The sequence below is a fragment of the Ziziphus jujuba genome, chromosome 2 (assembly GCF_031755915.1).
Source record: "Ziziphus jujuba cultivar Dongzao chromosome 2, ASM3175591v1".
Lineage (NCBI taxonomy): Eukaryota > Viridiplantae > Streptophyta > Magnoliopsida > Rosales > Rhamnaceae > Ziziphus > Ziziphus jujuba.
The window spans coordinates 13,493,372-13,554,319 of record NC_083380.1 but is presented as its reverse complement, the minus strand read 5'-3'; the positions used below and the strand labels follow the sequence as shown (position 1 = coordinate 13,554,319).

The 60,948-nt window shown below is 35.0% G+C and overlaps 3 protein-coding genes across 3 annotated transcripts; 1 reads left to right on the top strand and 2 right to left on the bottom strand.

Annotated features, from left to right (window-relative positions):
• Positions 1–3,928: 3,928 nt before the first annotated feature.
• Positions 3,929–9,446, bottom strand: LOC132800726 (rust resistance kinase Lr10-like). Its single transcript, XM_060814975.1, has 2 exons — positions 8,627–9,446; positions 3,929–4,104 (listed from the first exon to the last, which is right to left on the bottom strand). The coding sequence occupies exons 1-2, from the start codon at positions 9,444–9,446 to the stop codon at positions 3,929–3,931; spliced, it is 996 nt and encodes a 331-aa protein (XP_060670958.1).
• A 14,564-nt stretch (positions 9,447–24,010) lies between these two features.
• LOC107434107 (rust resistance kinase Lr10-like) lies at positions 24,011–25,416 on the top strand. Its single transcript, XM_060814974.1, has 2 exons — positions 24,011–24,044; positions 24,329–25,416. Exons 1-2 carry the CDS (start codon positions 24,011–24,013, stop codon positions 25,414–25,416), a joined length of 1,122 nt encoding a protein of 373 aa, XP_060670957.1.
• Positions 25,417–28,444: 3,028 nt separating this feature from the next.
• LOC112489193 (Bowman-Birk type proteinase inhibitor D-II) lies at positions 28,445–29,222 on the bottom strand. Its single transcript, XM_048474012.2, has 2 exons — positions 29,026–29,222; positions 28,445–28,907 (listed from the first exon to the last, which is right to left on the bottom strand). The coding sequence occupies exons 1-2, from the start codon at positions 29,150–29,152 to the stop codon at positions 28,660–28,662; spliced, it is 375 nt and encodes a 124-aa protein (XP_048329969.2). The 5' UTR covers positions 29,153–29,222; the 3' UTR covers positions 28,445–28,659.
• Between the last annotated feature and the right edge of the window lie 31,726 nt (positions 29,223–60,948).

The window sequence follows — 60,948 nt, the reverse complement described above, 5'->3', positions numbered from 1 at the left end:
CCTGTTGGATCTATCCGGACTTGAAGTAGTGTTGGGCGTGGATTGGTTGGCAAGGAACTACTTAGTCGAGGAAGCGACATGGGAGCCCGAAGCGCAGGTGCGTGATCAGAACCCTTGTTTGTTCTAGTGACGTGCGGAAATTTCGAGGACGAAATTTTTGTAAGGGGGGAAGGCTGTAACACCCCGTCCCAAATCGCACCGAAATCCGTGCACGTTGACCGAGGTTGACTGTTGACCGTTGACCAAAGGGGTCAAAAGTTGACTTTTTGACTCGGTGGGAATTTCGAGATGACTAGGGCACCGTGGCGAAGTGCACGATGCCACGAGTTCGTAGACTGGTAGCACGTCGAAAACGGAGCTACGGTTTGAAAGTTATGGACGAAACAAGTTGCGGTCCAAACTGTCCAAGGGGTGCCGGAGTTGACTTTTTGTTTATGGGGAATTGAGCTTTGACTCATGCATGGTTGTGAAGTGCTCGTCGATACGAGTTCACAGACTAGCGGCACGCTCAAAACGGACATCCGGTTAAAAAGTTATGGACGTTTGAAGTTTACCGGATACCGTATTATTTTAATGTTTTTGGGTCGTGAACAGTGAAATGCCACGTGTCAGCTTCTGAGTGGTCCACGTGGCATGAACAGTGTCACGCAGGGTTTTAATTTTGAAAAACTCTCGGGGAAGAGAGAGAAAGAGAGAGAAGAGAGAGAAAGAGAGAGAGGAGAGAGAAAGAGAGAGAGAGGACCCGCCGGCCGCCGGCCATTTTCACGTTTTTTCGGCCTAGTTACTGTACACACGCCGGCCAGCCAGATTGCCCACCTCATTTCCGGCAAAACCTCCAAATTTCACGGCGAACGGCCGCCGGACGCGCCCGGATCGGACGTCCGAAGTTTGGCGGCGATTTTTCCCCTCCACCGCCGGCCACCGCGAATCGGCACTATTCCGGCCGATATACAGTACACGCGCCATACACCCAGCATCCTCTCCTCAAGTCCGGCCTACCCACCAAAAATCACGGCCATCGGACCACCGACGCGCCGGGATCGGAGCGTTTTCCGGCGAGGGGTCGAAAATCTTCAAACGGTGATTTCTCCGCCGTCCGACCTCCGTTTTGCTCACCGTCGGTCCCGTTGGATTGCTCTCCTCACGATCTACAAATCTGCAAAATTTCACAGCAAACGGCCACCGTCGGAAATTACTGTTCCGGCGACGGTTGCCGGTGACGTGGCGGCCCGCCGGAAATTACTGTTCCGGCGAGTACCCGAAAATTTCCGGCCAGCTCCAGTCTGCAGTGTTCGACCTCCTGAACCCAAATCCGACTTCCGTTTCCACCAATTCGCGACGGTTTGGGAGAATTGCGGAGCCGAAACCCGAAAAGCTTCCCGATAAAATTCAAACCCCGTCGGGTACGATCATCGAAAATTAAGACCGGATCTGTGATTAGCATCACTCGAGCTTCGATTCGGTATATGATTCGTAAATTTTAGTTATCGTTTGTGTTTTGACCCCCCGGGTACCGGGTATTATTTACCCGAATAAAATATTAATTTATTTGACTGTCTGTGAATTTTGTTCTAGGAGCACCGGTGAGTCGTAGAATTGATCCCGTAGTGGATCATGGGTTAATTGCGTGCTCCAGGTGAGTGACCCACCTTCAAATTAATTTTGGGGAATTTAATTGATGAATATATTATGTGTGAATTAAATATTTGGAATTTAATTTCTATGTGCCAAATATTTATTGGATTTATTGTAGAAGTATTTATGAACTTATTGGATTTAAGAAAATGCGAATTCTACAAATTTATGCCGTGTGGAATTATTTTATGGTTTTGAGGATTTTGAAATTGGTGTGGTTTTAATGGTAAATTGGGCACGATTCGATTTTCAAATATTTCAAGGAAAATATTTGGTTATGTTGGTGATTTCAATTTTTATGAAATATGCCCATAAAATATTATGGGATTTGATTATGATATTTCGAGAAATTATTTATGCTTGGAAAAAATGTGGATATTTGAATTGATGGATTTGGGAGTTGGTGGATTTGAAAATCATGGGATTTATGGTATTAATTATAAGGAAGTTGTGGAGAATTTCCCGGTTCAAGCGGATGGATTATGCCCGCTATGCTTATGAAAAATGTGAAATTTGTTTTAAATTTATGGCTTTTATGATTTTTAGATGCACCGTGCACGTACTGGTGTTCTGATTATGTGATATGGTATATGTGATATGGTTAGTGTGCACACGGTTGTGATTAGCGCGCAGGTGGGTGTGATTAGCGCGCAGGTGATGTGATTAGCGCGCAGGTGGGTGTGAGTAGCGCGCGGTTGATATTATGAGGGTGTCCTGTGGATGCCATCGGAGAGGGCGGCCACCCCCCTTTGGCCGGGACACCAGGTTAGTAGCGGCGCTGTGGGACGCCACGCGACCGTATGCCGGTTTCTCTCTATAACCTCCTGTCTGGCGGTACCTTGGGACGCTGGGTACTGTTGGCGCCACTGGTATATAGTGGGTGCATCAAATGATTTTCAGAACTGTGTTTTAAAAATAAAATGTTTGGAAACTGAATTGGAATTAAAGATATAATTGTTACCGCTTCTGGTTTTTAATTGATGTCTTGGTTTCGGGGAATATGGATAAAGGGTTTTGTGAAATTGTTTTAAAGGGGAACCTTTCCAACTGAGAGAATTGTAAGGGTTTTGAGAGAAAATATTATTTCCAAATAATTATTATTTATACTTATTACTGTGATAATATATGGTATAGTAGTAGGGTCGCTCACTGAGATGATTAGCATCTCACACTCTTAAATTCCGTTCCTCTAGGTACCAGGTTGTCGGTGTTCACTCGGAGCGAACTTGATCTTCCTCGCTGTTTTAGTTCGGCAGTACCCTGTTATTCTTTTATTGCAGTTGTAATATTTCTTTCACTCTTGTTGTATTTATTTTGCACTGGATTACTGTATTTTTTTTTTAAGTACTGCAATTTGTGGAACCAATTTGTAGTTGTGGGAGGAATAAGGGGATATTTTTGAAGTGTGTTTTCAGTGCAGGTAAATTTGTGGTAAGTAAATCCCTTAGGGGAGGTGCTGCCGGATTTTCCGTTGGAAGGTTCGGTGGTATTTCCCTGGGATCAGGGCTGTCTAGGGTTCCGGAGGAGGAATTCTGGACGGGTCCTGACATATACTCTTCCCTTTTTTGGGTTATTGTTTTCATACTTTCCATTTGATTGGAGGCAAATGTTACTTTTCATATGGCAGCTTCCTCCCCATCTATCATTTGGTACTAGTTTGGAGTTTATACAAAGACTTTTGATTAAGTTGTATGTTGTGAAGATAAATCTCTCATCTCCTCTATTGGGTTAGTTTCTTCTCTCTTGTGAGTCTCTTTTAGAAAGTTTGCAACTCTTGAGAAGGTAAAACCTTTTTTTAATAATAAAATATTTGTGGTATTCTCGGTTGTTTGTCGCACTTTGATCATCAATAGTTCTTGGAGAGATGCCTACTTTCAGGTTGTTTGACTATGTGAAAATATACTTTGTAGGCAAAAAGAGTTCCAGATTGAATCGGAAAATAGTATTAACTTGCCAGATTACATATTCCATCAAACAACTTTAGTAGCAGATTTCCAGTATTTGCAACTTACTATATACAAAATCAATATACAAGTATATTTTTGATACTGGACCTTTTATAGGGAATAGTAGGACTCCTTTATATTAGTATCAAAAGTAGCGAGACAACTCATGACATTCTCACTAACAATGTCCCTGCTGTCCATTCATATCCAACTACTAAAAACAACACATCATTCAAGTATGCTAAAGGTTACATGTAAAGTAAAGAACTAACATTAAGCATACATGTAAAGAAGAGATTAGCAGTGATTTCCTAAAACTACAAAATTTTTGTAATAAAATCAACTACTTAGACATTCCTCACCTCAAACTCAGCTTTTGGCCTGATAATGAAATTTTTGTCAACAATCCTCTGATCACCAAGTGATAGATAATATCTAATACCAGATTGGCGCACCTTGATCCAGTCATTTGTCCTTGCTTCTTCACTTTGCCGAAGGAGGTCTAAGGTACATCTCATAAAAGCTGCAAGAAAAACGCTTTTTATAGCACACTCATTGCAACAGAAGCTCATGAAAAATAAAAAAATTTTAAAAAAAAATCTGAAAGTTTATATCACAGCTAAGAACGGGTTGGTCAAGCAAGCTACGAATTAATCTGCCTACGAACTCACTTATCTGTTTGGAGTTCATAACCTTCTAATAAATAAGTTGAATGTCCATCTTGTGCCTGTAACAAATTGCATAAAATTAATATAGAAAGATATGTGTGAAAGTAGGTTGTCTAAATGGATTTGATTTAATTAATTTATATATGATAGGTTTATTTTAATGATGTGATTCAGTCTTTTTTTATTATTTTTTATTCTTTTAGTGTTTGCCCACTTGTATAATCACAATATCATTATAATAAAAACCAATAAAATATATGTGTATAAACTAGAGTGTCAGATTACCAGAGCAAACCAAAGCACAAAATTAAATGCTTATATCGAGTAACCAAAAGTCTTCTAATTAGCTGTTGAAAGTAGAAATTGTCTCCAAAATTAAAATAATAATAATAATAATTACTTGGTGGCAGGTCCGTATGTGTTGAAAACTACAATTTAGTCTAACTGAGTCAATTTACTTAATGCATGTCATGAATTATACAGCATCCTTCACCACAAATTGTCAGTAAAAAATTAGTAGGAACCACATGCCAGAGAAGAAAAATCAGTATAAGATATTTCAAAAAAGCCTAACTGATGTAAGAAAGTGTATGGGCACACTCCCAACTGGATCCATCTTTGTATTTAAGTTAGTGGTTTATATATTATAGATATATTTAACTCAATTGCATATTTTATTGCTAACTCTAGTTTGTTTAATGTATATTTACTATGGATCCATATATGCGACATTGTATTCTTTTACAGGCCATGTTGGACTCAGCAGAGAATGATACTACTTCAGGTATTTATAATTTCATTGAAAAAATAAAATATATCATAATAAAATATATTTTCATTAGTTTTTAATTTATAAATTTGTTAGATATTGATGTTCATAAAAAGATTCGAGGTCCCACACAAATGCTGGATATTTGGAATATGCTTGATGGTGAAAAATATGAAATTGTATGCAATGAATATGGACAACCAGATGATAAAATGGCAAACAAATTATCAAGTTTCATTGGGACAATAATAAGAGATGGAAAAATTGCCCTCTTATATATAAGAATTGGCATGATGTACCAAGAGCATACAAAAAAACAATATGAGACAAGATACAGGTAAATAAAGAATACTTTATTTGATTATATTCTTTCCTTCTTTAAATAGTTTTACATTTTTTTAAATTATTGGATATATAAAATTATTTATAATATTAGAGGAAAAGTTTATCATACCTACTCATGCTAAATGGTGGGTTATGAAGAAATGTGGCAGAAAATTGAATACCTGGAAGGCTTATATTAAGAAACATTATTATAGTGAATAGTTGAACTTTGAGCAGCAAATGTTATATAAAGATAAAAAAGTATGTGATGATCAGTGGGAGCACTTAATTAAAGAATGGGCTAGGAAAAGTGCTAAGGTATTTATATATATATATATATATATATATATGTTTGTTCCTTACATTGTCTACAAATTGGTAAATAATAATATGTTATAAAAAGATTGATAATAATATGTAACTATATATATTTTTTTAAAGGCAACAAGTGCTAGGAACAAATTGAGTCATGGTAAGAAAAAGTATAATCACACCACAGGAACAAAGAGCTTTGCACGAGTTAGAGCAGATAAGGTATGTATCACTTAAAAATATGGTTTATAATTTATATAACTCTTTAGCTTTTGGTATACTCATTTGTAAATATGTAGAAGAAGGAGACAGGACACTCTTCCTCGTGTGTCAATCTATTTCAAACTTGTCATACAAGGAATGATGGATCTTTTAACTACGATGGAACAAGAGAAGTTTTGGTATGTAAACCAAATATGCTTTAATATAGTTTGTTCTAAAATTTGCAATGATGGAACTCTCTAAGTTGATTCATAGATATCTCAATATTTAATTTATTTTATTACATGTAGCTGCAATTAAAAGATAAATATGGTCAAGATGCATTGCAAAAAACTACTCGTAATGATGCATTTGTAGAAGTCATGGGGAAAGATAAAAACAGTTGAGTTATAATGTTTGAGTTTGGTGTTTGCCTAACTGATGTATGGAAAGATACATCTAGCTCGAAATCATACCAAGCTATCATTGAGGCATTACAAAATGAAGTAACTAATTTAAAATTTAAACTTCAAAATCTTGAAGTGATTTGTTCATGTGTCTGTGCAAATATTCCAAATGATTTTGCTAATAAATCTTTATAGGTATTAATTTACTTTTTTTTTTATGCAATAGTTTTTATATTTCTTTCAAAAAAAGTAAATTTTTTGCATACTAAATTTTCATATAGGCTTCTCATGCTATCATACTTCATATGTCACAACTATCACCATTAACTCATTTTTCTGCTGAGGTAATAATCAATATTATTTAAATTTAAGCAAAAAGTTTTCAATTGTTTTCTAAAATTTTTGATTGTAGGTTGGTGACAAAGCATCGTTGAAAAATCTATTTAATGAATCAGAAATTGTTGCCATTGGGGTGCTAGTTAATAAAGATCCAGCAACTGAAATAGGTGGTAAACAATTAGAATCTGATTTTGTAGGAGTAATAGCTCATTGGAGCATCTATTGCATGGCCTTGGCCATTTATGGTATGTTGTTTTTTAATCGACTTATTTATATTACGTTATTAAGGTTTAATTACTTAACTAAAAAATATTTGTTACATGTTATTTTTTGCCGATTACGAAAGACATGGACTGTTCTATTTGATGTTGTTCATCAACATGATCTCATAACGATGCAATGTTTTATGAATTTTTTTTGGGATAATCAATTTTAATTTGATTGCCAGTACTTCTTATTTATACTTTTATTGGTGAATACTTATTGACTATAATTTTTATAAATCAATGTTATTATTTTTATATTCTTTATTGAATATATTTTTACAAGTTTAATATATATTGATATATATATATATATATATACTTTTGGAAGATAATTGGAATCTTGGGTTGAAAATGAAATAATGATTAAAACTAGAATGTTAAATTTAAAAATTTTAAAAAGTAATGAAATATTATGAAAATTGATATTTTTATTTGACATTTAAATAATGACAATAATTAATGTCATTAAAATGACAAGTATTAATTTTCGTTTAGTGACATTTTATTTGTTGTAATGACATTTTAAAATGTTATTGATAGTTTTGTTTAGTCACATTTGAAAGTGCCATTATAACCTTTAGTTACAAATTATTTATGACACTTTTTATGGGTGATGCTAATTTATTAAATGTCACTAAATATCTTTTGTGACATTTTGAAGTGTCATTGTATTCAATTTTTTAAATGCTATGAAATCAATTTGGCATAGCATTTTTAAATGTTATCAATGTATTGATTTTAGTAGTTATAAATGCTATAAAATCTATTTAATATAGCATTTTTAAATGATATACCAACTAATTAACATTGCATTTAAAATTGTAATCAATGTATTGGTCATCGCATTTTCAAATGCTGTAAAATATATTTAATATTGCGTTTACAATTGCTATCAATATATTAATCATAGCATTTAGAAATGCTATAAAGCAACTTAGCATAGCATTTTCAAATGCTATGAAGTCTATTTGATATAGCATTTTGAAATGCTATCATTGTATTGGTCATAACATCTGTAAATGTTATAAAATTTACTTAACATAGCATTTTTAAATACTGTAAAATGTATTTAATATTGCGTTTACAATTGCTATAAATAATTAATCATAGCATTTAAAAATGCTATAAAATCAACTTAACATAGCATTTTTAAACGCTATGAAATCTTTTTGATATAGCATTTTTAAATACTATCATTTTATTGGTCATAGTATTTGAAAACGCCATAAAATGTACTTAACATAGCATTTTCAAAGGCTGTAAAATGTATTTAATATTGCATTTACAATTACTATCAATATACTAATCATAGTATTTAGAAATGCTATAAAATCAACTTAACATGGCATTTTCAAATGCTATGAAATCTATTTGATATAGCATTTTTAAATGCTATCATTGTATTGATCATAGCATTCAGAAATGCTATGATAGATACTTAACATAGCATCTTAACATGCTATGAAATCTAAGTAAAATAGCATTTCCAAATGCTATAAAAAGAATTTAATATAACATTTCAAATGCTATAATTTGAAATTTACAACTATTTTGAAAAATATAATAGCATAAGATAAATGTTATTAATTGGTTATTTATAGCATTTAACAAGACATTTTAAAAGTGTTATAAAAAGTAAAACTTTTTATAGCTTGAGCTGTGTTAACATTTGTAAAAATGCAATTATTTATATTTCGAAGCATTTTTGACATGCAATAAAAACGAATGAATGTTGTAGTGTGTTTTGGTTGTGTATGACAATGTTCTAATTTCCTTTCCTCCTCCATGGAAATTTCCAATTCTGTGTCTTTTTCTTTGCTAACTTGGTCGTAAACCGAATTAGGGAAGTACGTTTCGCTTGAACGATCCGCAGGTGTATTGGGTTTCTTCCTTTTTCCCATGATTTCTATCAATAACATTCCAAAACTATACACATCAGCTTTATAGGAGACACCTCCAATGTTTTTGTAAAACAACTCTGGAGCCATATATCCAATTGTTCCTCTTATTGCTCTCAAAGACACAATGCAATTGTCTGTTGGATAAAGCTTCGCGAGACCAAAGTTTGAAACCTTCGGTGTGAAGTTCTCATCAAGGAGAACATTGTGAGGCTTAATGTCGAAATCCAGAATTTGCATGTTACAACATTGATGTAGATATTCAATCCCATGAGCCACTCCAAGGGAAATTTTCAACATTTGCTCATAGCTCAAGATGGCACTTCCTTCTTTGGAAAGCATGAATTTATCTAGAGAACCATTAGGCATGAACTCAAACAATAGAGCACGTTTTGATCCCTCAACACAAAAGCCAATAAGTTGCACCACATTAGCATGGTGAATCCTTCCAATAGTGGCCACCTCATTTATAAAGTCTTGTCCATTTGCATTGGACTTGCCTAACATCTTGATTGCTATATAACGACCACTACGTAGCTTTCTTTTAAATACAGAGCCATAGCCTCCTTCACCCAATTTGTCCTCAAAACCCTTGGTCATCTTCTTAATATCTGAATAAGAGTACCTTATAGGCATGAGGTTATTATTACTCTGCAGAAAATCTTCTATGGTGTCGTACATTGATAAATGCCTTCTTCTCCATCTATAGATTAAAACCACCATTGGAAATAAGGTCCCCAGTAAAAATCTTATCATGATACATGATCCTGAGGAACATCAACAGAAGAATCTTTAATTATAAATTAAAAAATTTGATGTTGGACTAATTCTTCAGCTTTTTGCTTGGCCGAAAGTGTCACATATATTCCATTACAAGATCTACACCATGACTTACAACTTGGGATCTATGTTGTTATAATCATCTGTCATCTGTAATTTTTCCATATGCTTTTTAATTATGGGAAATTAGGTACAAGCTAAAGGAAAGGTACAGTTCTTACCAATAATTTTGATTAGAAGCTCAAAATGACCTGCAAAGATACAACAAATTAACAACAACCAGACAGGAACTGTAAGCCCAGATAATAATGGTAAATAAATAACAACTTCAACATCATCATGTGACTGAACTTATTGGTTTGTATTTGAATCAGACTACAAATTAAAAAGTGTGAAAATTAAGTTGATGGACTAATGGAACAGGGATGATACGAACCTAGGATGACCTACTCCTAAACCTGTATTATATTAGCCCGGATCTCAATTAAGTTCAAGTTATAATGGAATGGACCTTAACCCCTAACCAACCTATGGTTAGAAACCTTGGTATAATGTAGATGCCACAATAGGGGATGGAAAACCTATTGATAAGTCAAGCTAAAACAACCAATTCTCTAATGGTGTTTTAGGTGTTCTCAAAGAACAAAGAGATAATTAATCTCACAAGTATTTTCTTAATCAAATCAAAGTTGTTTTCATATTGAAAAATAAGCTTTTAAATAGGCTACAAAGCCACGAAATAAAACCCTAAAAATAAAGAAAACCGGCCACCACACATAAAGCAACCTAGTTGGTTGAAACTATACTTCCTTTCCTAATCTAAGTTTGATTAATTAATTCCTTTATATTAAATTAGGAATTAATTAATTTACAATGGAAAGAATAAAATAAAAACCTTCCTAAAGTTATTTTTCTAGAGAATAAATAAATAAAAGCCAAAAAGTAATGGTAGTTTCCTAAAACAAAAAGTAAAAACAAATTAGGAAACTAAAAATGCTAGCCTTTTGATCAAGTTGACTTTGATCAATCTTTGACCTCTTTGAGCTTCAAATCAGCTTCTAGATTCTTTTTAGGATACCAAATAATCTGAATATGAAGTCCCACACGTTGCCCATGCTTGGAAAAATAAGAAAAGGCTAATACAGTAAAATACAGTAAAGCCAGCAAGCAATACAGCAAATTCGGCCAAATTGTTGATGCTGTCCGTACAAGCCCTTTTTTATTGCATTTGAGGCTGTTTTAACTTGATTCCATTACCTCTTAGGCATATTTATTGAACCCATAAATCATTGGAACCATTTCATGCTTCCCGGACTCCAAAAATGTACCAAAACTGTCACCCGGGTCCGTATCGGCTTCCACCACTTGGATGCTTATAATAGGCTTTGTATCTTCAAGTATGGACAAGCTCTGTCGAGATTGATTACCCCCTGTATAAATACTCCCAGTTTGTCCTTAAATCGCTTAATTTGAGCTCTTGTGATTGGCCTAGTCTTCATCCATGTTGAGTCAGCACGCCAGCGGGTTATCGGTTGAGCGGGTTCAGGCGGAATCACATCATTCCCCTCCTCTTGAAAAGGATTTGTCCTCAAATCAAGATCATCACCTGCAGTAAAAGGATTTAAATCAGCAACATTAAATGCAGCACTCATGTTATACTCACCCAATAAATCAAGCTTGTAGGCATTCTTGTTATTCGGCTCCAAAACTTGAAAAAGTCCATCCATAGGCGGCATGAGCTTTGACTTTCTTTGTTTAGGAAACCTTTCCTTTCGTAAGTGCAACCGAACCAATTCTCCTGGGTCAAGCACTATTACAACAAAATCTAGACATACATGCTCATTATGGTAAAAATTATACTTTTTAAAGTTAGCAAACAATATTTCCCAAATTTTCAAATTACCACTAAGTAAAGCTCTCAACAATACAGATAAAGTTCTATGCAATAAAGACATCTTTAAATAAGTATATTTAAAATTCATGGTCAGCAATGATTTCTTATTCATAATTACTTTATTAACATCACCAAAGCTAAGATAAAAATTTATATTTTTTCTTTCTTGTCTTCCTTTTCCTTTCTCACTCACGGCCATCTCACCTTCCTCACTCTCGGCTTTCGCACCAAATTTCTCACTCTTGGTTTTATTAAAATTTTTCCACACAACCTGAGTATTAGAAGACTTACCTTGGATAGCAAGCTCACCTTTTCCCTCTTGATTGGATGGTAGTCCACTTGGAATTTCATTTGGGAAGACATCTCCAAATTCCTTCAAAAGAGAAATCATTGAACTTGGCAATTCAAGTTCCTCAAAGTTAGTTTGATCATTAAAATAATTTTTTATATAAATCATGACCAGCAAAGGTTTCTGACACTCAATAACCTTATTAATATCCCTTAAACTCAAATAAAAATTGCTACTTAATCTTTCTTTTCTTTCTTTTTTATTTTCCCCCTTGGATTGGCGCAAACCTTCGGATTTCCCTTCCTTCTCCAAGCTCTTGGGTTTGCCACTTTCTTTCCCCTCTCTTTTGGCTTTCCCTTGATCTTTCCACTCAATATGAGCCTTAGAAACCTTACCTTGATCAGCAACCTCATTCTTACCTTCTTGAAAGGATGGTGAAGTCGTTGGTGCCATACTTGCTTTTTCCTTGAGCTTTTCGGCTTCTCTCCTTTGTTGCATTTGTAATTGGTCTTTGTAAACCTCTTTAGGAGATAATGGTTCCAGCTTGACCTTCTTCCCTTTGAACCTGAAAATAATACTATTTTCTCGACCAAAATGAGTAGCATCTTTATCAAATTGCCATGGTCTACTTAATAGTATATGTCCAGCAATCATGGGTACAATATCACATAAAACTACATTCTCATATCTACCTATATTAAATTTTACTTTGGCTTGTTTATTCACTTTTATTTCACCACTATCATTAAGCCATTGTAATCTATAAGGTTCTGGATGTTTAATAGTTATTAAGCCTAATTTATGAACTACAATGTTACTAATTACATTTGTACAACTTTCACTATTAATAATCATGCTACAAATCTTACCTTGAATTTCACATCGGATGTGGAAGATGTTCTCTCTTTGAATTTTGTCCTCATCTTTGTATGCAGCTAGTATTCTCCTAGAAATCAAGTTTAATTCAGCATTGGATGCTTGCAAGGTTTCGGGTTCATCCTCCAAGCCCTCCTCCTCTTGCTTGGCTTCATCCTCACTTTCTTCACTTTCCGATTCTAGCTCGTCATTGCCCTTTAACACCATGATTCTTCTATTCGGGCATTGGCTAGCAATGTGTCCTCCTCCCTGGCACTTAAAACACACAACATCATGAGTTCTAGAAGGTTTAGGATCTAATTTTACCTCATTCTTTGGTGCTTGGACAGATTTGATTCTAGTCTCCTTCCTTGGCTAGTTTGAACTTTCTTCTTTGACTTTCGGCTTTGGCTTACTTTCATAGATGGGATTGTTCCTCCAGCCACTTGAATTGGACCTTCCACTGTTGGAAACACCTCCAAACCATGATCTTACACCCTTCCTCTTGAATTGATGCTCTAATTTAATAGCCACATGCAACATCTCCTCCAATTCCACATATTGTTGCAATTCTAGTTGATTGGCTATTTCACGATTCAAACCACCAAGAAACCTTGCCATGGTTGCTTCCCTATCTTCATTCAAGTTCAATCTCATCATAAGCATCTCCATCTCCTTGTAATAATCCTCCACGGATCCATGTCCTTGAGATAAAAATTGAAGTCTTTGATGCAGAACCTATGATAGTGTGATGGTACGAATCGCTTCTGCATGGCTCCTTTCATTTGTCGCCATGTAGTAATCAAGTCATCACCAACTCTCCTTCGGGTGTTTTGCTCATTGGTCCACCATTGGAGTGCATAATGGCCAAACTCCATTGCTGCCAATTTCACCTTCTTAGCCTCCGAATAATTATGGTGGTCAAATATCATCTCCATTTTTTCTTCCCATTTCAAATATGCTTCAGGGTCATTTTTTCCCATGAACGGTGGGATGTTGATCTTGATATTGCTAAGATTGTCATCTGTTTCTTCCCTCCTATATCTTCCACGGCCAGCTCTATCTTGGACAGCAAAATTTTCGTCCATACCTTCCTTAAAGTCTCCATCGAATGGCTCCTCATCAAATTCCTCTCTCGGTCTCTCGCGACCTCCTCGTCCTTGGCCTCGTCCTCCATGGAATTCTTGCCTATTTTTTGTGTTCGGAATTCCTTGGGAAACTTCTAGCCTTCCCATCATTTGATTCACATGCTCAACTTGAGCACTAACCCGCTGTATTGACTCCAAAACAGCTCTCATGTCCACTTGGTCTCCACTCCCGGTAGCTCGGGCATCGCCATGGAATGCTACGGACTCCTCCTCATTGATCCTCAAAGGTGGATCTCCTCTCCTCATTCTTGATTCTGTCATGTTAGTATAATAGTGCCATAAAAATAAAATAGGACCTTACAATTTCACTCCCTTATGTGTTTCACTCAAATGAGGACTCGACACTCGTGTTTGCATACTAGTTTCGGCTTTTACCCTCTTTTAAGCTCACACACTCTTGCCTTTTTCCACTTAATGAATTATCTCTAAGTTCTAATTAAAACACCCACAAAACAGCAATTAGATCACTAGTATGTTTTAATTAAACTTATCAACAAAACAGTAAGCAAAAATAAACAAATACCGAACGGAATGAAAATACCTATTTTCGGTTTTTCTAGACAAAATAAAGCAAATTAATGAGAAAAATTTGGAATTTTGAAGAACTGGACTAGATGGTAATATATTATGAGTTCAAGAATAAAATTCTAGAAAAAGAAATTCAAATACGAACAAGAATCAAAGAGAACAAAAATATAGAAAAGTGTTGGTTGTTGTTCTTGTAATTCAAGTTTTTTCCAGAAACTCCAAATATGGAATAAATAATTAGCAAAGCAGTAGTTACAAAAAAAATTTCCAGCAACAAACTTCAACACCAATTTTCAACAAACCGATATATATAATTTTTTTTTTATATTCGGCTTTCTTTTTCTTTTTCTCTCTTTTTTTTTTTTCACTCACTGAATGTCAGACACAACTGCAGTAGCAAGAATAAACAACAAATTTGCAATTCCAACTCCAAAAATTCACCAAACCTGTGACCTCCAAATAAATATAAATGTGCAGTTTTTTTTTTTTTTTAAATGTTGCCGCAATCTGTTTTTTTTTTTTTTTTGGAATATACGAATGCAAATATTTAAGACTAAAACAGCAAAGAAAAATCAACAAAAACCAAATTAAAAGAACAATGACGAAAGATAACCAACAAACTAGGAAACAAAAAATACGGTAAAACTAGAAAATCCTATTTCAACTAGGAATGAATTTTTTTTTTTTTTTTTTAAAGATGCAGAACGTGTAGGGGATGGATGCAACCTTAACCTAATGCTAAAATTGCAGAATAACATGAAAACAAATAAAGCAAATAAAGATAGATCAAACCTGAACAAAATATAGCTCTGATACCAAATGATACAAACCTAGGACGACCTGCTCCTAAACCCGTATTATATTAGCCCGGATCTCAATTCAGTTCAAGTTCTAATAGAATGGACCTCAACTCCTAACTAACCTATGGTTAGAAACCTTGGTATAATGTAGACGCCACAATAGGGGATGGAAAACCTATTGATAAGTCAAGCTAAAACAACCAATTCTCTAATGGTGTTTTAGGTGTTCTCAAAGAACAAAGAGATAATTAATCTCACAAGTATTTTCTTAATCAAATCAAAGTTGTTTTCATATTGAAAAATAAGCTTTTAAATAGGCTACAAAGCCACGAAATAAAACCCTAAAAATAAAGAAAACCGGCCACCACACATAAAGCAACCTAGTTGGCCGAAACTATACTTCCTTTCCTAATCTAAGTTTGATTAATTAATTCCTTTATATTAAATTAGGAATTAATTAATTTACAATGGAAAGAATAAAATAAAAACCTCCCTAAAGTTATTTGTTTAGAGAATAAATAAATAAAAGCCAAAAAGTAATGGTAGTTTCCTAAAACAAAAAGTAAAAACAAATTAGGAAACTAAAAATGCTAGCCTTTTGATCAAGTTGACTTTGATCAATCTTTGACCTCTTTGAGCTTCAAATCAGCTTCTAGATTCTTTTTAGGATGCCAAATAATCTGAATATGAAGTCCCACACGTTGCCCATGCTTGGAAAAATAAGAAAAGGCTAATACAGTAAAATACAGTAAAGCCAGCAAGCAATACAGCAAATTCGGCCAAATTGTTGATGCTGTCCGTACAAGCCCTTTTTTATTGCATTTGAGGCTGCTTTAACTTGATTCCATTACCTCTTAGGCATATGTATTGAACCCATAAATCATTGGAACCATTTCATGCTTCCCGAACTCCAAAAATGTACCAAAACCGTCACCCGGATCCATATCGGCTTCCATCACTTGGATGCTTAGAATAGACTTTGTATCTTCAAGTATGGACAAGCTCTGTTGAGATTGATTACCCCCTGTATAAATACTCCCAGTTTGTCCTTAAATCTCTTAATTTGAGCTCTTGTGATTGGTCTAGTCTTCATCCATGTTGAGTCAGCACGCCAGCGAGTTATCGGTTGAGCGGGCTCGGGCGGAATCACATCAGATACTCTGCTATATAATCATGTTATTCTAGAACTGATACTAGCAAGGAAGGGATCAATTCTGAGCCATTTAACCAACCAACATAAACATAAAAAAATGGCGCTAAAGTGGAGCTTGATGTGTTAGTAGAGCATTTTAAATGAAACGAGTAGCATCCACATATAAAGGATGATTCACTGGTTTTGCACATTTTAAATAAGTAATAGGCTGTGTTAGTGGGACATATTCCGTATCCCAGATACCTAAGTCTTTAAGCCTATTATATCCAATACCATATAGATCCCACACATCATTGGCTCCTAAAGAATAGCGAGGGATGGAAGAGCAATTATCCTTCTGAATGCCGCCATCAACAAGACGAATTGTATACAGAGCGTAATTGATTTCCTGCACGTAGTATTTGTATCTCCCTGATGATAAGTAGAGTACAGTGAGGTTGTTTTCACATGATAAGTTATACATATGGTCGCCGCAGTTTTCTGGATCATGTATCAGGCGAAATGGGCTACTTATGTTACGTATGTTTCCACAAGAGGAAGGAGCACAGGAGCTATTAATTTTAACATCTCCAGCTACGCAAGTGCTGCTATGGAGTAGCAGGAAATGAACCAAAAGGGCTGCAAATCCTGCTGCTTACAAGGGCCTAATCACTTTATCCATAAAAAAAAAAAAAACAAAACAAAACAAAAAATGAGACTGAAGTAGAGTGGTTGCAGTTTTTGTATGCCTTTCTTAGTTACCACCACCTAATATGTCTGGTTGGAGTGGGGAAGTATCAACTGCACTTCTGCAAAGATAGTGCAACTTAAACCTGAGAGAGAGAGAGAGAGAGAGAGAGAGAGAGAGAGAGAGAGGGGGGGGGGGTGGGGAGTGCGGCGGGCGCTTGAGTTTATTTAGAAGAAGATAGTGTAATAAATAGTGCAGGTGGGTACAATGTTGTGCAATTTTAGGACGCAGCAAGTGTAGTATTATACTATTTTGTGCAGGATACCTAATATGGGCTACCAAATGCGCCATACGTAGAGTACTATGTATGATCGGTGGTAAAGATATTGAAGAAGCCTATTCTGGAGTTGAAAGTTTCACTGCAGTTCTGCAAAAGTTGCTTTTGAATCATCCATTAAATTCTACTCCATTTTGGCTATAGATTTTTTTCTTTTTTTTTACATTGAAAATCTTGTCCAATTGTCCGTGACCAACTTTTCTGTCATATATTTATGATAGTACTTGCGACGCGTAAAATAACTTTTTTACTATTAAAATGCATAGGAAGTTTCATATGCAGTTCTGCAAAAGATTTTTTTACTTTATTTTTTTTGCGCTTTATGATCATGTTTGGGACGCGTAAATTTAACATTTTACCTAGACCAGTGTATCATTTACCATAAAAGTCATCCGTCCAGGAAAATTAGGCCACTCTATACAGCATTCCACAGTATTTTTATCTAAATTTCATAGTACTACCGTTGATCATCAACTCTAGAGTCCGGTATAGGACTAAAAAAGATGAGAGTTGTTATAGAAATGGTGATGTATTGTATAGGGTTGTTGTTGTTGTTGATGATGATGATGACCATAGTTGTGGCAGATATAGGATTAGGAGCAGCCCGAAAAGAGTGTTCGGAATCAAGGTACTGCACAGAAAATGGCCCTCCTATCAGATTCCCTTTCCGACTCAAACACAGACACCCTGACTCCTGTGGCTATCCGGGCTTCTCTGTATCCTGCACCTCTACCAATCACACTGGACTTGAGCTTTCAATTGATTCTGTTATGTATTCTAAGAATAAAATTCAAGAATCTAAACTACAAATCAACACAGAAATTTTATCGAGGTTCGGTCGAAATTGACCTACGTCCCCGTGCTCCAGTGTGAAGCTTCTGCACTATGAGAAAATCTGTGTTTACAAGCTCAAAACCAGATCAACAATGGTGATTTCACACAAGAAACCCAAAACCAATCCCAAAGTCCCAATTACACCCTCACTCTTGTGTTTCACAAAGAAACCACTCTCTTTCACATAGAAAAACAAGGTGTAGAAAAACCCATACAAAGAACTTTGGAATTTCTCTCTCTAAAACCTGATTTGGAACTTTCTCTCTCTAGAACCACGAAGAAGACACACCAGCTGCTCTCTCTGTTTTCTTCCTTTTTCTTTTTAAGCTTGAAAAAGACCCTGTATTTCTTTGTGAGCTGCCTCTCTTAAAACACCTCGTTTTGCTGTGATGTGGCATCAAAAACTTATATAACTTATATGAAACAAAACGACATAGCATTGTTTAAGTGAGCCCAATAGCTTTGCTGATGTGGCAATATAAGAGATATATTTTCAGCTTCATAAACGATGCCGCTCTATCAGAAAACCAGCAACCAAAAAACTACAGCTTCTCTCCTCTTCTTTGTTCTGTCATAACATCAAACCAGTAAACACATTTTACAAAAGTTTTGAGGATTAATTCTCACATATCTCCACCTAATCCTCAAAACACAAAACGTGCAGAAACTCAAACACCTTCCCAGCAATCTCATCTCTCTTCAAGTCTAACCTGCCCCAATCCAGAGCAAGCTTTTGCAAGCATTAAACTTGCTCACAGGCAGGACCTCTGTTCCCATATCTGATGGGTTGAACTCAGTTGGAATTTTCTCCAACTTAAACACTTGTTGTGAAACCATATCCCGAATAAAATGATACTTTACTTGGATATGTTTAGACCTCTCATGAAAAACAGGATTTTTGCACAAATGTATTGCACTTTGGCTATCCGAAAACAACACCACATCTTGATTAAGTATTTTCAGCTCCATTAGTAGACCTTTAAGCCATATTGCCTCCTTAGCAGCCTCTATTGCAGCTATATATTCGGCCTCGGTTGTTGATAAAGCTACAACAGGTTGTAGATGTGATTTCCAGCTCACACAATTACCACATAGGGTAAAAACATATGAAGAAATAGACCTCCTCTTGTCCCTATCTCCTGCATAGTCCGAGTCTAAGTAACCATTTAACTCAATTTCATCTTGATTTCCTTTGAAAATTAGTCCTTCATTTGCTGTTTGCTTAAGATATCTCAACAGCCACTTCATCGCTTCCCAATGACCTCTTCCCGGATTAGCCATATACCTGCTCAATACACTAATTCCAAAAGCCAAATCTGGTCTAGTGCATATCATGAGGTACATCACAGAACCAACAGCATTCGAATAAGGAATTCTTAACATTTCTTCTCTTTCTTGATCTGTGGTTGGACATTGATCAATAGACAATTTAAAATGTCCCCCAAGTGGCACATTTGCCACTTTAGCATTCTCCATTGAAAACTTTGAAACAATCTTCTGTATGTATGATGACTGTAACAACTTCATTTCAGACTTCTTCCTATTCCTTAGAATTGTGATTCCCAAAATCTTCTTAGCTGGACCAAGATCCTTCATATCAAATTCAGACTTGAGTAGCTCCTTCACTGATTGTATGATCTTCATCTTTGGACCTGTAACCAGCATATCATCCACATAAAGCAATAGATATACTGCTTCATCACTCATGGAATCCTTAAAGTAGAAACAACTATCAAAACTGCTCCTTGTGAAACCAATTTTCACCATAAAAGAGTCGAATCTTTTATACCATTGTCTTGGTGACTGTTTAAGCCCATACAATGACTTCTTCAATAAGCACACAAGCTCTCCACCCTTTTTCTTGACTTCGAAACCCTCAGGCTGTCTCATATATATAGTTTCCTTCAACTCTCCATGTAAAAAAGCAGTTTTTACATCAAGTTGCTCCAGCTCCCAATCAAATTGTATCACTAAGGCTAACATAGTTCTGATTGTTGTGTACTTAACTACAGGTGAGAAGATCTCATTGTAATCAATACCTTCGACTTGTGTGAACCCTTTGGCCACAAGTCTTGCCTTGAATCTCATTGGTTCAGAACTAGTTAAACCCTCTTTGACCTTGTAAATCCATTTACAATCTACAACTCGCTGATCTGTTGAGGATGGGACCAAAATCCATGTTTTATTCATGTGCAATGATTCCATCTCCTCAACCATTGCCTCCTTCCATTGAGCTGCTTGCTTTGACTTAATTGCTTCAGCATAAGTCTTAGGCTCACTTTCGGTTAAATCTTGAAAAGAAACCAGGGCATAAGCTAAATAATCTGCATAACCATATCTCCTAGTAGGCTTGATTTGCCTCCTTGCTCTATCTCGAGTGAGCAAATAGCTTGGTGAAGTAGATCTCCTTTGATTTGATCTTGGTGAAGGTTGGACAGGTTGTTCTTCATCTGATTCTTCATCCAATTGATCAAATGCTTGCTGTCCAGACATAACAGGTTCAGTAGGTTCCATAATTGTCTCCATTTGAGAGCCATCATCTCCTTTAACAGCTCCTTCAGTCTCCACCTCAGAGAATAAATCAAGCTGCCTTGTTTCTAATTGTTCATTGGCTTCAATACCTGCATGGTTAGTAGCTTTGCAAGGCATGGTATTTTCATCAAATATCACATCCTTACTAATAATCACCTTAAATCCTTGACTTTCTCTAACCCATAACCTATACCCCTTGACACCTTGTGGATAGCCTAAGAAAACACATTTAACACTCCTAGGTTCTAATTTTCCCTCAGATTGATGAGCATAGGCAGCACACCCAAAAATTCTCAGATTTGAATAATCTGGTTGCTTACCTGTCCAAACCTGTTCTGGTGTCTTAAAATCAAGTGCTGTTGAGGGTGATAAATTCACTAAATTCATGGCTGTCATAACAGCTTCACCCCAGAACATTTTAGGCAAACCAAAAGACACTAACATGCATCTAACTTTATTAAGAAGTGTCCTATTCATTCTTTCAGCTACACCATTTTATTGTGGTGTGTGCTTTACAGTCCTATGCCTCAAGATGCCATGATTTTTACAGAAATCATCAAATTCTTTGATGCAAAATTCCAAACCATTATCAGTCCTCAAAGCTTTAACAAGCTTGCTGGTTTGGTTTTCTACTAGCAATTTCCACTCTTTAAACTTTGTAAAAGCCTCATCTTTTGATTTTAACAAATAAATCCAAACTTTTCTAGAGTAATCATCAATTATAGAAAGAAAATATTTATTTCCAGATTGTGTTTGTACTTTGGCAGGGCCCCATAAGTCAGCGTGCACATAATCTAACATAGATTTAGCTTTACTTGTACTCAAGTTGAAACTCAACCTATGTTGTTTTCCAAGAACACAATTTTCACAAAAATCAAGCTTTCTGACCATGTCCTTGCCAAAAATATTCATTTTATTCAAATAAAACAAACCTTTCTCACTAATATGGCCTAATCTCTTATGCCATAGATCAATTTTATCAATTGATGATGCTACAGATGCATTGCTAGCATTCAAAACAGCTTTACCACACAAAACATACAAGCCATTTTTCTTAGTACCTTTCATTGCAACAAAAGAACCTCTAGAAATTTTCATACTTCCATTTTCAGTCTTACAAGAGTAACCAGATTCATCAAGCACACCAAGTGATATTAAATTTCGTTTTAAATCAGGCACATGTCTAACAGAAGATAAAGTCTTCACAGTTCCATCAAACATTTGTAATTGAATATTACCTATTCCTACCACTTGGCATGAGACATTATTACCCAACAAAACATGACCACCATCATATTTAGTATAGGACTGAAAATACTCTAAGTTTGGGCACATATGAAAGGAACACCCTGAATCTAAAACCCACTCAGAGTTATTTTGGTCAGGTGTTACAACTAACACCTCAGCAGGGTCTGAATCTGTGGAGGCTATAGCCAAATCACCACTTTCCTGGTTCTTTGCTTTCTCATCTTTCTTTTTCTTGAAGCAATACTTGATAAAATGTCCTTCTTTCTTACAGTAAAAACACTTCTTGCCTCTAATTCTAGACTTAGACCTTGAAGTTTGTCTAGATTTGCTCCTATGATCATTTTGTACCCAATTCCTGGTAGTACTCCTTCCTCTCACAGCAAGTCCTTCCCCTTTAGACTCAGATCTTAATTCCAAGTCTCTGGACTTCAAAGCACTTACTACAACATCTAATGACAAAGAATCTCTACCATACTTAATGGCATTTCTAACCTCTCTGTAAGTCTCAGGCAATGAATTTAATAGAATAACAGCATTATGTTCATCATTGAAAATAACTTTGCAATTGGCAAGATCAAGAATCAACTTATTAAAGATGTCCAAATTAGCATCTAAATCCTTAGAGACATCCATCTTAAAGCCAAAGAATTGTTCAAGTAAAAGAATACGATCTGGCAGAGATCTTACCAGATATAATTTCTCCAATTTAGCCCACATCTCAGCAGTGGTCTGAACTTCATCAACTTTCCTTAAAACATTTTCTGAAAGATGTAGAATGATGGTGCTCATAGCAATTTCATCAATCTCTACATGTTTTTCCTCTGGAACGTCTGCAGCAAAGGACTTGTCAATGGCCTTCGCAACCTTCAGTTGAACCAGCACGGCTCTCATCTTCTTGCGCCAGAGCAAGAAATCACCCTTTCCATTGAAAACCTCCACTTCAAGTCTCGTAGACATTGTTGATGATTCAAAAAACCCAATTGCAGAAACTTAGATAATCAAGACTCAAAGAATAAGCCTCCAAGAACGAGCACACAAGCTCTGATACCAATGTTATGTATTTTACGAATAAAATCCAAGAATCTAAACTACAAATCAACACAGAAATTTTATCGAGGTTCGGTCGAAATTGACCTACGTCCCCGTGCTCCAGTGTGAAGCTTCTGCACTATGAGAAAATCTGTGTTTACAAGCTCAAAACCAGATCAACAATGGTGATTTCACACAAGAAACCCAAAACCAATCCCAAAGTCCCAATTACACCCTCACTTTTGTGGTTCACAAAGAAACCACTCTCTTTCACATAGAAAAACAAGGTGTAGAAAAACCCATACAAAGAACTTTGGAATTTCTCTCTCTAAAACCAGATCTGGAACTTTCTCTCTCTAGAACCACGAAGAAGACACACCAGCTGCTCTCTCTGTTTTCTTCCTTTTTCTTTTTAAGCTTGAAAAAGACCCTGTATTTCTTTGTGAACTGCCTCTCTTAAAACACCTTGTTTTGCTGTCATGTGGCATCAAAAACTGATATAACTTATATGAAACAAAACGACATAGCATTGTTTAAGTGAGCCCAATAGCTTTGCTGATGTGGCAATATAAGAGATATATTTTCAGCTTCATAAACGATGCCGTTCTATCAGAAAACCAGCAACCAAAAAACTACAGCTTCTCTCCTCTTCTTTGTTCTGTCATAACATCAAACCAGTAAACACATTTTACAAAAGTTTTGAGGATTAATTCTCACAGATTTAATTCGCATTAACTTCTTAATAAGAAAAATAGATTACAAATCACAGGTACTTCATATTTATGACCCAAATCATTGCTATGAAAAGCTGTTTTCAAACCATCCATCAATTCCTCATTTCCAACTTATTAGTCGGTACGCATACAACTATACCCTAGTCAATTGCTCTTCATTACTTGAATTAACATACAACCAACAGATCTCCTGCTCCGGTGACTCAAGGTATCGGATTTATTTAGTTGATTTTGGTTATTATATCAATTACCACCGTTTCTTTTTGTCTTGTACCAAGCTGTACGACTTACCAGGCTACTTAGATGAAAAGTCCAGCCAATTAGTGAATGATATTCAGTTGAAATGGTCTAAACCAAAATGTGGAGCTTGTGAAGCAAAAGGCCAGACATGTAATTTCAAGAACAATAACACTCAACATGAAACTGCATGTTTTGGAAAAGGTACGCAACAGTTTCTATATCAAAATCCACCATAGTTTCTTATTTCATTGGATGCAAAATCATCAAAGATATCTCAAAAATAGATTTTACAACTTAAAAAACAATCATTTATATTTGACGAACTTATTTATATACTAATTTCGATGTGCATTAATTGAAAGCTTGTTGAGTAATTGATTCTCTCTTACAGGTGTATTAATAAAAGCAGTGTTTGCTGGTGTGTTTATTGATTGTAATTAGTAATTAATTAAGAAATGGCACGGTTCTTGACTTGGAATATTTTGTATTGATCAGGTGGTACCGTAGGTACGTCTGTCCTTGTACCAGCGATCATAGCATTAATCTATCATGTCTACAGAAAAGATAAAAATGATAGAGAAAGCCGAATGAAGATTGAAAAGTTTTTGGAGGATTACAGAGCCTTTAAGCCCTTCAGATATTCATATGCTGATGTTAAGAAGATTACAAACCAATTCAAGGACAAGCTTGGTGAAGGAGCCCATGGAACAGTGGTCAAAGGAGAGCTTTCAAATGACATCCTTGTTGCTGTGAAAATCCTAAACAACTCCAAAGGAAATGGAGAAGATTTTGTCAATGAAGTGAGCACCATTGGCCGAATTCACCATGTCAATGTGGTTCGCTTGCTTGGATTTTGTGCTGATGGGTTTAGAAGAGCTCTTGTTTATGAGTTCTTACCAAATGACACACTACAAAAGTACATTGCCTCCATAGATCAAGGCAAAAAATGTTCTCTTGACTGGGAGACCATGCAAGATTTTACAATGGGCATAGCTAAGGGGATCGAATATCTCCACCAGGGCTGCGATCAGAGAATCCTCCATTTCGATATCAAGCCTAATAATGTCTTACTTGATAATAACTTTACACATAAGATTTCTGATTTTGGTCTGGCAAAGTTATGTTCCAAGGACCAAAGCTTGGTATCAATGACTACAGCTAGAGGGACCTTGGGGTACACAGCCCCTGAAGTTTTTTCTATGAACTTTGGGCATGTGTCTTATAAGTCCGATGTTTATAGTTTTGGAATGTTGTTGCTTGAAATGGTTGTTGGGAGAAAAAATGTAGATGAGACTGCGGAGAATGTTGACCAAGTTTACTATCCAGAATGGATATACAATCTACTGGAAGAAGGAGAAGACTTGAGGATCCATATTGATGATGAAGGAGATGCCAAGGTTGCAAAGAAACTTGGAATTGTGGGACTCTGGTGCATTCAATGGCATCCCGGTGATCGTCCTTCCATGAAGACTGTGGTTCAAATGTTGGAAGGTGGAGATAAATTAGCCATGCCTCCTAATCCTTTTGCCTCTACGGGTACAAAAATGATGAATACACATATGCCAAAAGCAAAACGAATATGAAGCAAGAGTTGGAAATGATACATGAGTAATTATTCTGTATAATTGGTAATTTATTATGTCTAAAGAGTTGATATAGAGTTAGCTCTAGCTACTGTCATAGTGTCAATGTTGATTGGAATAAACTAGGTAATGTAATGGAATTTGGTTTTTAGTTATATTAATTTATGGGCATTTCTCATAGCTAAACCAAAAAAGGCAGCTGATACAAAGTCAGCTCTAGCTACTGTCATAGTGTCAATGTTGATTGGAATAAACTAGGTAATGTAATGGAATTTGGTTTTTAGTTATATTAATTTACGGGCATTTCTTATAGCTAAACAAGAAAAGGCGGTTGATACAGAGTCAGCTCTAGCTTAATTTACAGGCATTCCTTATAGCTAAACAAGAAAAGGTAGTTCTATGCTTGTAGTAAATTAAGATTGAACCTCTTTAGTAGTAGACAACGTCTGCACCATTTAGTTTTCACGGCAAATTTACATTATGAATAGGAAATGTTCAATCCGAATTATAAAAACATAAATAAATAAATAAATAAAAACTAAAAGGGCAGAATTTTCTGGATTCTGTGGTCATGAGCAACCAGTTTACAATAAAAAAGAAATGGTGTCACAGATGACTTCTTTAACGTGCAAGACGTCAATTAAAATTGAAAAATAAAGCTGAGACGAACATTAGAAAATTGCTATATAACATGAATGGTAGCGCTACATAAAAAGCTCTCAGGAAAAAAAGAGCAAAAAGAACACTTTGCATAAATCAGCAATGTGGCAAAGCCTGTGTCTTTTTATACAAACACACAAACACATGAAGAGATTGTTATACTTCAAATATCAATGTGCAAGTCCTACCAAACCTGCATTTTGGGAAAAAAAAAAAAAAAAAAAGTGAATCTCTACTCATATAAACTTGCTCGGAAATTTTAATTCTTAGAAATTTAATATGTTACTTTCCTTAATGTATTGATTTTAATGTTTTAGTTGAATTAATAATGATGAATACATAGCCGAGCAGAAATTTCCCACAAGCATTATTGTGAAACTGGATTAACAGCAACCTGACAGGAAAGGATATACAAGGTCCATTCAAATTTGTTTCATACCAATAGTATAAACTCTGGATTTGCAGCAAGTCTCACACACATAATCAAATTTAACAGGTTAAACTACATAAAAACTCCTCGTAGTTTATAGTTTTATCATATACACCCTACTTGTTTTAAAAAAAAACTATTACGCACAATTGCCTTTATGTTTTAGTTTCATTGTACATCTCCCCTTGTGTCAGTCAAACTGTAAAGATTATGTATCAACGAGTGTTAATCTTTTTCTTATGACAAATATACCTTGTCCTTTCTTTATAATGTACCAACTGCAAAATTTTTTATCTTCCAGCATCAACAACTTTCTTTTAGTTGTCATTTAGTTATTGAAATAGAATTCATGATGTAAGGGGAAGTTTGTGTAATTATTAAAAACAATGGGGTATACGTGGAGAAAATTGCGAACTACAAGTTATGTTTATGTAATTTAGTCCAATTTAAAATGAAATACATTAACTATGAAAAAAGAGTCTAACTTTGAAACTGCAGCAACAACATCAGGATACTTTTGTGGGATTTCGTTCACCCTTTCGACTATATATTTCAACGGTACCATTCTCTAAGTTGTGTATCTGTATGGAACAAATCAAGTTGTTATAGCACACAACATATTTACCTGCATGACAAAAATTACAAGCCGTAAAATTCACTTTGATAATATAAATTACCCGGGCACGTATTTCATCATACTTGTATTAATTACCTGTTATGTATTTCATCATAATTGTAATTTAAACTTGAATTTTATTGTTACCTTGATTAATAAGTAAAATGTTTTATAAGAATAATACAACGTGCACTATCTAATTTATCAATATATCTATAAAAAATATATATATTATTATCTGATTTGTTTATATTTAATAACATTTATTTTTTAAATGTTCACTTATCTATTTTTAAATTATATTAACATATTAAATAATCAAATAATAACGTTACTATATATTTTTAATAAATATATTAATAGACCAATGTAGTAGAATTACTCATTTTGTAAATCAGATATTCCATCATGCTGGCATAGCATGGATTGTGATAAATGGCAATTTTTTTTTTTTTTTTTTTCACAATAAGACCCAGTCTCCCAACTTAAACAAATTAAAACAACAAAAAATAAACAAAATAATGAGTGATTGGGGGCACATACAATTTGATGGAAATTAAATTTTACCCCAAAAAAAATTATTAATTATGAATTGTTTTCTTAAACTTGAGCTGCTCTCTAAGCTCGAATTTTCTTTAGAGCTTCCATAAACTTCCACAAGCACCTCAACAATGGAACCATCCCCAAATTCCTAGCTCCATGCCCCAGTCAGGAGGGGCAGGGATGATGCGCTTGTCACCCACTAATGAATGATTGCCACGTCAATTAACAAAAATAAAAATCTAGATCTTGTTCAATTTCATTTGGCGTTAGTTTCTTTCCTTTTATCAAAAGGCTAAAGATAAATAAAAATCAGAAAAAGAAAAAACCTTTGAATAGTCATGCCATAGTTCTCCTAAATTCTCCTTTGCCGTTATTTATTTATTTATTTTTTTTTGGATTTCTTTAATTTTTTTACCTTTTTATTTTTTGGTAAAATTGGGCTTTCTTCAATATGGTTGGCTCTTGAGAACACGAAACAGGGCTTTAAGCCGAATCCTCATTCTAGAGGTTCACCCAAACTGGGGTCTGGCCCTATTACACAAAGAGCATGACCGAATTTTACTTTTTGAATCCCAAAATCATCAATGAAAAAGCTAAGCAAGCTTTCGGCCAAAAAAAAAAAAATATATATATATATATATACACACACACATATATACACACACTAAATAAGCAAATAACAGGCATAAGGGTTTAAACACGGTAGACTAGTAATGAAACTTTAATCTACACAATAAATAAATAAGAAAGTTGAAGTTTTAGAACCCAACATTAATTATTTTTTATTAGTCTTCACGAGTACATATATATATATATATATATATATATGTATATATGTGTAGAAAATTAAAGCTCAACAACAGCCAGCCATTGAGCCAAATTGAAGACAATAAACACTAGCTAGTAGATCATGGAGCACACGATCATATGGCATGATACATAACGTAGATATATATAAAATAACATTGGGTTTATTAGTCTCTGATCATGTGGATCAGGCAGCCACTTGTTTGATGATCTGAGTGGTGGAGGAGGAGGATGAGCATGGTGGATCGCAGTAGTCCTTAATATCAAGGCACTGACACTGCGGTGGGTTGCTGAGATTGCATATGCACCCTTGACAGTTCTTGCACCGCTTGTCGCCGATAAAGACGTCAGTGCATCTGCACTGCGGTGGTATGCTCTTCGTGCAGATGCACTTATCGCAGCACGCTGGAATATCTGGTCTTTTGTAACCATCCACTGTTTATACCCAACAAAATATATGTATATATATATAATAAGTAAATTAATCTATCTTGGTAGATATTTCTGATATAATAGAAGGATATATATATATATATATTTGAGTTTATCATACCAGATTTTTGATTGTTGGAAGTGAGGAGCTTGAAGAAATCCAACCTATCAGCTTTTGCAGACACAGCCAGTCCTGTAAGGACCAGCAGTGCTGCCTGCAAGACAGCAATTTTCTTCAAGGCCACCATTTCTGAAGATCGATTTTATGTTCTTTTCTTTTTATTTTTTGAGTGGGTGTAAGATTATTGAGAACAGGTTAGGGGCATTTATATACACACCGCAAGAAACAGCACCAAAAGAGATGAAGGTTACAGTTAAATTAAAATGATATGTATAACTCGTACATATTTTTTGGCTTTTTGACTAGATACATTTCCCAATGACATCAAGTTTTTTTTTATTATTTATTTTTATTTATCACAACAATTATGTAGTGATGTTTACCAATAGGCCTACGACAGCCATAGACATATCTATAATTACTTGGTTTTTGTTTAAAATTAAAGCATGAGTCAGTCGAGTTGTCAATTCGTTGGTGGTACGATTAATATATTTGAAAATATAATATATATATTGTATATATTATCGATGTTGATAAACGACATTTTTTCAATGCAAATTGATCATCTCTCTGCCAGTGTATCGCTAAATCGAATGTCAAAATCAAAATTCTGGGTATCAGTTACAGAGGTAGGGGATGAATCAGCCATGATAGCAAAGGAAGAAAGAATCGTTCAAAAAAAAAAAAAAAAAAAAACTCTTTGGCGCAAGAGCTCTGATACCATGAAAGAAAACAGAGATGAACAGAGTGTAGAAAATGGAAAGCTTACTTACATTCATGAAAAGGAGTCTTTAAATACACGTTACAGTATAAGAGAGTTTGTTAAAGATAAACAACAAGTAACTTAAAAACCTATATGCACGTTTGATATTAAAAATACAAACAAAATAAATAGATAAAATTACAAAACAGAGGCTGCTTTATCTCTATCTCTATTAGTAACCACCTCATTTATACAAAATAGATTAATATTTAACGTTTTGCTCTTTATTCCTTTTTCTTTCTAATATTTGTCGTTTTATTAAGTAATTAACCAAAGCATATTTTCACATTTTGTTCATGTATTAAGGCATGGCTTTAATGCAAATTAGAATCTTTTTTACATATTCGATTCACTTCTATTAATTGATTGGGCTTTGGCCTTATAATGACCTTGATCAATTTTATTTCGACATTATGTTTTTTTCTTATAGATAATTGGATGGGCGGTTTAACTTATATATAAAAAATACTATTTATTACTAGAGCATTATTTGTATCCATATATCATATGTCATATAGTAGTTCAATTTGATAATTATCAAACAGTGTTTTAAAGGCACTAAAGGACAGAACTTAAGTGCGCTTAAGCATGAGATGTGAAAAAAAAGCCTTGCATGTGGGCTAGGTATGGAAAAAAGGTGATCAATGATGTTTTAATCTTCAAAAGTCAGGCCTAAGCACGAAAACGCGTGAGCCTCTTCCAAATATATATATATATATATATATTAATTTTTTTAAAAGTTAATTTAGTTTTGTTTTAAAGAAAGAAGAGTTAAAAAAATATGAAAAGCTTTGGTGTTCAAGTTGAAATAAAGAAGTCCAACAAAAATTGATTTTGTTTATAAGAACATTGAAGATGAGTTAGATGAAAAATATAATGAATTAGATTTAAATAAAGAATACGACAAGAGATAAATTATAATAATATTTAAATTGTTTAATTATAAATTATTAAGAGATTTATTTTTTATTGAAAGTTTAAAAATTATGAAATTTTTCTAAATTTATCATGATTCATTTTACGTACATTTATTTTAATTGTATGCACCAGGTGATATAAACTTGTATAGATTTTAACTTTTAAAGTATTTATTTATTTTTACCTCTTCTTAAACCTTTTACTTTCATTTTATACAGAACATAACGTAATTTTCATTTGTTTGAATTATTTGATGTAAGTTATTTTTTGCAATTTCACTATTATATTTATTTACAAAACTATGTAAACTTCTGTTTTTTGATGAGCTCGTTTATCAAGGCAGAGAACGACATATTTGTTTGCCAAACTATGTAAACTTTTTCAAATATTTAATAAATATCATCAAATTAATCATAATAGCGAAATATGTCATTTTAAATAAAATTATGAATGCTCTAAAAACATAAATAATACAACTAAATCATACTAAAAGCATAACTCATAGGAAATATATTAAAAAATATTGAATCCATAGATTATATTATATGTAATCCGAAATGTAAATATTTTTTTCAGAATACATAAAATAAGATTTTAGATTTTAGTCTAATCTACTTTAGGCATCTTATTAAAGTAGTACAATATATTCATTTTTTTCAAACTAATATAATATATTCATTTTTTTTTTTCCAAACTTTCTACCGATCCTAACTGTTCTTGATCACTTTCCATATCCATCCATAACTATCTCTATTTATTCTCCCCTTTTGCAAAAGGCATTACTTATTATAAAATAAGAGGGCTTCTCATATATCATGAGAATTCATAGGATCTTTATATAATCCTTAATTGATGGTCATCTATGCTTAGTCTTCTCTAACACTTCTATTATTTTATTTACTTCTTCATGAGTTTGATCCAAATTTCTTTTAATACTTAATTTCATATACAATTAAACAATCATAAAATCTTCATTAAATTAAACAAACAATATACCTTTATTTATTCGTCTCATCTTTCAGCATCAACAACTTTCTTTTAGTTGTCATTTAGTTATTGAAATAGAATTCATGATGTAAGGGGAAGTTTGTGTAATTATTAAAATCAAAGGGGTATACGTGGAGAAAATTGCGAACTGCAAGTTATGTTTATGTAATTTAGTCCAATTTAAAATGAAATACATTAACTATGAAAAAAGAGTCTAACCTTGAAACTGCAGCAACAACATCAGGATACTTTGTGGTATTTCGTTCACCCTTTCGGCTATATATTTCAACGGTACCATTCTCTAAGTTATGTATCTGTATGGAACAAAACAAGTTGTTATGGCACACAACATATTTACCTGCATGACAAAAATTACAAGCCGTAAAATTCACCTCACTAATATTAATTATCTGACCACGTAGTCCATCGTATTTGTATTAATTACGTGATCAGGTATTCCATCATAGTTGTAATTTAAATTTAATTTTATTGTTAGCTTAGCTAAAAGATAAAATGTTTTATAAGAATAATACAACAGAAACTATCTAATCTATCAATACTATCTAGAGTAGTTCCTTTTATAATGCAAAAATAACTATATACAATTTCAAAAATATTTAAATTACCAAAACACTCCATTCAGTTTCTCAATTTTTTATTTTTATTTTTAATTTTTTAATCTTCTTCTTCTCTTAGGCAAGCATCTACCCGTTATCCTTAAAAATATAAAATCAAGCATTCACCTTACCGATGTTGGAGGACCATTGACAATCTGCTGGTGATGGCCATGGGATCTCTAGCAAAATTCCAATGATTCTCCAGTGCCAGTTTTTTTTTTTTTTTTTTTTTTTTAATTAAAGTTTTGCTATTGTTTTATTTTATTTACTATTATTAAAGTGTGCTTCCCTCTTTCACTTACTTAGACTTCGCCCCCATTTAGATAAATAATTTTTTCTTTGTAGATATAAATAAATCGAAATAATATTTCATGATTATGTGAGATGGGTTTTTGAGCTTTTATAGAGATATATAATGAGTGTTCGATTCTCATTTTCAAAGAGAGAGAGATAGAGAGGGAGAGAGAGAGAGAGAGAGAGAGAGGTGGGTGGTGGTGAATGTGAAAATGTGAATTAGAGCAACACTTCAATCAATCGAAAGCAATCGGCTTTCACTGGTGACCTTCACACCAGTAGGCACAGCCATTGCCGGCCAGAGTTCATTTAAGTCAAAATTGAAAACTTTAAATTTCATAATATATATATATATATATATATATATATAAGAGAAAAATTAGGTATCAACGGCATCGAAAAATTGCCGGTAACTTATTGGAGGTCTGGTAGCAGCCTGTACCAGATTGGCGTTCCTCTGGTGCATCGTTGTGTTTGGAGAAGAAGACATTAAAAATAAATTAAAAGTTAAGACTTTTTGAAAGCCAAAATAAGAAAAAGAAATTAACAAGGGTATTGTTGTAATATAAATTTTCAGGGACTGCATAGAGTTTATTTTGCATTGTAAGTAGAATTTCTCTACTATCTAATTTACAAAAGAATATATTTGTTATGACCTGATTTACAAAAGAAATCCTCCCACAGACATACTTAGTTAAATGCATTACCCCTTGATTGTTATCCATTTTTATAATGCCAATAATCAGCATTGACATTAGTATGTCTATGTTACTTACAATAATATATATATATATATATATATTCCATCTTATACATCAGCAGGTCAGCAAAATTTGGCACATCAATCAAACTATATATTGTAATATTTAGATGAATTGCTGAGAAAAACATGAAACCAATATTCCTCAATCACTTAATTTGATACCAAACAAAACAACCAAGAAGCGGCCAGAATTTTAACGTACAACTTGAAAGACACATAAATTTCATCAGATTCAGCAAATAAGGGCCTTAATTTTTCCTCATCTTAAATGTGAAGAGGGCAACTAGCCTTTAAAGCAAAAATCCCTTGTGGTCAGTTGAGGGATCCTGCTTCAGTACCATTTGCCGTTTGATTTTTGCAATCATCATCAATAGCCTATACATATAGCCTATACATAATGCCCTTCTCCTAACGCGAAGTGAAAAATCTTCCTTATTTGTGGGAGTTGTACTCCATTCTCTCAGTGGTTAAAGACAAATGACAGCATCAAAAGAATGAATATAAAAGCAAATAATATTAGAGACATAATTTTCTTCGCTACTATAAAGTAAAATTGTGACCAAGAACATTTCCCGCCACTTCTACCTGGATGTGAAACCAATTAATAATCATTTCAGATTTAACCCCTGAGTTTGTGAGCTTCTACTAGTTTCGCAGTTAAAAAAAAAAAAAAAAAAAAAAAAAGGAAAAAATGTCTTTTGTATTTGGTTTTAATAAAAATGAAGAGGAATCGCAAATCAAAGGAGAAAACCAGATCAGTCTTCCAAGGTACTTCTTTCTTCTTCCCCCACCATTAAACCCTTAAGCTAATCCATCCCCTGTTTGTTTCCCGAGAAAGTCAATAGCAGAAAAGAAATAAATTCTGAGTTATTTGATTTTCATGAATTGTCTTTTTGCCTCGGATTTCTGTTCTTCGCGCTCCAGGTTTGGTTCAGCATTATGAACACATTTTGATTTCGAAGGAACTCAGCTCCAATTTTCTATGGTCTGTGATTTGTATTTCGATTTTCTCTGCATTTGATAATTTACAATCAATTTCATCAATTTCTTTAATTAACTTTTACAAAACCTCTCTCTATCTCTCTCTCTCTCTTTTTTTTTTTTTTAATTCTTTGTATGATGTTATTCTTGTTCAAGAATTAGCATTTGTTTAGTTATGAATCTCTAATATTCTTATTCATAAACCCAAATAAAAAAAAAAAAGCAAAGAAAAGAAAGTTAAATTTATTTTATTGAATGCCTATTTTGGAAAAAGAGGAATATGGCTTTTATTTATGTTATGCAGGTTCACAATCAGTAAAGTGAACTAGGTGCAATACTCTGCTTCTTTTTTCTTTTTAATTTTCTTTATTGGTCATTGATTTTACATATGAAATAGTATGTTCTTTGCTTTTGGATATATAACATAGATATATGGTGACAAACAGGGGCATGTTCTAAATTTATATTAGAGAGATGGCGGTGTACAGAGAAGAAACCAAAAAATAACTGAAGAAGCTCCAGCTTTATTGATCATTATCTGAATTCTTGATTCACATTTGCTAATTTGTACACTATACTATTGTAATTAAAAGTTCCTTGGCGCAGCAAAGCATTTTGAAAGACTTCCTGTCCCACTTGGGTCAAAGCAGTTGTAGTAGGCTTATAGCTGCTGCCTAAGTGATTCACAAATTTTCATATGCTGAACAATTTATTTGAAGCAATTTACAAATGGCACTATCTAATAGAGATGCTGATTTTGATGTTTCTCTCGCACTTGTTCAATTTTTTCTCATCCTTGACATGAATTTAGTTGACACTTATACTATGCTTATTATTAATTTTTGTTGGCCTTTTTTTTTTGGCTCGAACAATTTGTACTGATTTACATTTTGTTTGCTGAGTAAATTAGGCAGATGGTTATCGCAACATTGACATCGTGGATTTTATAGTTAATACTATAGTGGACCAGTTTAAAGTATCTTCTAGCTCAATGAGAGATTTAGAAATCTGAAAATTAAGAATAACTTCATACTTTTGCACGTAGAAATAAACAGTATATTTCTTGATGCTATTGGAACAATCCAATTCAATCTAAATGGGGGGATCTATCATAGGAAGCACAAAAGTTGGTTTTATGGGGGTATTTTCAATTATGATCTTTTTGGATTCTGGCAACTATCATGTAATAATGAGACTTCCCGCTTTCAGCTGACTGATATGTAAAACATGTACAAGAAGGCCATAAGTACATGTTTGAAAGGCAGGCTTCATAATTGTAAGACTACGATTTTAATATGTTTATGGAGTGGTCTATTTCTCAATTCCTTACAGGTATGGTCTGCACCAAATTATTGTTTGAGTGCCGGGGATGGTGCTTCCATATTGTGCTTCGACGAGGATATGGTATAAGCTTTTTGCATGATATCCTTTAATATTTGCTCTTATCTTGCAAAAAATTACCACAAATTGTAGTAATATACGGTGCAGAATGAATTGTAAAAGTATACCCAATTTTACCACAATTTGTCCATCATAGTCTGTAGTTCTGAGGGTTGTCATATATTAGTGTGTTTTTCTCTTATGCCTGTCAAAACTTATGTGCATGTGCAGTCCAAAAGACTGGCTTTTACCGTAACACTAAAAGCAGTATTTTATTTGCTCTACTATATTTTTGCTGTAAAAGTAAGCCACACTTTTTGATCTTATATGCAGAGGTCAGAGGTCACTGCTGGAATCACTCCCAAAACTGGTTAATTCACTTTCTTCGTCAACTGTGGGGTACAAGTTTTGTATTATTATAATTATTATTATTTATTATTTTTTTTGCTCTGAAATTATTATATAGTAATAAATAATTATTATTTATATACATTAAATGACACTTTCACGTTTCCTTTCCCCCCTCCTCCCTTTTTGGTGAATCACTTTATGTTTCCAACTTGTTATGGTTATTTTCTTTTATATTTTTCCTTTTCTGTTTCTTTGTTGGAAACGACTGGATTTCCCTTTTGTATATGTACTTTTTGTTTTCTATTTTCTATAGTAATTATTATTTTTGACTTTACATTTTTCTTCTTCTTGTTCATTTCTTTTTATCTAATTGTAGGTCTCCTCATATATGCTTTTTGTTGGAACGTTCTTGAATCTTATTAGCAGGTAAGCAGGGCAGATGCAGCAGCAATGGCAATAAACACAACTGAACTTTTTAGCAAGAGTGTAGCAATTGAATCTCAGCTGTGCAGGAATTTGTTTATATCATTTTTCTAGTATCAGGACTTATGGATATTGGCTTAGACCCTTATTCATTTATTTATATTTGAATGTAATATACATATATATATATATATATATATATATGTACAAGGCTACTATTAGAGACATAATTACCAAAAATAAAAAAATATTCTAACAAAATTAAAAAAAAAATGATATTTGTCATTAGTAGTGACTCTCACCATCTTATATGGCAGTGGATGTCAGGACCCGTCCAGAATTCCTTCCCCGGAACCCTAGACAAGCCCTGATCCCAAGGAAATACCACCGAACCTTCCAACGGAAAATCCGGCAGCACCTCCCCTAAGGGTAAGACTAACCAAAAAATTACCTGCACTGAAAACACACTTCTATGTTCATCCCCTTATTCCTCCCACAATACTACAAATTGATTCCACAAATTTACAGCACTCCAAATAACAACAGCAGCAACCCAGTGCATAAATAACAGTATACAGAGCATTATACAGATAAATGTGGAATTTATACAATGACAGATAAGAAGCAATACAGGATAGAGTGGAAAAAAGGAAGAAATACTTCTTGAACCTTCGACAACGAACTGAGACGTTGGGCTCGCCTCGGACAATCAACGTCTCCAACCTGGACCTAGGGGAACGGAGTTTAAGAGTGTGAGATGCTAATCATCTCAGTGAGTGACCCTATCTACTGTACACCTTTAATATTAATAATATACCAAATAAAAGGATTTAATTAATTGATACCGAACAATTAAATAAATAAATAAATAAACATTTGAAGTAGTACTTTCTCTCAAAACCCTCACTATTCATTCTGTTGGAAATGTTCCCCTTTTAAAACATTTTCACAAAACCCGATATTCGTACCTCCCGAAAACCAAGGGATCAAACCATTTGATAAACAATAAATAAATAAATACCCCAATATGTAACTAAAATGTAATAAATTATAATAAATAATTTTTTGAACACCTTTGGGGTTTGAAACTTTATCTGAAAATTACACTTGAAGCACCACACCATATACCAGTGATGCCCTCCGATACCCAGCGTCCCGAGCACCGACTGGCGGGGAGATTAAAGAGAGAAACTTGCAAACGGCACTTCGGCGTCCCGACAGTACCGCTGCTGAAACCGTCATCCCGGCCAAGGGAGGGGCGGCTGTGGCCAATATCAAACTTGCCTGCCCATGGTCCAATGGCAACCACGGAAGACATAATACTTGCGCGCTAAACCACATAATACTTGCGCGCTACCACGTGTCCATACACCAGAACACCAATACTGTATGAGTGCATCTAAAACAATTATTATTAACCAACCGTACCATTTTCCAAAATTACCGTGGGAAATATATCAAAATTTCACACTTACCATCCCACATATTTTTATTTAACAACCGGTACGAAAACATCGATAACAAATAAACCATAATTTTCTCGTAATACGAGGTTCAACAGATAAAATACCCTAGGCATAATTATAAAATTAAACCACCAATTTAACAAATATTTTCATAAAATATTTAAACCAATTATGCCCAAAATAATACTTAAAACCACGTACGACTATTACCGAAATATACTTTGCTCATGCATGATAAATAAATTAAATCACAATAAAACCATAACTAAATTGTATCGCATGAGCATAATTTAAATACCAATTAAACATAATTAATTGCCCAAAAATGATATAAAATCCAGACACAATTAATTACTGAAAATACTTACTCATGTGTAACAAATACCATTTAATCACAATAAAATAATAATCGAAAATTTCTTAATGACCCCTAAATTTCCGTTTAGCACCAATGGGTAAATATATATAAAATAATATTTTTCCCGATTATATTTAAAATACGCCACAAGAGCACAAATTACAGATATCGATTCAACACCAAATAAATATAATTAATTGCCCAAAATAGATTTCAAGGTGGGTCACTCACCTGGAGCACGCAATTAAACCATGATCCACCAAGGGATCAATTCCATGACTCACCCGTGCTCCTAGAGCAAAATTCACACACACAGTCAAATAAATTAATATTTTAATCGGGTAATAATACCCGGTACCCGGGGGGGTCAAACACAAACGTTATCCAAGATAGTCGAATAATATACCGAATCGAAGCTTGAGCGACGAGGATTACAAATCCGGTCTCCATCGATCTCAATTCCGCCGGAGGTGGCCAGAATTTGGCCGGAAAGCTTCGGCCGGTTTTGATCCCTTCGTATCTTGCAAATCGACGGGAGTTGAGTTGATTGGAGCTCAGAATCGGAATCAGAGGGTCCAAATTAGTGGGAAAGGACCGGTTGCACGACCGGTGGCTGCCGGAAAATGGGCAAACCAGCGACACATCGGTCGTCGGCATTGGAGGCCGATCCCGGCGCGTCCGCTGGCCATTCGGCCGGAGATTTGGCCGTCGGTGTCGCCCAGCTGCGGGCTTTCACGTCGGCCGGCGCGTGAGTGGTTCCGGTGGCCGAAAAATGTGCAGCAGGGAGAGAGAGAGAGAGAGACGGGCGGTGGGAAGGAAGAAAGAAAGAAAGAAAGAAGAAGAAGAAGAAGGATCGGGCCCCCTGGCCCTTTTTTCCCACGTGGGGGAAAAGAAAAGAAAAAGGAAAATAAAATAAAATAAAAATAATTAAATAATTAAATAATTAAATAATTAAATAATAATAAAAACAATATTATATAAAATAATAATAAAATAATATGATATTAAACACGGTTGACATGTGGCATCTCACCATGGTGACACATGGTCACATTTGTTAAGTCACACGTGGCACATCGTTACACGTTCAAAAATAATATTAAAATAATACGGTGTTTGAAAAACTCTACAGGTCCATAACTTCCAAACCACATGTCCAAATCGGACGTGCCGCTAGTCTACGGACTCGTATCAACGAGCACTTCACAACCATGCATGAGTCAACGCTCAACTTTGCATGACTAAAAAGTCAACTCTGGCACCCCTTGGACAGTTTGGACCTCAACTTGCTTTGCTCATAACTTTCAAACCGTAGCTCCGTTTTTAACGTGCTACTAGTCTACAAACTCGTGACAACGTGTACTTTGTAAAGGTACCTCAGTCAACCTAGAATTCCAATCGGGTCAAAAAGTCAACTTTTGACCCCTTCGGTCAACGGTCAACAGTCAACCTCGGTCAACGTGCGAAAATTCCGACATGGTTCGGGACGGGGTGTTACAATGGACCTCATGTATATATATATATAAAAGTAAAAAGAATCTGCTTGGCAGTGAGTCCTATGTATATATAAAAGCCACATAAACATTTGATCCATACGGTAATTAATGATTTTCTTCACTACTAAAAAGTACAATTGTCATCAAGCCACATAAAAATTATATTTGTCACCAATGATGACTGTCTCCACCTTACATGACAATGAATTCCATATATATATATATATAAGTAAAAAGAATCTACTTAGCAATAAATCCCATGTATATATAAAATCTATATAAATATTGGACCAACTGTCATGCAGGGTGATTAAGGATTTTCTTCGCTACTAAAAGTAAAATTGTCACCAAGCCACTTCTATCTGGATGTGAAACCGATTAATAATCATTTATGATTTAACCCATAATTTTGTGAGCTTCTAGTTTGGTTTTATATTTGGTTTAAATAAAAATGAAGAGGAATATCCTCTGTTTGTTTCCCGAGAAAGTCAATAACAGAAACGAAATAAATTCTGAGTAATTTGACTTTCATGAATTGTCCTTTTGCCTCTGATTTTTGTTCTTCGCGCTCTCGGTTTGGTTCAGCATTTTGGACATTTTCATTTCGAAGGAACTTAGCTCCAATTTTCTGTGCTCTGGGATTGGTATTTCGACTTTCTCTGCATTTGACAATTTACAATCAATTTCTTTCATCAATTTTTACAAAATCTCTCTCTCTTTTTTTTTTTTTTTTTTTTTTGGTTTCATTCCCTTCTATGCAGATAAAACTTTACAGTATCTCGATTCTAATTTTTTAATTTTTATTCTTTGTATGATTTTATTCTTATTCAAGAATGAGCATTTCTTTAGTTATGAATCTCTAATATTCTTATTCATTAAAAAAAGAAAAGAAAAGAAAAGAAAGTTAAATTTATTTTATTGAATGCCTTTTTTGGAAAAAGGCAATATCATGGCTTTTATTTATGTTATACAGGTTCACAATCAGTAAAGTGAACTAGGTGTAATATTCTGCTTATTATTATTGTTATTATTGGTCATTGATTTTACATATGAAATATTAGATTCTTTGCTTTTTGATATATATCATAGATATATCGGGCAAACAGGGGCATGCTCTAAATTTTATATGAGAGGGATGGCAGTGTACAGAGAAGAAACCAAAAGATAATTAAAGAAGCTTCAGCTTTAATGATCATTTTCTGCATTCTTGATTTACATTTGCTATTTTTATACTATATTGTTGTAATAAGATGTTCCTTGGTGCAGTCAAGCATTTTGAACGACTTCAGGTCCCATTTGGATCAAAGAAGTTGTAAGTGCGTAGGTGCTGCCAAAATGATTCACAAATTTTCAATTGCTGAACATTTATTTTGAAGCAATTTAGAAATTTTTCTCTCTTACTTGTTCAATTTTTTCTCATCTTTGAGATGTATTTAGTTGACACTTTTAGTATGGTTATTATTTATATTTTTAAAATATTTTTTGCTTTTTATTTTTTTATATTTTGTGCTTGAACAATTTCAATTGATTGACGTTTTGTTTGCCATGTAAATTAGGCAGATGGTTATCACAATGCTGACATCGTGGATTTTATGGTACTATCGTGGACTAGTTCTAAAATATATTCTTGCTCAATAAGAGATTTAGAAATCTGAAAATTTACAATAATTTTATACTTTTGCTCATAGAAATGAATAGTATATTTCTTGATGCTGTTGGAACAATCCAATTTAATCTAAATGGGGGGATCGCTCATAGGAAACTGTGACAGCTCAGACCATCCGCATGAGATATTGTCCTCTTATTTTTGGGGTCTGGGGAATCCTTTTACAGCCCATCCCTCAAGGTCTCCTTTTGGGGTCCAGCATCCTCACTGGCACACCGATTCGAATCCGGCTATGAGATATTTCCCTTTTCTCTTTGGGGTCTGGGGAATCCTCTTACAACCCAGCCCTAAAGGTCTCCATTTGGGGTCCAGCGTCCTCGCTGGCACATCGATCCGAATCCGGTTATCAGATATTGTCCTCTTCTCTTTGGGGTCTGGGGAATCCTCTTACAACCCAGCCCTCAAGGTCTCCCCTTGGGGTCCAGCATCCTCACTGGCACACCAGGTCTCCCCTTGGAGTCCAGCATCCTCGCTGGCACACCGATCCGAATCCGGCTATGAGATATTGTCCTCTTCTCTTTGGGGTCTGGGGAATCCTCTTACAACTCAGCCCCCAAGGTATTCCCTTCTTACAACCCAACCTTCCTCGCTGGCATACCGATTTGAATCCGGCTCTGATACCATCTGTGACAGCCTAAACCACCCGTATGAGATATTGTCCTCTCTGGACCTAGGGAATCCTCTTAGAATCCAGCTCTCAAGATTTTAAAAGGCCTCTCAAGAGAAAGATATCCACACCCACTTAAAAGGAGTGTTTCGTTCCCCTTTACAACGGATGTGGAACTTCACAAAACACAAAAATTATTTTTTTACTTTTTTATTTTTTTTATTTTTTGGGTATTTTCAATAATGACCTTTTTGATTCTGGTAAATATCATGTAATAATGGGATTTGCAGGTTTTAGATGACTGATATGTAAAACATGTTCTAGAAGGCCCTAAGTACATGTTTGAAAGACAGGCTTCATAACTGTAAGACTACGATTTTAATATGTGTATTGAGTGCTCTAATTCTCAATTTTTTACAGGTGTGGTCTGCACCAAATTATTCTTTTAGTCCTGGGGATGTTGCTTCCATATTGTGCTTCGATGAGCATATGATACAAGCTTTTTGCATGATATCCTTTAATATTTGCTCTTATCTTGCAAAAATTACACAGATTGTATCCATATACTGTGCAGAATTAATTGTAAGAATATACTCAATTTTACAACAAAGTGTAGATTTGGGAATTATATAAATTTAATTTGTAGTACACTATTGCTTGGAGTTGGAGCTTCAAGAGTTTCTTTTACTGGGCAGTGGTGTCAGGACCCGTCCAGAATTCCTCTCCGGAACCATAGACAAGCCCTGATCACAGAGAAATACCACCGAACCTTCCAACGGAAAATCTGGCAGCACCTCCCTTAAGGGTAGGACTTACCAAAAATTACCTGCACTGAAAACACACTTCTATATTCATCCCCTTATACCTCCCACAAAACTATAAATTGATTCCACAAATTTACAGCATTTCACAACAATAACAGCAACCCAGTGCATAAATAAAACATAGGTGTCCAAATAGTATACAGAGCTTCATGAAGTGCTATTCAATAGAAAATACAACAAAGATGAAAGAAATAATACAACTGAAATGAACGAGTATAAAAGTACTTCTCGAAACACGATAGCGGGGGAGAATTGGTTCGCCCCGGAAGAACGTCTACCACCTCTTGCACCTAAGGGAACGGAACTTAAAAACGTGAGATGCTAATCATCTCAATGAGTGACCCTAGCTACTGAACACCTTTAATATTACCAATAATAATATAACAAATAAGTGAAATTAAGTAATACCGGCAAATAATAACAGTTGAAAATAATAATTTCTTTCAAAACTCTCACTAATCACTCCGTTGGAAATATTCTCTTTTTAAAACATTTTCACAAAACCCGATATTCGTATTTCCTGAAAATCAAGGGATCAAACAGTTTAATCAACAATAAATAAATAAATACCCCAAATATAGTTAAAATGTAATAAATCATAATAAATAATTTTTGAACACTTTTGGGGTTTAAAACTTTATCTGAAAATTACACTTGACACACCACACCATATACCGGTGATGCCCTCCGATACCTAGCATCCTGAGCACCGACTGGCGGGGAGATTAAAGAGAGAAACTTGCAAACGGCACTTCGGCGTCCCGACAGTACCGCTGCTGAAACCGTCATCCCGGACAAGGAGGGGGGCGGCTGTGTCCAATATCAAACTTGCCTGCCCACGGTCCAAAGGCAACCACGGGAGACATAATACTTGCGCGCTAACCATATACATACACCAGAACACCAATACTGTATGAATGCTAGGGATGTCAATGGGGCGGGGCGGGGCCGATTTTTCAAAATCCCATCCCCGTCCCCGCAGGGAATTTTACATCCCATCCCCGTGATTTTCCCCGTTTCTTTAGGTGCGGGGCGGGATCGGGGATTTTGCGGGGCGGGGACGGGGCGGGACGGTTTTCCCCATTTTGTTTTTTAATTGATATTTTTTTAAAAAATTTATATAAAAAATTTATTTTATGATATAAAGAAAATGACTACAATGCAATAAAAATATTTTACGTAAGAAAATGATTTTACGTAAATAAAATTTTATAAAAAAAAATAATAAATAAATATATATATATATCAAGGCGGGTTCGGGGCGGGGTTATTATTCCCTGTCCCCGGCCCGTCCCCGACTTGTTTTTTAGGCATTTGCCCCGAGCCCGCATGTCTAGCAAGGGTCGGCCGGAAATTTGGACGATTCCGGCGGCCGATCGTTTTCTCTCTCTCTCTCTTTCTCTCTCTTCCCCGACTTTTTTGCCAAATAAAAGCCATTGTGGGTGACACTGTTCATCCACGTGGACCAATAAGGTGATGACAGGTGGCGTTACTGTGCATTTAAGCCAGATATAATAAAATATTACGGTATCCGGCGAACTTCAAACGTCCATAACTTTTTAACCAGATGTCCAATTTAAGCGTGCCGCTAGTCTATGAACTCGTATCGACGAGTACTTTACAACCATACAAGAGTCAAAACAAAATTACACAACAACAAAAAGTCAACTCCCGACACCTTTTGGATAGTTTGCACCTCAACTTGTTTTGCTCATAACTTTCAAACCGTAGCTCCGTTTTTTATGTGCTACTAGTCTATGAACTCGGGGCATCATGCACTTCGCCACGGTACCCTAGTCAACTAGAAACTTCAACTAGAACAAAAAGTCATCTTTTGACCCACTCGGTCAACGGTCAACCTCGATCAACGTGCACGAATTCCGATGTGATTTGGGTCGGGGTGTTACAAGTGGTGGGTGGGGTTTAAAGCCTAAAGGGAATGACTAGACTAACTGTCAGGACCCGTCCAGAATTCCTTCCCCGGAACCCTAGAAAAGCCCTGATCTCAGGGAAACCCTACTGGACCCTCCAATGGAAAATCCGGCAGAATCTCCCTTAAGGGATTTACTTACCACAAATTACCTGCACTGAAAAACACACTTCTAAAAAACATCCCCTTATTCCTCCCACAATACTACAAAATGATTCCATAAATTTCAGCACTTCGAAAGATAACAGCAACTCAGTGCAATAAAGAACAACTACACGTCCAATACAGTATATAGAGCATTATACAACAAATGTGGAATTAATAAAATGACAGATAAGGAAGCAATACAAGACAGAGAGGAAAAAAGGGAAGAAAAACTTCTTGAACCTTCGGCAACGAACTGAGACGTTGGACTCGCCCCGGACAATCAACGTCTCCAACCTGGACCTAGGGGAACGGAATTTAAGAGTGTGAGATACTAATCATCTCAGTGAGTGACCCTAACTACTGAACACCTTTAATAATAATATTATAAAAATAAAGGAATTTAATTAACCAGTACCGAACAATTAAATAAATAAATAAATAAATAAACAATTGAAGTAATACTTTATCTCAAAACCCTCACTATTCACTCCGTTGGAAATGTTCCCGTTTTAAAAACATTTTCACAAAACCCGATGTACGTACTCCCCGAAAACCAAGGGACCAAATAATTTAATAAACAACAAATAAATAAATAAATACCCCAAATATAAATAAACTGCAATAAATTATAATAAATAATTTTAGAACACCTTTGGGGTTTAAAACATTATTTGCAATTTACATCGATGCACCACACCATATACCGGTGATGCCCTCCGATACCCAGCGTCCCGAGCATCGACTGGTGGGGGGTTAAAGAGAGAAACCTGCAACGGCACTTCGGCGTCCCGACAGTACCGCTGCTGAAACCATCACCCGGCCAAGGAGGGGGGCGGCTGTGTCCAATATCAAACTTGCCTGCCCACGGTCCAATGGCAACCACGGGAGACATAATACTTGCGCGCTAACCATATACATACACCAGAACACCAATACTGTATGAATGCTAGGGATGTTAATGGGGCGGGGCGGGGCCGGTTTTTCCAAATCCCGTCCCCGTCCCCGCAGGGAATTTTACATCCCATCCCCGTTTCTTTAGGTGCGGGGCGGGATCGGGGATTTTGCGGGGCAGGGACGGGGTGGGACGGTTTTCCCCATTTTGTTTTTTAATTGATATTTTTTTAAAAAATTTATATAAAAAAATTATTTTATGATTAAAATATAAAGAAAATGACTACAATGCAATAAAAATATAATAAAATACATCAAGGAACAAATTTACAATTATAATAAAATACATATTTAAAAAAAAAATAAAAACAAATAAGAAAATGATTTTACATAAATAAAATTTTATAAAAAAAAAATAATAAATAAATAAATATATATATATATATCGGGGCGGGGTTATATTCCCCGTCCCCGGCCCGTCCCCGACTCGTTTTTTAGGCATTTGCCCCGAGCCCGCCCCGTTAGGGGCGGTGCACCGCGGTTTTGGGGATGGGTAGGGCAAATTGACATCCCTAATGAATGCGTCTAAAAATAATTATTAAATCAACCGTACCGTTTTTCCAAAATTACCGTGGGAAATATACCAATTTTCACATTTACCATCCCACATATTTTCATTTAACAACCTGGTATGGAAACATCGATAACCAATAAAACAATAATTTTTCTCGTAATACGAGGTTCAACAAATAAAATACCGTGAGCATAATTATAGAATTAAACCACCAATTTAAACAAATATTTTCATAAAATATTTAAACCAATTATGCCCAAAAAATAATACTTAAAACCACTTACGATTATTACTGAAATATACTTTCCTCATGCATAATAATTAAAATTAAATCACGATAAAATAATAATTAAATCGCACCACATGAGCATAATTCAAATACCAATGAAACACCAATTAAACATAATTAATTGCCCCAAAATATTTTTAAAGGTGGGTCACTCACCTTAAGCGCATAAATCAGCTAAGAGCCTCCGCAGGATCAACTCCACTACTCGTACGCGCACCTAAAACATCCACAGTACACCAACCAAATATATTAATATTTTAATCGGATAACTCCCAAATGGGTACTCGGGGAACGAACACAAACGACAACTAAAAATTACGAATAATATACCGAATCGAAGTTTGAGTGATGAGGATCACGAATTTGGTCTTACTTCCCGGAGATCGGACCCGAGGTGGCCGGAATCTCGCCGGAAAGCTTTCGGGATTCGATTCCTCAATTCTTCCAAACCGTCCCGAATTGGCAGAAAAGGATGCCGGATTTAGATTCAGGGGGTTGGAATCAGTGGACAGGGACCGGCGGTGCAACTGGGTACTCCCTGGAACAGTGACTTCCGGCGAGCTGCTGCGGTCACCGGCAACTGTCGCCGGCGGCGGCGCATGCGGTGGCCGTTGGCTGAGATTTTTGGCGGTTTTGTAGATCAAGGGGAGAGGATTCCAACGGGACCGGCGGTGAGGCAAATAGAGGCCGGACGGCGGAGAGATCGGGGTTTGAAGATTTTAAGAGTGTGAGATGCTAATCATCTCAGTGAGTGACCCTAACTACTGAACACCTTTAATAATAATAATATAAAAATAAAGGAATTTAATTAACAAGTACCGAACAATTAAATAAATAAATAAATAAACAATTGAAGTAATACTTTCTCTCAAAACCCTCACTATTCACTCCGTTGAAAATGTTCCCCTTTTAAAAACATTTTCACAAAACCCGATGTACGTACTCCCCGAAAACCAAGGGACCAAATAATTTAATAAACAACAAATAAATAAATAAATACCCCAAATATAAATAAACTGCAATAAATTATAATAAATAATTTTAGAACACCTTTGGGCTTTAAAACATTATTTACAATTTACACCGACACACCACACCATATACCGGTGATGCCCTCCGATACCCAGCGTCCCGAGCACCGACTGGTGGGGGGTTAAAGAGAGAAACCTGCAACGGCACTTCGGCGTCCCAACAGTACCGCTGCTGAAACCATCACCCGGCCAAGGAAGGGGGCGGCTGTGCACAACAATAACCTTGCCTGCCCACGGTCCAATGGCAACTCACGGGTGAAGTAATAACCACGCGCTAAACCACATAATAACCGCGCGCTACCACGTGTCCATACACCATACACCAGATGATACGAACCTAGGATGACCTGCTCCTAAACCCATATTATATTAGCCCGGATCTTAATTAAGTTCAAGTTCTAATGGAATGGACCTCAACCCCTAACCAACCTGTGGTTAGAAACCTTGGTATAATGTAGACGCCACAATAGGGGATGGAAAACCTATTGATAAGTCAAGCTAAAACAACCAATTCTCTAATGGTGTTTTAGGTGTTCTCAAAGAACAAAGAGATAATTAATCTCACAAGTATTTTTTTAATCAAATCAAAGTTGTATTATTATTGAAAAATAAGCCTTTAAATAGGCTTGAAAGAAACAAAATAAACCCTAAAAAATAATTCAAAACCGGACTCCTATAGGAATTAGGAAACTTGACCGAATTCTAATATGTCCTAAACTAAGTTTCCTAAACTAAATTTGATTAATTAATTCCTTTATTCTGAATTAGGAATTAATTAATTTACAATGAAAATAATAAAATAATAACTTTCCTAAACTTATTTGTCCAGAAAATAAATAAATAAAAACTAAAAAGTAATGGTAGTTTCCTAAAACAAAAAGTAGAATAAAATTAGGAAACTATAATACTAGATTTTTTGACTAATTTGACTTTGACCAATCTTTGACCTCTTTGAGCTCCAAATCATCTTCTAGATGCTTTTTAGGATGCCAAATAAGCTGAATATGAAGTCCCACACGTTGCCCATGCTTGGAAAAATAAGAAAAGGCTAATACAGTAAAATACAGTAAAGCCAGCAAGCAATACAGCAAATTCGGCCAAATTGTTGATGCTGTCCGTACAAGCCCTTTTTGATTGCATTTGAGGCTGCTTTAACTTGATTCCATGACCTCTTAGGCATATGTATTGAACCCATAAATCATTGGAACCATTTCATGCTTCCCGGACTCCAAAAATGTACCAAAACCATCACCCGGGTCCGTATCGGCTTCTATTGCTTGTATGAGTAAAACAGGCCTTGGTTCTTTAGATATGGCCAACCCCTCTTGACTATGACTTATTCCTTGTATGAAGACAGCAAGATTGTCCTTGAACTTCTTGGCTTGGGCCCTAGTGATCGGTCCCACCTTCATTTGTATTGGGTCAGCACCCCAGCGGGTTGTCGGTCGAGCAGTCTCGGGTGGATTCGCATCATTCCCCTCCTCTTGAAAAGGATTTGTCCTCAAATCGAAGTCATCACCTGCAGCAAAAGGAGATAAATCAGCAACATTAAAGGTGGCACTAACACCATACTCACCCGGTAGATCAAGTTTGTAGGCATTGTCGTTTATCCTCTCCAAAACTTGGAAATGTCCATCACCCCTTGGCATGAGTTTTGATTTCCTTTGTTCGGGGAATCTTTCTTTCCTTAAATGCAGACACACCCAATCTCCAGGTTCAAACACTATTGACTTTCGGCCTTGATTAGCCACCCTTGCATATTGCTCGGTCCTCCTCTCAATGTTTGCTCGGGTCTTCTCATGAATCTGCTTTACAAAATCAGCTTTTTGTTTTCCATCTAGATTAGCACGCTCACTTAAAGGCAAAGGTGTTAAATCTAATGGAGTCAAAGGATTAAAACCATAAACAATTTCAAATGGAGTAAATTTAGTTGCTGAATGTAAAGACCTATTATATGCAAATTCAACATGTGGCAAACATTCTTCCCAAGTCCTTAAATTTCTACTAATTAATGCTCTCAACAATGCAGACAAGGTTCTATTTACTACTTCGATTTGTCCATCAGTTTGTGGATGACAAGTAGTTGAAAATAAAAGCTTAGTACCTAATTTAGCCCACAATGTTTTCCAAAAATAGCTTAAGAACTTAGCATCCCTATCCGACACAATAGTTCTTGGCATTCCATGCAATCTCACAATTTCCTTGAAAAATAAGTTAGCAATATTGGATGCATCATCAGTTTTGTTACATGCAATAAAATGTGCCATCTTAGAAAACCTATCTACTACAACAAATATTGAATCCTTACCTGTCCTTGACCTAGGCAACCCAAGAATAAAATCCATAGACAAATCTACCCAAGGATAGGTAGGAATCGGCAAAGGCTTATACAATCCATGCGGTTTCAATGTTGATTTTGTTTTTCGGCACTTCAAACATCTTTCACAAATTCTCTCAACACATCTCCTCATGTTAGGCCAATAAAAATGTTCTTGCAGCAAGGATAAAGTTTTTAAAACACCAAAATGACCCATTAAACCACCCCCATGACCTTCCCGAACCAATAATTCCCTAATACTACAATTAGGCACACAAAGTTTATTTTCCTTAAATAAATATCCCTCAAATATGTAAAATTTATTAAATCCATGTTTCAAACAGGTTTTAAAAATTTCTCCAAAGTCACTATCATGCTCATAAAGTTCTTTCAATTGTTCAAATCCAAGCAACCTAGCATCTAAAGTAGAAAAGAGCACATACCTTCGGGATAATGCATCGGCAACCACATTTTCCTTACCTTTTTTGTAGCGGATCACATATGGAAATGTTTCAATAAACTCAATCCACTTAGCATGCCTTCGGTTGAGCTTTCCTTGACCCTTGATATGCTTCAAAGACTCATGATCTGTATGAATCACAAACTCCTTTGGCATAAGATAATGCTGCCACATCTCCAAAGCCCTCACCAAAGCATACATCTCCTTGTCATAAGTCGGGTAGTTTAGGGCAGCTCCATTCAATTTTTCACTAAAGTAGGCTATGGGCCTTCCTTCTTGCATTAAAACAGCTCCAATACCTACACCCGAAGCATCACACTCAATTTCAAAAGTCTTAGAAAAATTTGGCAAAACTAACAAAGGTGCATTACACAATTTTTCTTTCAACAAATTAAAAGATTTTTCTTGTACTTCCCCCCATTTGAAGCCAACATTCTTCTTGACAACTTCATTCAATGGTGCTGCTATGGTACTAAAATCCTTGACAAATCTTCGGTAAAAGCTTGCCAAGCCATGAAAGCTCCTCACTTGGGTGATAGAAGTAGGAACCGGCCACTCTTGAATTGCTTTCACCTTAGCTTGGTCAACTTTGATTCCTGCAGCACTTACTACAAAACCTAGAAACACAAGCTCTTCTTTGCAAAATTCACATTTTTTAATGTTAGCAAATAATCTTTCCTTTCTAAGAACTTGCAAAACTTGCCTAAGTTGATCTACATGGTCATCCAAATTTCGGCTATATATTAGAATGTCATCAAAATAAACAACCACAAATTTACCAATAAATGGACGCATTACATGATTCATAAGCCTCATGAAAGTACTAGGTGCATTGGATAATCCAAAAGGCATAACTAACCATTCATACAGCCCATATTTAGTTTTGAATGCGGTTTTCCATTCATCACCTTCTTTCATCCTAATTTGGTGATAACCACTCCTAAGATCAATTTTTGTAAACATGCAAGCACCATGCAACTCATCAAGCATATCATCTAATCTAGGAATGGGATGTCTATATTTGATGGTAATATTATTTATAGCCCTACAATCAACACACATTCTCCAAGAACCATCCTTTTTAGGTACCAACAAAACAGGAACAGCACATGGACTTAAACTCTCACGAATGTATCCTTTATCAAGCAAATCACTTACCTGTTTTTGCAGCTCCTTTGTTTCTTCGGGATTGCTCCTATAAGCTGGTCTATTTGGTATGGCAGCCCCTGGAACAAAGTCAATTTGATGTTCTATCCCTCGAATAGGTGGTAGTCCACTTGGAATCTCATTTGGGAAGACATCTCCAAATTCCTTCAAAAGAGAAATCATTGAACTTGGCAATTCAAGTTCTTCAAAGTTAGTTTGATCATTAAAATAATTTTCTTTGTAAAGCATGACCAGAAAAGGTTTCTTACACTCAATAACCTTATGAATATCCCCTAAACTCAAATAAAAATTCTGGTTTTTCCTCTCTTTTATTTCTTTTCTTTTTCTTTCCTCGGTTTGGCTCTCATTAGCGGAAATTTCCAGATTTTTTGTGCTTTCGGGTTTGCTCTCTTTTCTCACCCCTCTCTCAACTTTTTCTTGATCTTTCCACTCAATATGAACCTTAGAAACCTTACCTTGGTCAGCAACCTCAATCTTACCTTCTTGAAAGGATGGGGAAGCCGTTGGTGCCATACTTGCTTTTTCCTTGAGCTTTTCGGCTTCTCTCCTTTGTTGCATTTGTAATTGGTCTTTGTAAACCTCTTTAGGAGATAATGGTTCCAGCTTGACCTTCTTCCCTTTAAACCTGAAAACAATACTATTTTCTCAACCAAAATGAGTAGCATCTTTATCAAATTGCCATGGTCTACCTAATAGTATATGTCCAGCAATCATGGGTACAATATCACATAAAACTACATCCTCATATCTACCTATATTAAATTTTACTTTGGCTTGTTTGTTTACTTTCATCTCACCACTATCATTAAGCCATTGTAATCTATAAGGTTCTGGATGTTTAATTGTTTTCAAGCCTAATTTATCAACTACAAGATTACTTATCACATTAGTACAACTCCCACTATCTATAATCATGCTACAAATTTTACCTTGTATTTCGCAGCGAGTGTGGAAGATGTTTTCTCTTTGTATCTGATCTTCATCCTTATAGACAGCAAGTACTCTCCTTGAAACCAAGCTCAACTCGGCATTAGATGTATCTACAGGTTCGGCTTCATCTTCATTGAAATCCTCCTCTTGCTCGGTTTCAGCCCCACTTTCTTCACTTGCAGATTCCAGCTCACCATCACCCTTTAATACCATGATTCTTCTATTTGGGCATTGGCTGGCTATGTGTCCTCTTCCTTGGCACTTAAAACAAATTATTTCTCTGGATTTTTAAGGTTTAGGATCAGATTTTATCTCACCTCTAAGTGCTTGGACAGATTCGGTCTTGACCTCCCTTCTTGGCCGGTTGGTAGTTTCTTCTCCTAATTTCGGCTTTAACTTGTTTTCATAAGTGGAATTGTTTTTCCAGCCACTTGAACTTGTCCTTCCACTGCTAAAAACTCCTCCAAACCGTGTACTAACACCCCTCCTCTTGAATTGGTTCTCAAGCTTAATTGCTACATGCAACATCTCCTCCAATTCCAAGTATTGTTGTAATTCAAGTTGGTTGGCAATGTCTCGGTTTAACCCTCCAAGAAATCTTGCCATGGTTGCCTCCCTATCCTCATTCATATTCAGCCTCATCATTAACATCTCCATCTCTTTGTAATAATCCTCCACGGACCTACTTCCTTGAGACAAAGATTGAAGCCTTTGATGCAGCAACCTATGGTAATGGGATGGCACAAACCGCTTCCTCATGGCTCCTTTCATTTGTCGCCATGTTGTAATTAAGTCATCACCAACTCTCCTTCGGGTGCTTTGCTCATTTGTCCACCATTGGAGTGCATAATGGCCAAACTCCATTGCTGCCAACTTCACCTTCTTACCTTCCGAATAGTTGTGGCAGTCAAAAATCATCTCCATTTTTTCTTCCCACTCCAAATAAGCTTCGGGATCACTTTTACCCATAAAAGGTGGGATGTTAACCTTGATATTTCCCAAATCATCATCTGTATCTTCCCTCCTATATCTCCCATGACCAGCTCTATCTTGGACAGCAAAGGTTTCGTCCATACCTTCCTTAAAGTCGCCGTCGAATGGCTCCTCATCAAAGTCCTCTCTCGGCCTCTCGCGACCTCCTCGTCCTCGGCCTCGTCCTCCATGGAATTCTTGCCTATTTCTTGTATTCGGCCTTCCTTGTGAGGCTTCTAGTCTTCCCACTCTTTGATTTACATGCTCAACTTGAGCACTAACCCGCTGTATTGATTCCAAAACAACTCTCATGTCCACTTGGTCTCCACTCCCGGTAGCTCGGTCATCGCCATGGAATACTACGGACTCTTCCTCATTGATCCTCAAGGGTGGATCCCCTCTTCTTATTCTAGAATCTGCCATGTTAGTAAAATACTGCAAAAATAAAATAAATCCTCACAATATTCACTCCCTCACGTGTTTCACTCAAACAAGGTCTCGACACTCGTGTTTGCACACTAGTTTTGGCTTTTACCCTCTTTTAAGCTCACACACTCTTGCCTTTTTCCACTCAATGAATTATCTCAAAGTTCTAATTAAAACACCCACAAAACAGCAATTAGATCACTAGTATGTTTTAATTAAAATTATCAACAAACAGTAAGCAAAAAGTAGTTAATACCGAAAGAATCCAACAAATCCTAATTTTTCGGCTTTCTAGACAAGAAAACACAAAATAATGGGAAAACGTTGGAATTTTTAAAAACTGCACCAGATGGTAGTAGATTATGAGTTCAAGAATAGAATTCTAGAAAAAGAAATTCAAATACGAACAAGAATCAAAGAGAACAAAAATATAGAAAAGTGTTGGTTGTTGTTCATGTAATTCAAGTTTTGTATCAATTCCTTTAACTAATTTTAATCCAAAAAATTTAAACACCCAAAATCCAAATATCCAGAAGCAAAAAATAATTTCCCAGCAACTCAAATATTGAATAAATAATCAAAAAACCAGCAGCTCCAACAAATTTCCAGCAAACAAATCAAACTCCAACAAACTGAAATATTTTTCTTTTTTCTTTTTTTTTTTTTTTATTCGGCTTTACCTCTTTTTTTTTTCTTTTTTTTTTTCACTCACAGAACATAAACAACTGCAGTGGCAAGAATAATTACCAAAATTGCAATTCCAACTCCAAAACAAACACCAAACCCGTGACCTCCAAATAAACACAAATGTGCAGTTTTTTTTTTTTCTTTTTTTTTAATGTTGCCGCAAACTCTTTTTTTTTCTTTCTTTTTTTTCTTTTTTTTTTTTTTGAATATATGAATGAAAATTTATAAGACTAAAACAGCAAAGGAAAATCAACAAAAACCAAAATTATCAAGAACAATGATAAAAGACAACCAACAAATTAGGAAACAAAAATACGATAAAACTAGGAAACCTAATTCAACTAGGAATGAAATTTTTTTTTTTTTTTTTATAAGATGCAGAACGTGTATGGGATGGATGCAACCTTAACCTAATGCTAAAATTGCAGAATAACACAAAACAAATAAAACAAATAAGGATAGATCAAACCTGAACAAAACTTAGCTCTGATACCAAATGATACGAACCTAGGACGACCTGCTCCTAAACCCATATTATATTAGCCCGGATCTTAATTAAGTTCAAGTTCTAATGGAATGGACCTCAACCCCTAACCAACCTGTGGTTAGAAACCTTGGTATAATGTAGACGCCACAATAGGGGATGGAAAACCTATTGATAAGTCAAGCTAAAACAACCAATTCTCTAATGGTGTTTTAGGTGTTCTCAAAGAACAAAGAGATAATTAATCTCACAAGTATTTTTTTAATCAAATCAAAGTTGTATTATTATTGAAAAATAAGCCTTTAAATAGGCTTGAAAGAAACAAAATAAACCCTAAAAAATAATTCAAAACCGGACTCCTATAGGAATTAGGAAACTTGACCGAATTCTAATATGTCCTAAACTAAGTTTCCTAAACTAAATTTGATTAATTAATTCCTTTATTCTGAATTAGGAATTAATTAATTTACAATGAAAATAATAAAATAATAACTTTCCTAAACTTATTTGTCCAGAAAATAAATAAATAAAAACTAAAAAGTAATGGTAGTTTCCTAAAACAAAAAGTAGAATAAAATTAGGAAACTATAATACTAGATTTTTTGACTAATTTGACTTTGACCAATCTTTGACCTCTTTGAGCTCCAAATCATCTTCTAGATGCTTTTTAGGATGCCAAATAAGCTGAATATGAAGTCCCACACGTTGCCCATGCTTGGAAAAATAAGAAAAGGCTAATACAGTAAAATACAGTAAAGCCAGCAAGCAATACAGCAAATTCGGCCAAATTGTTGATGCTGTCCGTACAAGCCCTTTTTGATTGCATTTGAGGCTGCTTTAACTTGATTCCATGACCTCTTAGGCATATGTATTGAACCCATAAATCATTGGAACCATTTCATGCTTCCCGGACTCCAAAAATGTACCAAAACCATCACCCGGGTCCGTATCGGCTTCTATTGCTTGTATGAGTAAAACAGGCCTTGGTTCTTTAGATATGGCCAACCCCTCTTGACTATGACTTATTCCTTGTATGAATACAGCAAGATTGTCCTTGAACGTCTTGGCTTGGGCCCTAGTGATCGGTCCCACCTTCATTTGTATAGGGTCAGCACCCCAGTGGGTTGTCGGTCGAGCAGTCTCGGGTGGATTCGCATCACCAGAACACCAATACTGTATGAGTGCGTCTAAAAATAAACATTTATAACCAACCGTACCGTTTTTTTTCCAAAATCACCATGGGAAATACATTAAATTGTCACACTTACCATCCCACTAATTTTTATTTAACAAACCGGTACGAAACATTGATAACCAACAAACCACAATTTTCTCAAAGTACGAAATGCAACCATAAAAATACCGCAGGCATAATTTATAAAATTTAAACAAATATTTTCGTAAAATATTTAACCCAATTATGCCTGGAAAATCAATACTGAAAACCATGTACAAATACTACCGAAATACACTTTGCTCATGCATAACAAATAAATTAAACCAAAATAAAACCATAAATAAAGCACACCACATGAGCATAATTTAAATACCAATTTAAATACCAAATAAGCATAATTAATTGCCCAAAATAATTTTTGAAGGTGGGTCACTCACCTTGAGCACGCAATTAACCCATGATCCACCACGGGATCAATTCTACGACTCACCGGTGCTCCTAGAACAAAATTCACAGACAGTCAAATAAATTAATATTTTATTCAGATAAATAACACCCGGTACCCGGGGGGTCAAACACAAACATTAACCAAAATAGGCAAATGATATACCGAATCGAAGCTTGAGCGACGAGGATTACAAATCCGGTCTCCATCGACCCCAATTCCGCCGGAGGTGGCCGGAATTTGGTCAGGAAGCTTCGGCCGATTTTCAACTTGAGGGATCTTTCAAACGGTGGGGATTTTGGGCAATGTAACCCCGGAAATGCACTCAGAGGGGTCAAAAATGGTGGGATAGAGGTATGGGACGGGCTGGGTTGGTCGGAAACGGCGAGAATCGCCGGAAAAATTTCACCTCGCCGCCGCGACTTCTCCGGCCCGATCTGGGCGCGTCCGGCCGCGGCTGGCTGGGAGATTTGGTGGCTGAGGTCGTGAGGTGGTGGGCTTGGACGGTGGCCGGCGCGTGTACTGTATGGGTGGCCAGAAAAGTTAAACACGGGAGAGAGAGAGACGGCCGGTGGGAGAAAAAAAACTGTGCGTGTTTTGTGTTTTGATGCTCGGGGAAGAAGAAGGAAAAAAAAAGAAAAAAAGAAAAAAGAAGGGTGTTTTCCCACGTGGGGAAAAGAAGAAAAAGAAAAAGAAAAAGAAAAGAAAAAGAAAAGAAAATAAAATAAAATATATAAAAATAATTAAATAATAATATAACAATATTATTATTTAAAATAATAATAAAATAATTTGATTTTAAACATGGTTGACATGTGGCATTTCACCATGGTGACACATGGTCACCTTCATTAAATCACACGTGGCACTTTCATCGATGTACATTAAATGACACTTTCATGTTTCCTACTTGTTATAATTACTTTCTTTTATATTTTTCCTTTTCTGTTTCTTTGTTGGATGGAGTTCTCTCTTTATATGAACTTTTTGTTTTGTTTTATAATTTTTTATTTTTTTTGGTTTTCTATTTTCTATAGTTATTATTATTTTCACATTACATTTTCCTTTTTCTCTTTATCTAATTGTAGGTCTGTTTATATTTTCCTTTTTGTTTGAACATTCTTGAATCTTATTGGCACGTATGCAGGGCAGATGCTGCAGCAATGGCAATAACAACAACTGACCTCTTTAGCAATGGAATCTCAGGTGTCCGGGAATTTGTTTCCCATATCAATGTTTTAGTATCATGACTTTGACATATGGATATTAGCTTGGACCCTTTCCCTTATTCATTTCTTTATATTTGAATGTAATATATATATATATATATGGCTGCTATTATAGGCAAAGTCGGGTACCATATCGTGGACTACAATCATCTATAGATATCAAATTTACATGATCTGCACGATCTGATCTGATGATTGGGAATGGCTATCACCCATCAAATGGTGGACAACCTCCTCTACAATAGCATTTTCACATATATATATATATATATGGGTGGAAGGGTGTGTATGGGGCAGAGATAGACGTCAAAAGTTCATATAACAGCTTCATTTCATATCTAAAGAGCTCGAGCTCTAGAAATCTAAAGCTGTTGGTTTCTTGCGATTGAAACTCTTAGGAATTACTTATCAGAACTCCAGCTACCAGCCTAGTCTAAGATTTGTGAATTACACAGGTTGCAGGAAGAACTGCAGGAATTGGAGGATGACAAAGGATTTTGGAATGGTTCACCCAAAATATGGCTACCATGCAGTGTCTTTTTTTGTGGCAAACTGAAAATATCCAGCTTCTTTGTCAAAAGAATCATACAAACACTGCACAAAGGCAAAAGTTTCACAGGCAAGAATACATCAAGTTTTTCTAATATTAGAACACTATATAAACAATCTTAGAAGTGCAGGTGCAAATGACTATAATGAGCAAATTAAATGTTCAAATACATGCAATAAACATTCAGCAAGTTAAATATATAACACATGCTGGTATTACAATTCTTGCACTCAACATTTATTAGATCACATGACATAGAAATAGCAACAAAAATCTAAAACATGATAGAGAAAATAGATAAAACAGGCCCGCCTCTCGACCAGATTTTAGTTCTTCCTTGATAAGTAGTCCCACCTTTATGATACGACATATCAAATGCGAATATGCAGACATCAACCTCAATTTTGTTCAAGACCACATTTTTTCGAGGTCGAGTGCTGAGTTTCTGCTAAGAAATCTTTGTGTAAGATACATTCTACCCAATGCAACAATTATTTATCAACTACCATTTGGAACAATGTTTTAGTAAAATAATCTTTCATGGAAAAAAATCAATGCATTTGATGTACTTAATTCATTCTTATATATATATATATATAGTATGGTTTAAAAGAGGATGCTAATTTAATACATTATGAGGATGTATATCCTCTAATATATTATGGGATCTCGTAAAATATGTATTCTTAATGTCTTTTTAAGTTAATATTCTCTTGGAACCTGACTATATATATATATATTAGATTTGACTTAAAAAAAAGAAAAAAAAAAAAGAAAAACATGGTAGGGTATAATTTTTTTGATTTTGCGGTCATAAGCAATAATGATCTTACAGATAACTTCTTTAACCTGTAAGATATCAAAAAATATTGAAAAACACACCTGAGACAAACAATAAAAAACTGCTATATGTTCGATATAATATGAATGCTTGCTACATAAAGAGCTCTCAGGGAAAAAAACAAAAGAGCCAAAAGAACACTTCACATAAATCAGCAATGTAGCAGAGCCTGTGTCTTGATATACACACACAAACATATGCAAAGATTACTATACTTCAAATATTATGTTGCACATTCCACGAAACCTGCATTTTGGAAATACTCGAACAAACTTATATGGAAATTCCAATTCTTAGAATTTTAATATTTTACTTTATCCAGTGTATGATTTTAATGTAATGTTGAATTAATGATGATATATAATAATACAACAAAAATTCCCACAAGCATTGTGAGATTGGATTAATAGCAACCTGATAGAAAAGGATATACAAGGTCCATTCAAATTTGTTTCATACGAATGATATAAACTCTGGCATTATTGCAGTTAACAATTTCCCGCTGAATTACGTAAACACTCCTTGCCGTTTATAGTTTTATCACATACACCCTTTTGTTTTTTGCTCTTTTTAAAAAAAAAAAAAAAAAAAAAACTATTACAAACAATTGCCCTTCTGTTTTAGTTTCATTGAATAGGCAAAATATTTTTATGAAAAATTATAAATAAAAATCTAATTAGAAAACAAAAAAAAAACATTATTGGTAAATACAAATAAAAAGTACAAAAATATTTACTTTCAAAAATAAACATTTTAAAATTCTGTTTGAAAAATCTAGCATGAAGTGGATAACTAATGCTATAAATAATTTTTTTACCCAAAAAAAAAATGTTATAAATATTTTAAAAAATGAAGATCATTTCTCTTCGTGGACACTGGACACTAATTTTAACTTTTTAAATGAAAATATATCGATATTAAAGATAATAAGAAGACAACAATAACAGTAATAAATTATTATTATTATCTTTAACGGAGCCTAACATTATCTATTCTAGCTGAACCCAGACACTCACTCTTTCCTCATAGGAGAAACTCATAGGCCCTAAAATAGTAGCCCGAAGTGTCTAACCCATCCATGTGATGAGTTTTCTGATCTTCTACACAATGTTTTACACGGCGGCTGCTACAAGTCACCTAATTTTAAGAAGTGTATTCAATCTATAATTTAATAGATTTAAAATGAATTATAATTTTAAAGAATTTGATGGATTGTTATGAAATTCTATAGATTTAGTAAAGAGTTTATAAGAATCCAATGAAATCTTTAAGATTAATGCTGGATTTCATATTAATAATTTTCTTCACAATTTCACTATTGAAATCCTTTCAAATCCATTAAAATCCATCATTTTTTAAAATCTTTTAAAATTAATGATTTTTTTATTATCATTACATTTTAAAAGAATTTTACAAAATCCTTATTTAATATATTAAGATTTTAATAGATTTTTATAAAATCCATTAAAATCTGATTTGAAT

Bases quoted from the DNA above. Each gene is read 5' to 3' on its own strand.
- LOC107434107 (XM_060814974.1), top strand. From the start codon at position 24,011: ATGAAACTGCATGTTTTGGAAAAGGTACGCAACA. The intron at 24,045-24,328 runs GTTTCTATATCA...TGTATTGATCAG, and splicing joins TTTGGAAAAGGTACGCAACA to GTGGTACCGTAGGTACGTCT.
- LOC132800726 (XM_060814975.1), bottom strand. From the start codon at position 9,446: ATGTACGACACCATAGAAGATTTTCTGCAGAGTAATAATAACCTCATG. The intron at 4,105-8,626 runs GTCATACACAAC...TTTTTCTTGCAG, and splicing joins GGAAAGGAAATTAGAACATT to CTTTTATGAGATGTACCTTA.
- LOC112489193 (XM_048474012.2), bottom strand. From the start codon at position 29,152: ATGGTGGCCTTGAAGAAAATTGCTGTCTTGCAGGCAGCACTGCTGGTC. The intron at 28,908-29,025 runs GTATGATAAACT...GGGTATAAACAG, and splicing joins TTCCAACAATCAAAAATCTG to TGGATGGTTACAAAAGACCA.